The 72,089-nt window shown below is 43.9% G+C and overlaps 2 protein-coding genes across 2 annotated transcripts; both read right to left on the reverse strand.

Moving 5' to 3' along the window:
- Positions 1-34,370: 34,370 nt before the first annotated feature.
- Positions 34,371-35,632, reverse strand: LOC123402043 (calponin homology domain-containing protein DDB_G0272472). The gene has a single exon (XM_045095903.1). The coding sequence runs from the start codon at positions 35,523-35,525 to the stop codon at positions 34,881-34,883; it is 645 nt and encodes a 214-aa protein (XP_044951838.1). The 5' UTR covers positions 35,526-35,632; the 3' UTR covers positions 34,371-34,880.
- Positions 35,633-36,761: 1,129 nt separating this feature from the next.
- Positions 36,762-38,644, reverse strand: LOC123405049 (mitochondrial substrate carrier family protein B-like). Its single transcript, XM_045098909.1, has 5 exons — positions 38,570-38,644; positions 37,415-37,516; positions 37,277-37,353; positions 37,114-37,181; positions 36,762-37,009 (listed from the first exon to the last, which is right to left on the reverse strand). The coding sequence occupies exons 1-5, from the start codon at positions 38,642-38,644 to the stop codon at positions 36,762-36,764; spliced, it is 570 nt and encodes a 189-aa protein (XP_044954844.1).
- Positions 38,645-72,089: the final 33,445 nt, after the last annotated feature.

Raw genomic sequence — 72,089 nt, forward strand, 5'->3', positions numbered from 1 at the left:
ATATTTCGAAGTCTGAAATCTGTTATATTTTGTTGATGTCTTTGCATGAGTTTATCTGGTGATCTGTAGCTCTTTTGAGGTTGGTGCAATGGAGTTAGTTGTAGACTTTAGGATTCTCTAGCATGCTGTGAATTTTCATGCCATTTCGAGTCATGTAGCTTATGGTTTTTCTGCTGTCAATATGCCTTCAGATCGAAAACTGCAGTTTCATAAACTGTTATTTTCACTAAGTCTAAAACTGTGTGTGAGATGTCATTTTGTGACTTCTTTCCCTAGTGATCCATGCTTCCATGCTAGATGTTGTTGGTTGTATGTTGTAGTGCTTCTTGCCCTCTATCGTCTCATGCCTTGGTTGAGCATATTGGAGTTGTGTAGCTCGTAGTTGTGGGGTGTAGAAAATGCTATGTGGCTGATTTTGGCAGATTGTAGTGATTTCTTGTTTAGCTCGTAGTTGTTGAACCGTTGCTCCGTTTTGATCATGTCCTATATGAAACTTGCTTAGAATCTCATGTATTTTCATATTATCTTGCTGATTGCATGTTTTGAAATGCTTGTGACTGTCGTTGCACACATATTGCATTCATGCCATCATATCTTGCGATGCTTGTATCTTTTGAACCGTCGCTCCGTTGGAGATGTTCTCTATGTGTAAATTGCTTGTAACGACGCGTAGAATCACGTGAACCTATTTTCTTTGCTGTTTAAGAAACTTTTAAACGTGTTAGTTCAGATCTGGACAGAATTGTAATTTAACATGTGAGGTCGTCTCGGAGGTGCTATATGTCATTTCCGACCTCATTTAAAATGCCTAGATAGGTAGTTTAATTACTCTTCACCTCTTGCCATGTGTAACCACATTTAATATTGTCGTCTACCTAATCAGGATAGAACTGAATAACTCGTATGTGGAGTTTCGTCAATATGCAACTCGTTGCATATTGAACTTCACTTAATGTGTAGTGTTTGATTGTGTGATTTGTCATGTCGTGACTTGCTTGTATTCAGCTGATCATGCATCATATGTGGGTTGCATCTTGTCGTGCATATGCCGTGGTGAATATCGTGTGTTGATGCTTATTTCCGGTTTCCCCCGTCTCGATAGAGTTCCGCAAGCGTGTTGGATGTGAGGACCCTTCGACTACATCGGTTCGTCTGCTTCACGGAGTCATTCTTCTTCCAAGCAGGATCTCACGCAAGATGACCATTTCTCCAGATACCATTACTATCATTTCCATGCTAGTTTTACCGTTTCTATCAATTATGTCTTGTTGCCTACCACATGTTAAATATCAGCCTCCCAACATTGCCATGAAAACCTTCAACATGTTCACCACCTAGCAAACCACTGATTGGCTATGTTACCGCTTGCTTAACCATATGTTAGCGTTGCTAGTTGCAGGTGCAGTTGCTTCCATGTGATAACATGGGTTCCTTGTTATATCACCTGATTAAATGCTATTTAAATTAATGCACCTATATACTTGGTAAAAGGTGGAACGCTCGGCCTTTCTAGCCTGGTGTTTTGTTCCACCTTTGCCCCCTTAGTTTCGGTGATGCTTTGGGTAATCTCGGTGTTGAGGTTTTCCACTAAGGAGTTCGACGACATTGCGATTTCGTGATTGAGGATTTCTATGCGGCTTGCAGTAATTTGTGATGGATTAGTTGGAGCACCCCTGCAGGGTTAAATCTTTCAGAAAGCCGTGCCCGCGGTTATGTGGCAACGTGGAAACTTTGTTTAACACTGGTTCTAGACAACTTGAAGTTAACTTAATTAAAATATGCCAACTGAGTGCGTAACCGTGACTGTCTCTTTCGTGAGTTCCTTCTCCGATCGAGGACACGATGGGGTTATGTTTGACATAAGTAGGTGTTCAGGATCATTCTTTTGATCATCAGTAGTTCACGTCCGTTTTGCGTAGATCATCCCCCTCTTTATTCTTGTACTCATAAGTTAGCCACCTCATATAATGCTTAGTCGCTTGCTCCAGCCTCACCACTTAACCATACCTCACCCATTAAGCTTTGCTAGTCTTGATACCTTTGGAAATGAGATTGTTGAGCCCCCTATGGCTCACAGATTACTACAACACCAGTTGCAGGTATAGGTAAAGGTTACTTGACGCGAGCACGTTGATTGTTCATTTGGAGTTGCTTCTTCTTCTCCTTCTTCATCGATCTAGGATGGGTTCCAGGACGACAGCCTGGGATAGCAAGGATGGACGTCGTTCTTCTTTTCTCGTTTGTTTTCGTCCGTAGCCGGACCCTGCTCTTCTTCATGATATTTATGTATTGTGCTGATGTGACTCTGATGTAGCTTGTGTCAAGTGTAAACCTGTTCTATATATATCTTATCTTTTTAGTACATGTACTTGTAACGATATCCATTCTTGCGAAACGACGAGATGCACTTCTATCCCTGACGAGGCCCTCGTGCCAAATTGAGGATAGGATCGCATCTTGGGCGTTACAAAGGGCAAGAAGGGATACTTCATGAAACGACAAACCAGTTGCTGCTCTAGTGAAGAAACCCAAGGTTGAACCCAAACCCGAGACTAAGTGCTTCTGTAATGAGCGGAACAGTCACTGAAGATGAACTACCCTAGATACTTGGTAGATGAGAAGGTTGGCAAAGTCGACAAATGTATATTGGATATACATGATATTGATGTGTACTTTACTAGAAATCCTAGTAGCACCACAGTATTAGATATCGATCCGGTTGCTAAGTGTTAGTAACTCGAAATAAAAGCTATGGAATAGACGGAGACTAGCTAAAGGCAAGGTGACGGTATGTGTTGGAAGTGTTTCCAAGGTTGATGTGATCAAACATCGCACGCTCCCTCTACTATCGGGATTAGTGTTAAACCTAAATAATTGTTATTTGGTGTTTGCGTTGAGCATAGACATGATTAGATTGTGTTTATCGCAATACGGCTATTCATTTAAGGAGAATAATGGTTACTCTGTTTATTTGAATAATACCTTCAATGGTCTTGCACCTAATATGATTGGTTTAATGAATCTCGATCGTAGTGATACACATGTTCATAATATTGAAGCCAAAAGATACAAAGTAGTAATGATAGTACCACTTTCTTGTGGCACTGCCACTTGAGTCATATTGGTATAAAACGCATGAAGAAGTTCCATGTTGATGGATCTTTGGACTCACTCATTTTTGAAAGATTTGAGACATGTGAACCATGTCTATTGGTACAAACGCATGAAGAAACTCCATGGAGATGGATCGTTTGGACTCTCTTGATTTTGAATCACTTGAGACATGCAAATCATACCACATAGGCAAGATGACTGAAGGCGTCGTTTTCCAGTCAGATGGAACAAGAAAATAACTTATTGGAAGTAATACATTTTTTGATGTATGCAGTCCAATGAGTGCTGAGGCACGCAGTGGATATCATTATGTTCTTACTTCACAAATGATTTGAGTAGATACTAGTATATTTGCTTGATGAAACACATGTCTGAATTATTGAAAGGTTCAAGTAATTTTAGAGTGAAGTTGAAGATCGCCGTGACAAGAGGATAAAATGTCTATGATATAATCGTAGAGATGAATATCCGAGTTGCGAGTTTGGTACACAATTAAAATAGTGTGGAAAACATTTCACAACTAATGCCACCTGGAACACCATAGTGTGATGGTGTGTTCGAACGTCATAGTCGCGCCCTATTGGATATGGTGCATACTATGATGTCTCTTATCAATTTACCACTATCGTTTTTTGGGTTAGGCATTAGAGACAACCACATTCACTTTAAATATGGCACCATGTAATTCCGTTGAGATGACACCGTATGAACTATGGTTTGGAAAACCTAAGCTGTCATTTCTTAAAAGTTTGGGGCAGCGATACTTATGTGAAAAAGTTTCACACTTATAAGCTCGAACCCAAAGCGGATAAATGCATCTTCATAGGATACCCACAACAGTTGGGCGTATCTCCTATCTCAGATCCGGAAGCAAAGTGTTTGTTTCTAGAAACATGTCCTTTCTCGAGAAAAGGTTTCTCTCGAAAGAATTGGGTGGGAGGATGGTGGAAACTTGATGAGGTTATTGAACCGTCGCTTCAACCAGTGTGTAGCAGGGCGCATGAAGTTGTTCATGTGGTGCCTACATCAATTGAAGTGGAAGCTGATGATAGTGATCATGAAGCTTCGGATCAAGTTACTACAAACCTAGTAGGTCGACAAGGTCATGTACTGCTCTAGAGCGGTATGGTAACCCTGTCTTGGAGGTCACGTTGTTCGACAACAATGAACCTACGAACTATGGAGAAGCGATGGTGGGTCCGGATTTCAACAAATGGCTGGAGGACATGAAATCCGAGAGATGATCCATGTATGAAAATAAAGTGTAGACTTTGGAGGAACTACTTGATGGTCGTAAGACTGTTAAGTATAGATGGATCTTTAAAAGGAAGACAAACGATGATGGGGAAAAGTCACCATTAAGAAAGCTCGACTTGTCGCAAAGATGTTTCTGACAAGTTCAAAGACTTGACTATAATGAGACTTTCTCACTCGTAGTGATGCTAAAATTCTATTGGAATTATGTTAGCAGTTGCTGCATTATTTATGAAATCTTGTAGATAGGATGTCAAAACATTGTTTCCTCGACGGTTTCCTTGAGGAAAGGTTGTATGTGATACAACCAGAATGTTTTGTCGATCCTAAGGATACTAACAAGTATGCAAGCTCCAGCGGTCCTTCTATGGACTAGAGCAACCATCTCGGAGTTGGAATATACGCTTTGATGAGATGATCAAAGTTTTTGGTTTTATACAAAGTTTATGAGAAACTTGTATTTCCAAATAAGTGAGTGGGAGCACTATAGAATTTCTGATTAGAATGTGTGATTGACATATTGTTGATCGAAAATAATATAGAATTTCTGGAAAGCATAGAGGGTTGTTTGAAAGGAGTTTTTCAAAGGAAAACTTGGATAGAGCTACTTGAACATTGAGCATCAATATCTATAGAGATAGATCAAAACACTTAATATAACTTTCAATGAAATGCATGCCTTGACAAGTTTTTGAAGGACTTCAAAATAGATCAGCAAAGAAGGAGTTCTTAGCTATGTTGTAAGTTGTGAATTTGAGTAAAACTCAAAGTCCGGCCACGACAAAAGAAAGAGAAAGGACGAAGGTCATCCCCTATGCATTAGCCATTGGCTCTATAGTATGCTATGTTGTGTACCGCACCTGATGTGTGCCTTGCCATGAATCTATCAAGGGGTACGAAAGTGATCCAGCAGTGGATTGCTGGACAACGGTCAAAGGTTATCCTTAGTAACTAGTGGACTAAGGAACTTTTCTCGATTATGGAGGTGATAAAAGAGTTCGTGTAAAGGATTACGTCGATGCAAGCTTTGACACTAATTCAGATGACTTTGAGAAGTAAACCAGATTCGTATAGTGGAGCAATCATTTGGAATGGTTCCAAATGGCGCGTGGTAGCAGCATCTATAGGATGGAAATAGAGATTTATAAAACACACACGGATCTGAAAGGTTCCGACCTGTTGACCAAAAACCTGTCTCACAAGCAAGACATGATCGAACCCCACAACTGTATGGGTGTTAGATTCATTACAATCACATACTGATGTGAACTAGATTATTGACTCTAGTGCAAGTGGGAGACTGTTGGAAATATGCCCTAGAGGCAATAATAAATTTGTTATTATTATATTTCCTTGTTCATGATAATCGTTTATTATCCATGCTAGAATTGTATTGATTGGAAATTCAAATACATGTGTGGATACATAGAAAACACATTGTCCCTAGTGATCCTCTAGTTGACTAGCTCGTTGATCAAAGATGGTCAAGGTTTCCTAGCCATAGACAAGTGTTGTCACTTCATAACGGGATCACATCATTACAAGAATGATGTGATGGTCAAGATCCAAACTATGAACATAGCATATGATTGTGTCAGTTTATTCCTACTGTTTTCTTCATGCTAATGTATATATTCCTATGACCATGAGATCGTGCAAATCCCGGACACCGGAGGAATACCTTGTGTGTATCAAATGTCGCAACGTAACTGGGTGACTATAAAGGTGCTCTACAGGTATCTCCGAAGGTGTCTGTTGGGTTGGCATGGATCAAGACTGGGATTTGTCACTCCGTGTGACGCAAAGGTATCTCGAGGCCCACTCGGTAATATAACATCACAATAAGCCTTGCAAGCAATGTGACTAAGGAGTTAGTCATGGGATCTTGTATTACGGAACGAGTAAAGAGACTTGTCAGTAACGAGATTGAACTAGGTATGGAGATACCGACGATCGAATCTCGGGCAAGTAACATACCGATGGGTAAAGGGAATTGCATGCGGAATTGATTGAATCCTTGACATCGTGGTTCGATCGATAAAGATCTTCATAGAATATGTAGGAACCAATATGGGCATCCCGGTCCCGCTATTGGTTATTGACCATAGAGGTGTAACGACCATGTCTGCATAGTTCTCGAACCCGCAAGGTCTGCACACTTAACGTTCGGTGACGCTAGAGCAGTATTGGGATATGTATGTTGGTGACAGAATGTTGTTCGGAGTCCCGGATGAGATCATGGACGTCCCGAGGAGCTCCGGAATGGTCTGTAGATAAAGATTTATATATGGGAAGTCCTATTTTGGTTACCGGAAAAGTTTCGGGTTTTATCAGTATTGTATTGAGAAGCTTCTAGAAGGTTCCATAGGGTTTCGAAGGAGTTCGGAAGGGTCCCTGCAGCCCCTAGGATGTGCATGGGCTGTAAGTGGCGTCCAAGCCTTGTTGGGCCAGCCCCAAGGGCCCATACGGTTGGGAGGGAAGAATCCCTAAAGGGGAAGGCACCTCGTAGGTGCCTTGGGGAGGGAGGAAATTAAACCTCCCTAGGCCCACGCCCCCTCCTTGGAGGAGGGGCTAGGGCTGCGACCCAACCCTCCTCCTAGCCTCCTATATATAGTGGGGAAAGAGGGAGGGGCTGAACACATCAATTCCCACGCCCCAGTGGCAGCCCTACCTCTCTCATAACTCTGTTTTCTCCTCAGATCGGTTCCGGTAGCGCTTGGCGAAGCCCTACTAGCAGTGCCTGATACATCCATTTTGCATCATGTTTTCATGTTGATATTTATCGCTTCTTGGTCTGTTATTTCACTTCACGGTACAATTCTTATGCCTTTTCTCTCTTATTTTGCAAGGTTTACATGAAGAGGGAGAATGCCGGCAGCTGGAATTCTGGCCTGCTTGGCGCGGCCACCCCCTGGCCGCGCCATGAGGGCTTGTGGGCAGCCTTCTGGCCCACTGGCCCCCTCTTCTGCTATATGAAGGGTTTCGTCCAGAAAAAAATCAAGGAGGAGCTTTTTCGTGGATTCGCCACCGCCACGAGGCGGAACTTGAGCAGAACCAATCTAGAGCTCCGGCAGGACAATCCTGTCACGGAAACTTCCCTCCCGAGGGGGAAATCATCGCCATCGTCATCACCAACACTCCTCTCATCGGAGGGGACTCGTCACCATAAACATCTTCATCAGAACCATCTCATCTTCAAACCCTAGTTCATCACCTGTAACCAATCTCCATCTCGCGACTCCGATTGGTACTTGTAAGGTTGCTAGTAGTGTTGATTACTCTTTGTAGTTGATGCTAGTTGGATTACTTGGTGGAAGAGTTTATGTTCAGATCCTTGATGCTACTCATTACCTCTCTGGTCATGAATATGATTATGCTTTGTGAGTAGTTACTTTTGTTCCTGAGGACATGGGATAAGTCATGCTAATAATAGTCATGTGAATTTGGTATTCGTTCGGTATTTTGATGTGTTGCATGTTGTTTTTCCTCTAGTGGTGTTATGTGAATGTCGACTAAATAACACTTCACCATTATTTGGGCCTAGAGGAAGGCATTGGGAAGTAGTAAGTAGATGATGGGTTGCTAGAGTGACAGAAGCTGAAACCCTAGTTTATGCGTTGCTTCGTAAGGGGCTGATTTGGATCCGCTAGTTTAATGCTATGGTTAGACTTTGTCTTAATTCTTCTTTCGTAGTTGCGGATGCGTGCGAGAGGGGTTAATCATAAGTGGGATGCTTGTCCAAGTAAGGGCAGTACCCAAGCGCCGATCCACCCACATATCAAACTATCAAAGTAATGATCGCGAATCATATGAACATGATGAAAACTAGCATGACAGAAATTCCCTTGTGTCTTCGGGAGCGTTTTTCCTCCTATAAGACTTTGTCCAGGCTTGTCCCTTGCTACAAAAGGGATTGGTCCACTTTTCTGCACCGTTGCTACTTTTGTTACTTGTTGCTTGCTACGAATCATCTCACCACACAATCACTTGTTACCGACAATTTCAGTGCCTGCAGATTTTACCTTGCTGAAAACCACTTGTCAGATCCTTCTGCTCCTCGTTGGGTTCGACACTCTTACTTATCGAAAGGACTACGATTGATCCCCTATACTTGTGGGTCATCAATACTCTTTTCTGGCGCCGTTGCCGGGGAGTGAAGCGCCTTTGGTAAGTGGAACTTGGTAAGGAAACATTCATATAGTGTGCTGAAATTTATTGTCACTTGTCACTATGGATACTAATCCATTGAGGGGCTTGTTCGGGGTATCTTTACCTCAAACGGAAGCACAAAGAGTTGCTCCTCAACCTTCTGCACATACTGAAAATATTTGCATTGAATTTCCTTCGGGTATGCTTGAGAAACTGCTCGCTAATCCTTTTACAGGAGATGGAACATCACATCCACACTTGCATCTAATCTATGTAGATGAAGTATGTGGTTTATTTAAGCTTGCAGGTTTGCCCGAGGATGAGGTCAATAAGAAGTTCTTTCCTTTATATTTGAAGGATAAGGCGTTGACATGATATAGGCTATGTGATGATACTGGATCATGGGACTACAATCGGTTGAAATTGGAATTTCATTAAAAAAATTATCCTATGCATTTAGTACATCGTTATCAGAACTATATTTATAATTTTTGGCCTCGTGATAGAGAAAGCATCTCTCAAGTTTGGGGGAGGCTTAAATCAATGTTATATTCATGCCCCAATCATGAGCTCTCGAGAGAAATTATCATTCGGAACATCTATGCTCGGCTTTCTCATGATGATCGCACCATGCTCGACACTTCTTGTACCGGTTCTTTTATGAAGAGAGATATTAACTTCAAATGGAATTTATTGGAGAGAATTAAACGCAACTCTGAAGATTGGGAGCTTGAAGAAGGTAAGGAGTCAGGTATGAACTTTACTTTTGATTGCGTTAAATCCTTTGTTGAAACAAATACTTTTTGTGACTTTAGCGCTAAGTATGGACTTGACTCTGAGATAGTAGCTTCATTGTGTGAATCCTTTGCTGCCCATATTAATCTCCCCAAAGAGAAGTGGTTTACAGATCATCCTCCGTTAGAAGTCAATGTAGTTAAACCCACTCCAGTTGAAGAGAGAGTCATTGCCTATAATGATCATGTTGTTCCCAGTGCTTACATTGAGAAACCACCTTTCCCTGTTAGGATAAAGGATCATTATGAAGCTTCAACTGTGATATGTAGAGGCTACATTAGAACACCTACACCCCCTGAGCTAATTAGACTTGAACCTAGCATTGCTATTATCAAAGATCTTCTGTCTAACGATGTTGAGGGACATAATATTCACTTTTGTGAAAATGCTGCTAGGATAGCTAAACCTCACGCTAGAGACAAACATAGGCATGTTGTTGGCACGCCTGTTGTTTCTGTGAAGATAGGAGGTCATTGTTATCATGGTTTATGTGACGTGGGTGCTAGTGTTAGTGCAATAACTCAATCCTTATATGATGAAATTAAAGACGAGATTGCACCTATTGAGATAGAACCTATTGATGTCACTATTCAGCTTGCCAATAGAGATACTATCTGCCATGTGGGAATTGTTAGGGATGTTGAAGTCTTGTGTGGTAAAATGAAGTATCAAGATAGGTTTTCTCCCATTATATTTGGCAGACCATTCCTAAATACTGTCAATGCTCATATTGATTGTGAGAAGCAAACTGTCACTATTGGCTTTGAAGGTGTGTCACACGAGTTCAATTTCTCCAAGTTTGGTAGACAACCTCATGAAAAGGAGTTGCCTAGTAAGAATGAAACTATTGCCTTAGCTTCTATTGTCGTGCCTCCTACTGATCCCTTAGAGCAATACTTGCTTGAGCATGAAAATGATATGCATATGGATGAAAGGGATGAGATAGATATAGTTGTCTTAGAACAATATCCTATCCTTAAGAATAATGTGCATGTTGAACTGCTTGGGGATCCACCCCCACCAAAGGGTGATCTTGTGTTCGAGCTTAAACAGTTGCCAGATACTCTTAAGTATGCTTATCTGGATGAAAAAGAGATATATCATGTTATAATTAGTGCTAGCCTCTCGGAGCATGAAGAAAACAAGTTACTAAAAACTCTAAGGAAGCACCGTGCTGCTATTGGATATACTCTTGACGATCATAAGGGCATTAGTCCAACTCTATGCCAGCACAAGATTAAGACTGATCCTCATTTCAAACCAGTTGCTAATCATCAAAGGTGATTAAATCCTAAGATGAAAGAGGTAGTAAGAAAAGAAATACTAAATCTCCTAGAAGAAGGTATTATCTATCATGTTGCTCATACTGATTGGGTGAGTCCGGTGCATTACGTCCCTAAGAAGGGAGGCATTACCATTGTCCCTAATGATAAGGATGAATTGACCCCACAGAGGATTATTACAGGCTATAGGATGGTGATCGATTTTAGGAAATTGAATAAAGCCACTAGGAAAGATCATTACCCTTTGCCTTTTATCGACCAAATGCTAGAAAGACTGTCTAAACACACACACTTCTGCTTTCTAGACGGTTATTCTGGTTTCTCCCAAATACCAGTTGCACAATCTGATGAGGAGAAAACCACTTTCACCTGCCCTTTCGGTACCTTTGCTTATAGGCGTATGCCTTTTGGCTTATGTAATGCACCTGCCACCTTTCAAAGATGCATGATGGCTATATTCTCTGACTTTTGTGAAAATATTGTTGAGGTTTTCATGGATGACTTCTCCGTTTACGGGTCTTCTTTTGATGACTGCCTCAGCAACCTTGATCGAGTCTTACAGAGATGTAAAGACACCAATCTTGTCTTGAATTGGGAGAAGTGCCACTTTATGGTTAACGAAGGCATCGTCTTAGGACATAAAATTTCTAAAAGAGGTATTGAAGTTGATAAGGCTAAGGTTGATGCAATCGAAAAAATGCCATACCCCACAGATATCAAAGGTATAAGAAGTTCCCTTGGTCATGCTGGTTTCTATAGAAGGTTCATTAAAACTTCTCTAAGATTTCTAGGCCTCTTACCAATATCTTGCAAAAGGATATTCCTTTTGTTTTTGACGATGATTGTGAGGAAGCCTTCAAAATACTTAAGAGGGCATTGATAAATGCACCTATTTTTCAACCACCTCATTGGAACTTGCCTTTTGAAATCTTGTGTGATGCTAGTGATTATGCTGTTGGTGCTGTCCTAGGGCAAAGAGTTGATAAGAAGTTGAATGTTATTCACTACGCTAGTAAAACTCTAGACAGTGCCCAAAGAAACTAAGCTACTACGGAAAAGGAATTTTTAGCAGTCGTGTTTGCATATGAAAAGTTCAGGTCTTACATAGTTGATTCCAAGGTCACTATTCACACTGATCATGCTCCTATTAAGTACCTCATGGAGAAGAAAGACGCTAAACCTAGACTTATCAGATGGGTTCTCTTTCTACAAGAATTTGATTTGCACGTTGTCGACAGGAAGGGTGCTAATAACCCAGTAGCAGATAATTTGTCTAGGTTGGAGAACGTTCTTGATGACCCACAACCTATTGATGATAGCTTTCCGGTGAGCAACTGAATGTCATCAATGCTTCACGTAGTGCACCGTGGTATGCTGATTATGCAAACTATATCGTTGCCAAACATATACCACCTAGTTTCACATACCAGCAGAAGAAGAAATTCTTCTTTGACTTGAGACATTACTTTTGGGATGATCCTCACCTTTATAAGGAAGGAGTAGATGGTGTTATTAGACGTTGTGTACCGGAACATGAACATGGACAGATCCTACAGAAGTGTCACTCCGAGGCCTACGGAGGATACCATGCGGGAGATAGAACTACACACAAGGTATTGCAATCAGGTTTCTATTGGCCCACTCTCTTCAAGGATGCCCGTAAGTTTGTCTTGTCTTGTGACGAATGTCAAAGAATAGGTAATATCGGTAAACGTCAGGAAATGCCTATGAACTATTCACTTGTCATTGAACCATTTGATGTCTGGGGCTTTGATTATATGGGACCTTTTCCAAAATCCAATGGGTATACTCATATCCTAGTTGATGTTAATTATGTCACTAAGTGGGTAGAAGCTATCCCCACTAGTAGTGCTGATCACAACACCTCTATCTGGATGCTTAAATAAGTTATTTTCCCTAGATTTGGAGTCCCTAGATATCTAATGACCGACGATGGTTCACATTTCATTCATGGTGCCTTTCGTAAAAAGCTTGCTAAGTACGATGTCAACCATAGAATTGCGTCTCCCTATCACCCTCAGTCCAGTGGTCAAGTAGAGCTAAGCAATAGAGAGATTAAACTAATTCTGCAGAAGACTGTCAATAGGTCTAGAAAGAATTGGTCTCAGAAGCTCGACGATGCACTGTGGGCTTATAGAACTGCCTATAAGAATCCCATGGGCATGTCTCCGTACAAAATGGTGTACGGTAAAGCATGTCATTTACCTCTTGAGCTAGAGCATAAAGCTTATTGGGCAATCAAAGAGCTCAACTTTGACTTCAAACTTGCCGGTGAGAAGAGGTTATTTGATATTAGCTCGCTTGATGAATGGAGAACTCAGGCATATGAGAATGCCAAGTTGTTCAAAGAAAAGGTTAAGTGGTGGCATGATAAGAGGATACAAAAGCGTGAGTTCAATGTAGGTGATTATGTCTTGCTATATAACTCTCGTTTAAGATTCTTTGCACGCAAGCTTCTCTCTAAATGGGAAGGTCCCTATGTTGTTGAGGAAGTATATCGTTCCGGTGCTATCAAGATCAACAACACGGAAGGTAATTGTCCGAGAGTGGTAAATGGGCAGAGAATCAAGCATTATATCTCAGATACTCCCATAAATGTTGAAAGCAATATTATCAATACCATAACTCCGAAAGAATACCTAAGGGATATTTATCAGCCTGTTTCAGACTCCGAAAACGAAGAGGTATGTGATTCGGTAAGAAAACAGAGTCCAAAACTTTTCCAGTAGGAAATTTTCTCCGTTTTGGAATATTTGAAAAAATATAAAAATTGGAAGTAGTCCGGAAAATGCGCGAGGAGGCGACAAGCCTGCCCGGCGCGGGCCCACCCCCTGGCCACGCCGGGAGGGCTTTTGGCCACCTCGTGCGCCTCACGGACTCCGTTTTCATGCGGGGTACTCCTTCTGGTGTGGAAAAAAATCATTATATATACTCCCGTTTGGTCTGACCCCTGCATCACGCAGATTTCCTCTGTTTTTTGTTTCGAGCCTGTTTGTGTTGCAGATCTAGATCGCTATGACTACCCCAAAAGCTCCGAAGGACAAGATCTTCGAGAAGGTCATCAATCCTTACCTCACGGGGGTGCTACAACACCCTCAATCTATCGAGAAGCGTGAGGGGATGTTGCACATCTGTGATGTTGAGGGGCCCAAGAAGACCGGAAGCATGGAGACGAGGCTCGAAGCAATGGAGCAACAAGTCTTCAAGTGCCAAGGGATGGTGGAGCGTGGACTCAACGCCAACCACATGATGATCACGGAGTTCACCAGCAAGCACATGATTGATGCCAATGACATTGGGAAGCACCTCTCCAGGCTCTATGACATGATTGATCAACTCCAGGCCCAGATCTATGACCTGCAGAACCAAAACTGTGAGTATGAGTATAGATTTAAATCAATATGGTTGGCTGCAGATTTGAGGATTCCGGAGACTCGTTCATATTTCCATGATGGAGCACCTATGCCTTGGAAGACGGAGGATCGAGCCCATGTTGTAACAACTCCTCCACCATCACCACCAAAGGAAGACAACTAAACATGGGTATGGGCAATCCCCTTGGCTTGTGCCAAGCTTGGGGGAGTTTCCCCGGTATCGTATTACCATCACATCTTTTGCCTTTACCTTTGTTTTAGTTTTCCTTTTCAGTTTTCTTTTTATCTTGTAGATTAAAAGTCTTAGTGTTTTTAGTCTTGAGTTTTGCTTTGTGTCACCCCCGATGTATTCGAGCTCGTGAGCCATATAATAAAGAGTGTCTTAGTTGAAGGGCTTTGCCTCTTGCCATGATCAATAGAGTGAGAAAAGAACAAAAGCATGAAAGATCGTGTAATGATCTTACGGGAAGTGATGGCTTCACATATAAAAAGAATGATGATTGAAACTTGTTGAGGATAGACAAACGTAGACCTTGGTCATGGCTGCAATTAATAGGAAGTGATAAAGAAGGAGAGGTTCACATATAAATATATCATCTCTGACACCATCTATGATTGTGAACACTCAATAAACTATTACATGCCTAGAAGTAGATGTTGGACAACATAATGAATTGTGTTTGCTTGGTTCCGATCAATGTTATATGATTAGAGATCCCTTAGCATGTGACGATTGCTTCCACCTCATATTAGCCAAACCTCCCGCACCAAGTAGAGATACTACTTGTGCATCCATGAACCATCAACCCAGTTTTGCCATGTGAGTCCACCATACCTACCTATGGATTGAATAAGATCCCTCAAGTAATTTGTCATTGGTGCAAGCAATAAAAAATTCTCTCTAATATGTATGATCTATTAGTGTGTGGAAAATAAGCTTTGTACGAACCTGTGATGAGGAAGACATAAAAGCGACAGACTGCATAATAAAGTTCTTTATCACAGGAGGCAATATAAAGTGACATTCCTCCGCACTAAGAGGACACACATCCAAACCTCAAAAGCGCATGACAAGCTCTGCTTCCCTCTGTGAAGGGCCGATCTTGTACCTTTACTTTTTGCCCTTGAAAGAGTCATGGTGATCTTCACCAATTCCCTATTTCGTCTTTATCTTGGCTAACGTCATATGCTTGGGAAAGATCTATATTCATATGTCAACTTGGAGGTAATTATTCATGAATTATTATTGTTGACATTACCCTTGAGGTATATAAGCAGTTGGGAGGCAAAACTATAAGCCCCTATCTTTCTTTGTGTCCCACTGAAACTTTGATCTCATGAGTACCACGTGAGTTGTAGCAATTGTAGAGAACGAAAGAATGATTGAGTATGTGGATTTGCTTTACAAGCTCTTATTTGACTCTTGCTGATGTTGTGATAAATTGCAATTGCTTCAATGACTAAAGGCTACCGGTTGTTACTTCTCGGTAAGGTTCTTGATCCATGCTTTACTTTGTGAAGGAATTATCACTTTAGCATGAGAGATTATATGTTGGTATTGTTGTTCTGATCATGATCATGATGCATGCATGTTCGTATCTTGTTTTGTCGACACCTCTTTCCCTAAACATGTGGACATATTTATTGAGCTAGGCTTTCGCTTGAGGACAAGCGAGATCTAATCTTGGGGGAGTTGATACGTCCATTTTGCATCATATTTTCATGTTGATATTTATCGCTTCTTGGGCTGTTATTTCACTTCAAGGTACAATTCTTATGCCTTTTCTCTCTTATTTTGCAAGATTTACATAAAGAGGGAGAATGCAGGCAGCTGGAATTCTAGCCTAAAAAAGGAGCAAAGTTGAGATACACCGTAAAAATCAACGAGGATTTTTTTTCCGGATTTATAAAAAATACTGGGCCGAAGAAGCGCCAGAGGGGCGCCAGCAGGTGGCCACAAGCCTGCTTGGTGCGGCCACCCCCTCGCCGTGCCATGAGCGCTTGTGGGCAGCCTACTGACCGACTAGCCCCCCTCTTCTGCTATATGAAGGGTTTCGTCCAGAAAAAAAATCAAGGAGGAGCTTTTTCGTGGATTCGCCTCCGCCACGAGGCGGAACTTGAGCAGAACCAATCTAGAGCTCCGGCAGGACGATCCTGCCGGGGAAACTTCCCTCCCGGAGGGGGAAATCGTTGCCATCGTCATCACCAACACTCCTCTCATCGGAGGGGACTCGTCACCATCAACATCTTCAACAGCGCCATCTCATCTCCAAACCCTAGTTCATCACTTGTAACCAATATCCGTGTCGCGACTCCGATTGGTACCTGTAAGGTTGCTAGTAGTGTTGATTACTCTTTGTAGTTGATGCTAGTTGGATTACTTGGTGGAAGAGTTTATGTTCAGATCCTTGATGCTACTCATTACCTCTCTGGTCATGAATATGATTATGCTTTGTGAGTAGTTACTTTTGTTCCTGAGGACATGGGATAAGTCATGCTAATCATAGTCATGTGAATTTGGTATTCGTTCGGTATTTTGATGTGTTGCATGTTTTTTCCTCTAGTGGTGTTATGTGAACGTCGACTACATAACACTTCACCATTATTTGGGCCTAGAGGAAGGCATTGGGAAGTAGTAAGTAGATGATGGGTTGCTAGAGTGACATAAGCTTAAACTCTAGTTTATGCGTTGCTTCGTAAGGGGCTGATTTGGATCCACTAGTTTAATGCTATGGTTAGACTTTGTCTTAATTCTTCTTTCGTAGTTGCGGATGCTTGCGAGAGGGGTTAACTATAAGTGGGATGCTTGTCCAAGTAAGGGCAGTACCCAAGCGCCGATCCACCCACATATCAAAATATCAAAGTAACGAATGCGAATCATATGAACATGATGAAAACTAGCATGACAGAAATTGTCGTGTGTCCTCGGAGCGTTTTTCCTCCTATAAGACTTTGTCCAGGCTTTTCCCTTGCTACAAAAGGGATTGGGCCACTTTGCTGCACCGTTGCTACTGTTGTTACTTGTTGCTTGCTACGAATCATCTCACAACACAATCAGTTGTTACCGACAATTTCAGTGCCTGCAGATTTTACCTTGCTGAAAACCACTTGTCAGATCCTTCTGCTCCTCGTTGGGTTCGACACTCTTACTTATCGAAAGGACTACGATTGATCCCCTATACTTGTGGGTCATCACTGCCCCCACCATCATCTCCACCATGTCGTCGTGCTGGTTGAGATCCCATCTACTTCTCCTTCCTCTCTTGCTGGATCAAGAAGGAGGAGACATGATCGAGCCGTACATGTGCTGAACCCGGAGGTGTCGTCTGTTCTGCGCTTGATCGGGAAGGATCGTGTTGAGATCGCCGGACGGATCGAGATGAGATCCGGGACGGGCTGCGGTTAGGATCGTGAAGATGTTCCACTACATCAACCGCGTTATATACTGATACGTCCATTTTGCATCATGCTTTCATGTTGATATTTATCGCTTTTTTTTTGGCTGTTATTTCACTTCACGGTACAATACTTATGCCTTTTATCTCTTATTTTGCAAGGTTTACATGAAGAGGGAGAATGTCGACTGCTGGAATTCTGGCCTGAAAAAGGAGCAAGTCTGAGATGCCTATTCTGCGCAATACAAAATCCGTGAAAATCAACGTGGAATTTTTTGGGAATATATAAAAAATACTAGGTGGAAGAAGTACCAGAGGGGCGCCACCTGGAGGCCACAAGCCTGCCAGGCCCGGCCTACCCCCCTGGCCGGGGCTGGGGGCTTGTGGGCACCATGTTGCCCCTCTGGCGCTCACCTTTTGCTATATGAAGGGTTTTGTCTGAAAAAAAATCAGAAGGGAGCTTTTTCGTGGATTCGCCGCCGCCACGAGGCGGAACTTGAGCAGAACCAATCTAGAGCTCCGGTAGGACGATCCTGCCGGGGAAACTTCCCTCCCAGAGGGGAAATCGTCACCATCGTCATCACCAACACTCCTCTCATCGGAGGGGACTCGTCACCATCGACATCTTCATCAGCACCATCTCATCTCCAAACCGTAGTTCATCACTTGTAACCAATCTCCATCTCACGACTCCGATTCGTACTTGTAAGGTTGCTAGTAGTGTTAATTACTCCTTGTAGTTAATGCTAGTTGTATTATTTGGTGGAAGAATTTATGTTCAGATCCTTGATGATACTCATTACCTCTTTGTCCATGAATATGATTATGCTTTGTGAGTAGTTACTTTTGTTCCTGAGGACATGGAATAAGTCATGCTAATAGTAGTCATGTGAATTTGGTATTCGTTCGATATTTTGATGTGTTGTATGTTGTTTTTCCTCTAGTGGTGTTATGTGAACGTTGACTACATAACACTTCACCATTATTTGGTCCTAGAGGAAGGCATTGGGAAGTAATAAGTAGATGATGGTTTGCTAGAGTGACAGAAGCTTAAACCCTAGTTTATGCGTTGCTTCGTAAGGGGCTGATTTGGATCCACTAGTTTAATGCTATGGTTAGACTTTGTCTTAATTCTTCATTCGTAGTTGCGGATGCTTGCGAGAGGGGTTAATCATAAGTGGGATGCTTGTCCAAGTAAGGGCAGTACCCAAGCGTCGGTCCACCCACATATCAAACTATCAAAGTAACGAACGTGAATTATATGAACATGATGAAAACTAGCATGACAGATATTCACGTGTGTCCTCGGGAGCGTTTTTCCTCCTATAAGACTTTGTCCAGGCTTGTCCCTTGCTATAAAAGGGATTGGGACACTTTGCTGCACCGTTGCTACTTTTGTTACTTGTTGCTCGCTACGAATCATCTCACCATACAATCACTTGTTACCGATAATTTCAGTGCTTGCAGATATTACCTTGCTGAAAACCACTTGTCAGATTCTTCTGCTCCTCGTTGGGTTCGACACTCTTACTTATAAAAAGAAATACGATTGATCCCCTATACTTGTGGGTCATCAAGACTCTTTTCTGGCGCCGTTGCCGGGGAGTGAAGCGCCTTTGGTAAGTGGAACTTGGTAAGGAAACATTCATATAGTGTGCTGAAATTTATTGTCACTTGTCACTATGGATACTAATCCTTTGAGGGGCTTGTTCGGGGTATCTTCACCTCGAACAGAAGAACAAAGAGTTGCTCCTCAACCTGCTGCACCTACTAAAAATATTTGCTTTGAATTTCCTTCGGGTATGCTTGAGAAACTGATGGCTAATCCTTTTACAGGAGATGGAACATCACATCCAGACTTGCATCTAATCTATGTAGATGAGGTTTGTGGTTTATTTAAGCTTGCAGGTTTTCCCGAGGATGAGGTCAAGAAGAAGGTCTTTCCTTTATCTTTGAAGGATAAGGCGTTGACATGGTATAGGCTATGTGATGATACTGGATCATGTGACTACAATCGGTTGAAATTGGAATTTCATCAAAAGTTTTATCCTATGCATTTAGTACATCGTGATCGGAATTATATTTATAATTTTTGGCCTCGTGACAGAGAAAGCATCGCTCAAGCTTGGGGGAGGCTTAAATCAATGTTGTATTCATGCCCCAATCATGAGCTCTCGGGTGAAATTATCATTCAGAACTTTTATGCTCGGCTTTCTCATGATGATCGCACCATGCTTGATACTTCATGTACGTTCTTTTATGAAGAGAGATATTGACTTCAAATGGAATTTATTGGAGAGAATTAAACGCAACTCTGAAGATTGGGAGCTTGAAGAAGGTAAGGAGTCAGGTACGAATTTCCAGTTTGATTGCGTTAAATCCTTTGTTGAAACAAATACTTTTTGTGACTTTAGCGCTAAGTATGGACTTGACTCTGAGATGGTATCTTCATTGTGTGAATCATTTGCTGCTCATGTTGATCTCCCCAAAGAGAAGTGGTTTAAATACCATCCTCCTTTAGAATTCAATGTAGTTAAACCTAATCCAGTTGAAGAGAGAGTCATTGCCTATAATGATCCTGTTGTTCCCAATGCTTACATTGAGAAACCACATTTCCATGTTAGGATAAAGGATCATTCTAAAGCTTCAACTGTGATATGTAGAGGCTACATTAGAACACCTACACCCCCTGAGAAAATTAGAGTTGAACCCAGCATTGCTATTATCAAAGATCTTTTGTCCGACGATGTTGAGGGACATAGTATTCACTTCTGTGAAGATGCGGCTAGAATTGCTAAACCTCACGCTAGATACAAACATAGGCATGTTGTTGGCACGCATGTTGTTTCTGTTAAGATAGGAGATCATTGCCATCATGGTTTATGTGACGTGGGTGCTAGTGTTAGTGCAATACCTCAATCCTTATATGATGAAAACAAAGATGAGATTGCACCTATTGAGATAGAGCCTATTGATGTCACTATTCATCTTGCCAATAGAGATACTATCTGCCCTATAGGAATTGTTAGGGATGTTGAAGTCTTGTGTGGTAAAACGAAGTATCATACTGATTTCCTCGTTCTTGCTGCCACCCAGGATAGCTTTTGTCCCATCATATTTGGCAGACCCTTCCTCAATACCTTCAATGCTCATATTGATTGTGAGAAGCAAACTGTCACTGTTGGCTTTGAAGGTGTGTCACATGAGTTCAATTTCTCCAAGTTTGGTAGAAAACCTCATGAAAAGGAGTTGCCTAGTAAGGATGAAACTATTGCCTTACCATCTATTGTTGTGCCTCCTACTGATCCCTTAGAGCAATACTTTCTTGAGCATGAAAATGATATGCATATGGATGAAAGGGGTGAGATAGATAGAGTTTTCTTAGAACAATATCCTATCCTTAAGAATAATCTGCATGTTGAACTGCTTGGGGATCCACCCCCACCAAAGGGTGATCCTGTGTTCGAGCTTAAACAGTTGCGTGATACTCTTAAGTATGCTTATCTTGATGAAAAAAGAGATATATCCTATTATTATTAGTGCTAGCCTCTCAGAGCATGAAGAAAAGAAGCTACTAAAAACTCTCAGGAAGCACCATGCTGCTATTGGATATACTCTTGATGATCTTAAGGGCATTAGTCCCACTCTATGCCAGCACAAGATTAAAACAGATCCTGATTCCAAACCAGTTGCTAATCATCAAAGGAGATTGAATCCTAAGATGAAAGAAGTGGTAAGAAAAGAAATACTAAAGCTCCTCGAGGCAGGTATTATTTATCATGTTGGTCATAGCGATTGGGTGAGTCCGGTGCATTGCGTCCATAAGATGGGAGGCATTACCGTTGTCCCAAATGATAAGGATGAATTGATCCCGCAGAGGACTATTACTGGCTATAGGATGGTGATCGATTTTAGGAAATTGAATAAAGCCACTAGGAAAGATCATTACCCTTTACCGTTTATCGACCAAATGCTAGAAAGGCTGTCTAAACACACACACTTCTGCTTTCTAGATGGTTATTCTGGTTTCTCCCAAATACCAGTTGCACAATCTGATCAGGAGAAAACCACTTTCACCTGCCCTTTCGGTACCTTTACTTATAGACGTATGCCTTTTGGCTTATGTAATGCACCTGCCACCTTTCAAAGATGTATGATGACTATATTCTCTCACTTTTGTGAAAAGATTGTTGAGGTTTTCATGCATGACTTTTCTGTTTACGGGTCTTCTTTTGATGATTGCCCCAGCAACCTTGATCGAGTCTTGCAAAGATGTAAAGACACCAATCCTGTCTTGAATTGGGAGAAGTGCCACTTTATGGTCAATAAAGGCATCGTCTTAGGACATAAAATGTCTGAAAGAGGTATTGAAGTTGATAAGGCTAAGGTTGATGCAATTGAGAAAATGCCATACCCCGCAGATATCAAAGGTATAAGAGTTTCCTTTGTCATGCTGGTTTCTATAGAAGGTTCATTAAAGACTTCTCTAAGATTTCTAGGCCTCTTACCAATCTCTTGCAAAAGGATATTCCTTTCGTTTTTGACGATGATTGTGAGGAAGCCTTCGAAATACTTAAGAGGGCTTTGATAACTTCACCTATTGTTCAACCACCTGATTGGAACTTGCCTTTTGAAATCATGTGTGATGCTAGCGATTATACTGTTGGTGTTGTCCTAGGGCAAAGAGTTGATAAGAAGTTGAATTTTATTCACTATGCTAGTAAAACTTTAGACAGTGCCCAAAGAAACTATGCTACTACGCAAAAGGAATTTTTAGCAGTCATGTTTGCATGTGAAAAGTTCAGGTCTTACATAGTTGATTCCAAAGTCACTATTCACACTGATTATGCTTCCATTAAGTGCCTCATGGAGAAGAAAGACGCTAAACCTAGACTTATCAGATGGGTTCTCTTGCTACAAGAATTTGATTTGCACGTTGTCGACAGGAAGGGTGCTGATAACCTAGTAGCAGATAATTTGTCTAGTTTGGAGAACGTTCTTGATGACCCACAACCTATTGATGATAGCTTTCCCGATGAGCAATTGAATGTCATCAATGCTTCACGTAGTGCACCCTGGTATGCTGATTATGCAAACTATATCATTGCCAAATATATACCACCTAGTTTCACATATCAGCAAAAGAAGAACTTCTTCTTTGACTTGAGACATTACTTTTGGGATGATCCTCACCTTTACAAGGAAGAAGTAGATGGTGTTATTAGACGTTGTGTACCTGAAGATGAACAGGGACAGATCCTACAGAAGTGTCACTCCGAAGCCTATGGAGGACACCATGCGGGAGATAGAACTGCACACAACGTATTGCAATCAGGTTTCTATTGGCCCGCTCTCTTCAAGTATGCCTGTAAGTTTGTCTTGTCTTGTGACGAATGTCAAAGAATAGGTAATATTAGTAAACGTCATGAAATGCCTATGAACTATTCACTTGTCATTGAACCATTTGATGTTTGCGGCTTTGATTATATGGGACCTTTTCCAAAATCCAACGGGTATACTCATATCCTAGTTGCTGTTGATTATGTCACTAAGTGGGTAGAAGCTATCCCCACTAGTAGTGCTGATCACAACACCTCTATCAGGATGCTTAAGGAAGTTATCTTCCCTAGATTTGGAGTCCCTAGATATCTAATGACCGACGGTGGTTCACATTTCATTCATGGTGCTTTCCGTAAAACGCTTGCTAAGTATGATGTCAACCATAGAATTGCGTGTCCCTATCACCCTCAGTCCAGTGGTCAAGTAGAGCTAAGCAATAGAGAGATTAAAGTGATTCTGCAAAAGACTGTCAACAAGTCTAGAAAGAATTGGTCTAAGAAGCTCGATGATGCACTCTGGGCTTATAGAACTGCCTATAAGAATCCCATGGGCATGTCTCCGTACAAAATGGTGTACGGTAAAGCATGTCATCTACCTCTTGAGCTAGAGCATAAAGCTTATTGGGCAATCAAAGAGCTTAACTTTGATTTCAAACTTGCTGGTGAGAAGAGGTTATTTGACATTAGCTCGCTTGATGAATGGAGAACTCAAGCATACGAAAATGCCAAGTTATTCAAAGAAAAGGTTAAGAGGATACAAAAGCGTGAGTTCAATGTAGGTGATTATGTCTTGCTATACAATTCTAGTTTAAGATTTTTTGCAGGCAAGCTTCTCTCTAAAGGGAAGGTCCCTATATTGTTGAGGAAGTATATCGTTCCGGTGCTATCAAAATCAACAACATGGAAGGTAATTTCCCAAGAGTGGTAAACGGGCATAGAATCAAGCATTACATCTCAGGTACTCCCAAAAATGTTGAGAGCAACATTATCAATACCATAACTCCGGAGGAGTACATAAGGGATATTTATCAGCCTATTTTAGACTCCGAAAACGAGGAGGTATGTGATTTGGTAAGTAAGCCGACTCCAAAACTTTTCCCGTAGCAATTTTCCTCCGTTTTGGAATATTTGAAAAAATAGAAAAATTTAAAGTAGTCCGGAAAGTGCCCGAGGAGGCGACAAGCCTTCTAGGCCCGGCCTACCCCCCTAGCCGGGGCTGGAGGGCTTGTGGCCACCTCGTGCGCCTCCCGGACTCTGTTTTTGTGTGGAGTACTCCTTCTGGTCTGGAAAAAATCATTATATATTCTCCCGAAAGGTCTGGCCTCTGTATCATGCAAATTCCCTCTGTTTTTGTTTCGAGCTTGTTTCTGCTGCACATCTAGATCGCTATGAAGTCCCCAAAAGCTCCGAAGGACAAGATCTTCGAGAAGGTCATCAATCCTTACCTAGCGGGAGTGATGCAACACCCTCAATCTATCGAGATGTGTGAGGGGATGTTGCACATCCATGATGTTGAGGGGCCCAAGAAGACCGGAAGCGTGGAGACGAGGCTCGAAGCAATGGAGCAACAAGTCTTCAAGTGCCAAGGGATGGTGGAGCGTGGACTCAACGCCAACCACATGATGAGCACGGAGTTCACCAACAAGCACAAGATTGATGCCAATGACATTGGGAAGCACCTCTCCAGGCTCTATGACAGGATTGATCACCTCCAAGCCCAGTTCTATGACCCGCAGAACCAAAACTGTGAGTATGAGTATAGATTTAAATCAATACAGTTGGCTGCAGATTTGAGGATTCCGGAGACTCCTTCATCTTTCCATGATGGAGCACTTATGCCTTGGAAGACGGAGGATCAAGCCCATGTTGCAACAACTCCACCACCATCACCTCCAAAGGAAGACAACTGAGCATGGGTACGGGCAATCCCCTTGGCTTGTGCCAAGCTTGGGGGAGTTGCCCCGGTATCGTATCACCATCATATCTTTTTCCTTTACCTTTGTTTTAGTTTGTTCCTTTTCAGTTTTCTCTTGCTCTAGTAGAATAAAGGTCTTAGTGTTTTAGTCTTGAGTTTTGCTTTGTGTCACCCCCGATGTATTCGAGCTCGTGAGCCATATAATAAAGAGTATCTTAGTTGAAGGGCTTTGCCTCTTGCCATGATCAAAAGATCGAGAAAGAACAAAAGCATGAAAGATCATGTAGTGATCTTATGGGAAGTGATGGCTTCAAATATAAAAAGGATGATGATTGAAACTTGTTGAGGGTAGACAAACGTAGACCTTGGTCATTGTTGCAATTAATAGGAAGTGATAAAGAAGGAGAGGTTCACATATAAATATATCATCCTTGACACCATCTATGATTGTGAACACTCACTAAACTATTACATGCCTAGAAGTAGATGTTGGACAAGGAAGACAACATAATGAATTGTGTTTGCTTGGTTCCGAACAATGTTATATGATTAGAGATCCCTTAGCATGTGATGATTGCTTCCACCTCATATTAGCCAAAACTCCCGCACCAAGTAGAGATACTACTTGTGCATCCATAAACCTTCAACCCAATTTTGCCATGAGAGTCCACCATACCTACCTATGGATTGAATAAGATCCCTCAAGTAAGTTGTCATCGGTGCAAGCAATAAAAATTGCTCCCTAATATGTATGATCTATTAGTGTGTGGAATATAAGATTTGTACGAACCTGTGATGAGGAAGGCATAAAAGCGTCAGACTACATAATAAAGTTCTTTATCAGAGGAGGCAATATAAAATGGCGTTCCTCCGCACTAAGAGGACACGCATCCAAACCTCAAAAGCGCATGACAACCCCTGCTTCCCTCTGTGAAGGTTCTATCTTGTACATTTACTTTTTGCCCTTGAAAGAGTCATGGTGATCTTCACCAATTCCTTGTTTCGCCTTTATCTTGGCTAACGTCACATGCTAGGGAAAGATCTATATTCATATATCAACTTGGAGGTAAGTATTCATGAATTATTCATATATTTATACGTTTTTCTTCTTTGTTTTTTTTTAAAACGTATAAATGAAAAAGAGAGAACATTTTATATAGACATATTATATACCAAAAATTTCAGAATAAAATTTTCTAAAACATGAACATATTTTCAAAACCAAAAAAATACTTTTTAAAAAAAATTATTTTTTTGCAATAATTTTAAATGAAAAGGAATTTGAATTTCAAATAAATTGCAAATACTTAAAATTTGAATCAAAACATTGTCTCTGATTTTGGAGGGTCATTTTCCTCCTCTCGTTTGATTTTTTTTAATTAAAGGGTTTTGAAAATATTCAAACTCAAAATTGGAAAGGGATTCAAAATAGAAAATTTTGGGAAAGTCATTTTATTCCCTCTCATTTTTTGAGAAGTTTCAAATTCCACTCAAGTTTCAATCACTCAAACAAACAAGCAAACAATCAATCTAATAATTATATTAACATTCCAAAATTTATAATTTTGGGATGTTACAAACTACCACACTTAAAATGAATCTCGTCCTCGAGATTCGAAGAGGCTAGAAAGAAAAGGTTATGGTTTGGGGGGTCTTCTAACAAATCTAGTCTCCTGCAAAGTGGGGTGCTACCACACATAAAATGAGAGTTACTAGTTGCTCGATTTTTTAACAATCCTCTGGGGTCTTGGCATCTCGCTCGTCACATTCTTCATGGTAACTTCTTTGGTGAAGTTCTTCCATTATATTCATAATGTTTCCATCAAAATCGAGGGTTCTTCTGTTGATATAAGATTCTTCCGTCACTGGGTCTTCTTAACTGACAAGTCTCGTGACAATTCTAAATAACCTATCAATGATTCTCATGGTGGTCTACCATTTGTGGTTATCCTGCAGAGAGAAGGGTCTTGACTTCATCCTCACCGTAAAATTTCCTACGCGTGACAACAAGTGCCATGTACATGGGCTTTCATTATACCATTCTAAGGCTTAAAAAAGGCTTCAAAGAACGTCGTCTCTCACTATGGGTAAGTCTGTTAGATTTACCATTCCGAATAGCAAGAGAATGGCAATAGTAAGTCGTCATGGTGGCCAAGCCATGTCGCACTGAAATCATTACCTTGTATAAGGCTTAGTGAATCTCGTATTCTAACACTTGGACATCCTCACAAGCGTTGCAGAGTTTCTCTTATCCATGAACGAAGTTCGGATAAACCATTGGTTCTGCAAGCTGATCAAAACATCTATCGTTTCTTCACCACTCTCAAGTTGTCGTATGCTCCTAAGAAAACGTTTGCTGATACAAGTTTCCTTCTCCAAAAAGATAGTACTTGATCCTTGTTAGTCCCGGGGTCTGTGGGTTTCAGGCATACTTGGGGTAAATGTGACACACCGCTGGGTAGTGGGTGGTTCCTTCACACAAGAAACAAGTCACCTGACTAGTTGGGCATTCCTCAGCTGGGTGATTTTCTTCACAATGAGTGCATCCATCCTTGTGTTCCTCCTGGGTGTGTCCTATTTCTCCACAGATCTTGCATGCACAAGTCTTCTTCTTCGGATTATCATAGCACTTCTGAATAAGACGGGATCTTAATAGAGTCTTCTTGAATTCGTCCCAGGTTTCTGCTCCACTAAATCCTTGTATGGCATGATGCATTTTCCACCAGATTGCAGCACTTTGTGTAAAGTACTGAAGAGCGTGTTCCACTTCATACTTCCTTGAGATCAAGTTGTTCCCGAAGTGGTTCTCCATGTTCTGAATCCATATTTCAGCTTCCAGCTGGGTCATTGGTCCAGAGACTACAAGTCCAGCTTCATACTCCATCTGGTAGGGTTGAGGTTTTGGGGATGAGACGGGTAAGCGAGAGAGGGAGATACACACAATACAAACAATATTTTTGAGAATAGGTTTTTGTTGTGGCCATCGGAAAACACACACCAATGACGGCTCACAAATCATCGTATCTAACGTGAGTATGTAAAAGGGGTTTGGACTTCTAATGGTCATATAATTATTCGAACACTTCAAGGTCTTCGAGTTCTTCGGGTCTTGAGAGTCTTCTGTTGGTGTAGCTTCAATTCTTCAAACGCGTGGTGAAATCCTCTTTACTTTGAAGTAGAACTCCGTTGATTCTTCATGAGGTCAAAGGGGTAAGGGTATTGTCTAACTATTTGAGGTGAGAGAGATTGATGAAATCAGAAGAGATGAGAAGTGAAAGGTGTTCTCGAAAATAAGATTTTAAGAGAGGTCCTATCATAAGAAGTTTCCAGTTTCTAGGGTCACGTCCTACAGTCAACATGTGCTCTGATACCATTTCTGTAGCGACCCGACTCAAAACGAGTCAAGCCTCTGTGTTTCTGTGCCATCCCTGGATCAGTATGCTGGCACACACAGTACATCAATATATATATCAAAGTGCAATCACATGTAAATAGCGTAAAACTGATATATACCTTAAATATCTCAGCGGAAGCAGTCAAGGGAGTGGAGTCCCAATAAACACCAACGGCAAGTTGAGTGTAGACCGTAACCCTGAATCGTACTCTTACTCGTCGAAGAAAATATCTGCAACATAAGACGTTGCAGCCGTGTAGGTCAGCATATTGAATATGCTGGCAAGTCACATAAGAGAGGGGTAAAATGTCATCTATACTATATGCATATATGGCAGGTGGGGTTGTAAGTTTTAGCGTAAAGCAAATTTTTCTCCTACAACAAGAGAGGGCTAAAAGCAAAATTTTACTACTTTGTTGGTTGTTAACGAGATGGTTCCGCCAACCAGTTCTCGTACCCGAGTTGTCAATAATTACCCTCGTCAAATATATTTAATGGTGTTGAAAAATCCAGATAACTTCAGTTCCTTTGGCTCAAGTTGTCCATGACCGTGGACACGGCTAATCAATTAGGTTTGAGTACTCTGTAGAGTTTTGCAACGTTCCCCACAAGATTTGATCGCCTCCGTGTATGTCCTCGCACTTCAGGATGTTTGAAGACCGGATGATCAAAACATGGTCTTTCAACGGGTCCCTCTGAATCCCTATCGATGCCCATTCAATCCTACGTTCTTCTACATCTGCTAGCACCGCCCGTCCAGAGTCGCCGCGTTGTCCAACCAAGCCAGAGCCCATAATGACTTGTGGCTGTGCAGGTAAGCCTTGGGTCTTGAAAATATCCCTCCGTCTCTTTGAGCCTGGGTGAAGCTTTCCGCAGGATGTCATGGCCGTCCCCAGCATCCCGGGTCATCCACTGGGTTCTCCAGGGAGCCGATCAACCGTCCTTCACCCAGAGTTGCATTGCGTCCGAGGTCTTGAAAATCTTGTCTTAACCGGTCTTGATTATTTAATCAACCTCACATCACTCGTGTTATGCACTCAACCGAATTCCCGTCTACTCAAGCATAGAAATATGAAATTTGTCGTTCCGGGGCCAAGTATCGGGGTTGTTGGGTGCCTACCACATGATACTACAATCTACACTAAAATTTCCAAGTACCTAAGCAGCATGCAATTGGGCATAGGATGGTAGAACTACGATGCATAAAAACATAGGCGATAGTATGATCAAAGTGACTTGCCTGGTATTACTTGATGAAGATAGTCGCTCTCAAAACCCTGATAATTCTACTCGCCACACTCCGAGCAATCTATCGTAAACAAATAGCATTCAATAAACATTCATGCCAAAAAGGAAGAACCAAGAGAACATAGGAACAAAGCATGTCTTGGTGCAAAATAACAACGTACTAAGGTTTAATAAAAAGGTCCTAAGTGTGTTGTAAAGTGAAGGTGCATGAATGAGATCAAAAGAGTTAATGGACGATGAACTATTGCTATATAAGCTCGACTTGCATACACTATGGGAGATGATAAAAAATATTGGGAGAACAACATGAATGTTATTTGACAAATAGTATAAGACATACGAATTTATTTGTAGAAAGAATTTCTTGAAATGGAGCACTACAACGCAAGTTATAGCGAATTAAAGTATGAATTGAATTTGCATTCAAAAGGTCAAGAGAAGTTGAACTGAAGTACGATGATTACGTACAAAAATATATGACATGAGTGTTTAGGGGTAAAAGGAATCAATTGAAAAGGTGGTACGATTTGCAAGATAAGATCAAATGAATGTTCGAATACAAATTTGAATCGCTCAAATTTGTAAGGTTCAAAGGTCGAAACTAATGATGCTACTGGATATAGGAGATCAATATGAGCGTGTAGAAAAAAGAATTACTAGATTTGAACTAGCGGATCAAAAGATACAAATACGTCAATATAACATTGAATCGGCTTAAAACGATGTGAACACTTTTGGGCACTAATAGATAAATCTGATTTGATCAAAATTATAAGTTGAAAAGTTAAAACTAATGATACAGACGGGAAGATTACTTTGATACGAATCCGACGCAATTGGATTCATCTAAAACGGAGCTACGGATAAAAAGATATGATCAAAAGAAGTTTGAATATGAATATGAACAAATTTCGAAATTTGAAAATTTCAAAAAGTTGATATGATAGGTTCATAGGATAGGTGGGATCAAGACGAAACTCTAGGCGTTGGTTTCATCTAATTCGGATAAACGAGTAAAAAGTTATGGCTATTTGAAAAAATCAGGGCCAAGCTGTTTTACGGAAGAAAAGTGCTATGTCTAAAAGAATTCTAGTACTAATGTGGAAATACGAAGGCTAATTAATATATCTAATTACTCTACCGTATACTAGTGTAGGAATACTAGTCTAGAAATAATAAACTACGGGAGTAAAAAAATACGAAGAAAAATACCTTTAGAATGGAGAGTAAGAATTAATTCCAATGAGGAGACGACTTCCAGAAATCCCGCCGAAGAGAACGAAAAAATATTTTTATTTAATAAATCTAGTTAAACCAAAAGATTGATTTAACCCGAAATAGATGATTTTTGGATGCTCCTATGGGTCTATACTTATAGGTGGAAGGGAGGTCTAATGGTCCATAGATAGGCAATGTGGGACTAAACATATACGTAAAGAGGAGAAAATAGAAAAAAAAAGAAGGGCCGCATGGGCCAATAGTTCAGCCAGCCACATGAGTAGTTACGGCCAGCCGTGGTCTTTGTTTTTTTTTGTTGGGTGCCTACCACATGATACTACAATCTACACTAAAATTTCCAAGTACCTAAGCAGCATGCAATTGGGCATAGTATGGTAGAACTACGATGCATAAAACATAGGCGATAGTATGATCAAAGTGACTTGCCGGCATATTCAATATGCTGACCTACACGGTTGCAACGTCTTATGTTGCAGATATTTTTCTTCGACGAGTAAGAGTACGATTCAGGGTTACGGTCTACACTCAACTTGCCGTTGGTGTTTATTGGGACTCCACTCCCTTGACTGCTTCCGCTGAAATATTTAAGGTATATATCAGTTTTACGCTATTTACATGTGATTGCACTTTGATATATACATTGATGTACTGTGTGTGCCAGCATATTGATCCAGGGATGGCACAGAAACACAGAGGCTTGACTCATTTTGAGTCGGGTCACTACAAAGACCCCTTAAATAGGTTCCCCAAAATCCAACCGTCATGTGCACATGTCATGCACAAGCGGTAATACCGCTTGGATGAGCCGTACTACCACTGGCACGGAAGTATCGGGCTTCACACACAGTTTGACAAAGTTAGGGAGGCGGTACTTCTGCCGGAGCGGTACTACCGCTCCCACCAGTGGTACTTGCGCTTAGCATTGTAGGAAGCCCAGACTTAGCATAAATGAGGAGGGTTGGACGACAATACCGCTTAGAGAGGTACTTTCGCTCATTACAGCTGCTCAAAATCTGCTTGAATGCCGAAGATACCAAAGAGCTAAAAATAAGCGGTAGTAGGCTAGTCGCAGCAGTACTCGAGAGCGATAGTACCACCCGAGCGGTAGTACCGCTTCCACCACAACGGTACTTCCGCTTAATAGAGACAAACTAGCCACGTACTAAAACTACCATAACTTTCGCATACGAGCCCCGAATTGAGCAAACTCAAGATTTTTGGATAGCAAACGATGAGTACTATCCAAACAGCAACACTTACGAAAATGATGTTATAAAGATGTGAAACCTCTATGAATGAAGAACCGGCAAAAACTCCAACATCGAAAACATCATAGAAGATGCACATGAACTCCGTTTTCGATGATGGTATATACGCACTAACCACTATGTGGGCCGGGATAATGGTTTATGGGGCCCTCAGTGTCGTACGTTCTTCCAAAAGTGATCTAGATGTCACGGTTCAGAGATGCGGGATGATTGTTGGGGTGGGCTGGTTACGCGTGCTTGTGTATACAGAGGCACACCCGGGCCGCGGCCAGTGGCGTAACCTGCATAAGTGCTTAGGGTGTTGGGCCCATGACCCCTTCGCACTTAGGATTTAGACCGGCGTTTTGACCTCTCTCGAGAGTCTAGGTAGGACTACAGCGTGTCGACCATCCTAGGCCGGGCATTACCCGGAAAAGTATGTCCGACCAGAGTTAATCGAGCATATCAAAAACTGTGATGCACCCCTGCATGGAAGTTTAACTATTCGGATAGTCGCGTCCACGGTAACAGACAGCTTGGAGATTTATCCCGATCTACTTGAACCGGATACTTGATAAAATACACCAAGATAACATACATATAGCCCCGAAGATCGCTCTCTCACAGGGAGTCAAGAAGAGGATCTCTGAGTAGGGTTATTGCTATTCGTATGTTCAAGATGTTACCGTTTAAACTCCTCTTTTCTACTACTACAAGATCATGGCTGCAAGATGTTGGTAGTCTTCGATAGGATGAGATTCTTCCCCCCTTACTCTGGCATTTCTGCAGTCTAGTCCACAGATACTACCTCATTCCTTGATACCAATGCATATCTAGTATAGTTCTGATGTAAGTCTTACGAGTACTTTGGATGAATACTCACCATTGCTTTGCTACTTTTTTTCGCTTCGACTCGGATGCTGCAACAGATGGTGGCGCTGGCACCGAGGATGCAGGTCCTATGCCAGAAGGTTACTACGTGAAGCATGTTTGACCAGGAGTAATACGAAGGCCCCAGGCAAGAGGCCTTGCCTTTCAATCAAGTTGTCGTTGTTATGCTCAGCCTTCTTGTCTAACTATGTATGTACATCTTGCCTTGCATCAGCCTTCTTGTCTAACTATGTATGTACTCATGTATTTTGGGCCCTCGTTACCCGGGCTTGTAATATAAAGATTTATGTTTAAAAATTGTGTTGTAGAGTTGTATTATGATATTGACGTGGGTCGCCTTTCATGATCGTGCATGATGTGTGTATGGTTAGTGCACGATTATAAACGGGGGAAGGGAGGGGGGGTCACAATTATCAATATTTGCTTATATTATTAATTGCATGCTGAGCGCTATATGTCGTTGCATTGACACTGTTTGATGGCTGTGATTTGTTGGATCTGCTCCTTTGGCATTTTTTATATTGGTATAGATTCATGCTCCCAGGAATCCAACTATACCATAGATCTTCTGCAAGAACCAACCAAAACCATCAAACAAATCATCCATACAGCTGCAGCAACCGCTGTGAAAACAAACCAATTTTCTTATGCTATGTGGCAATCATTCCATCAGTGGCATTGATAGGCCCTATTCGAGGGACCTAATTGCTTCTCCAATTTCATAAAGACAACAGTGAGCAAATGACATGCTCTCGGTTTCACATAATGTCAAACCGAAATGCAACAATATGATCTAATAACTCAATCCAGCAGGTCACCATGCCCCGCGTTCGTCATCGATTGACCACTCCTTCGCATAGTTGTTTCACTAGGAGATACCACATAGTATTATTGTAGATGCACTGTTCAATTACCTTCTTTCCACCAAGAAATAAATATATCCATACTAGCAACAGCCTAAACCAAAGTTATGGGCTCTTAGCTAAAATGTACCATCAACTTGTGATGGATCCTATGGTTGTATTGGAAAAGTTGAAGTAAAAAAACCAGTCACTCTCTTATGAAGTGTTAGGATTGTAGTTAACATATACCATGGCCATTATCATCACGCCAAGCTGTTCAAGATGTGCTTCTGAAGAGCACGATAAAGTGAAATATTAGCTTATGCAGTAAAATATTATTTGCCGTATGCATTGCCGACATTGCTTCTAAAGAGCACAATAAAGCTCAAACACGAAACCAACAGAAACAAGTTTATTACTGGAATGCATATATTGGCCATAAGATTTCAAGACATATTAGCAAATTTGAGGCAAGGAAAGCAACCAATGGACTGATTTAGGTATTGAAATCTAGCAATTGTCATTGTTCTACTGGCAATCAGTGCAACTAAATCAGCAAGCAAGAAAATAAGTGAGAAAGCATTCCCTGCACAGAGAATACATCATAATAAGTCAGAGTAAATAACCCTGGTGTAAGTCAAGATACAAGCCCATTAAAAAGAGAAAACCCCATGTATGTAATCACAAATAAAATATTCACAATTACATAGGGGAGAACCGCTAATGGAGTTCATTCATAAGAAATGGCAGCACAAGCTAGATATTCAGGCACATCCAACTTACTTGCAATAGATGAAAAGAAGGTGTGTTCAGATGACTTCCGGTTTGCAATGAGGTAAAAATCTTGTCCTGCATATGCCAGAACCAGGGAAAGAAGAACAAGAAGAACCAATGCAATTCAGTCAAGATAGTTAATGCTATTAGACCATCCAATCTAGAGAGAGAAGCCGAGGAAGCTCTGAGCTACAGTGGCCTCAAGGATGGTTTAGCAGTTGATCTTCTAGCGTTTGAATTACAACATGTGTCTACAATATTTGGTCTCAGACCCACACGCCACTGGCACAGCAAGTGACAAAGATTGGAATCCACAGAATTTCAGTGTTCTAAACAAGACTGAAATAAAAACCATGTATCTGCCTGTAGACATATAAAGTTCGTTTCGTCGATCTGTGGTAGGGGTGCAAGCGGCAGCCCGCTTCGTCCCACGAAACTCATCCATCCCTTAGTTCAAAATTTGCTCAACATTTGCCTAAAATTAACACTACATTTGTACACTGCGCTATTGTCCGCTAGCCCGCAACGCTTGCATTGCATCCTTAATCCGTAGCGATTGAGCTAGCTAGTGAAGGTCGTTTTGGTTGTACCACCACATACTAGCAGTCAGTTTTGTGATGCCTTTTGATCCCTAACCTGTGATGCGAAGGCTTTCTGGAGCTGTTGCCGAAGCAGCGCTCTGAACTGTCGGGCAGCAGCCAGGTTCTCGTCCAGCTTGGCCTTCTTGGCCATGAGTTTGGCCTTCCTGGCTTCCGCAGCCCCGATCCCGGCGTGGTCGGAGTGCAACCCGCTGCTCTGCAGCTCTTGCAGGGAGGCCTGCAGTTGAGATACAGAGGCCTTGAGCCTCTGCACTTCCTGACGAGTTTTTACCTCGAATTGCTGCGACATTGCCCGGAACTCCTCCATCTCCTTCCTCTTGGACTCGTAGAAGCGGTCCCACTCCTCCGCCTTCCGCTGCGCCTCCTCGATCTCGCCGTTGGTCGAGCTGATGTCGCGGGCGACGACGAGGCGGCGCGCGTGGGCGGCGTCGATGTCGGCGCGGGCGGCTAGGGCGCGGGAGGCGAGGTCCGCGGCGCGGCGCTCGAGGAGGAGGCGGCGGCGTTCGAGGCGGCGGGCGGCGGCGACTTTGGCGGCTAGGAGGCGGGACTTGGCGGCCTGAATCTCCTTCTCGGCCTGGAGGATGGACATGCAGTGGTTGCGGGCGTCCTCCATCTGCCGGACGCGCTCCTCGAAAGCAGCCGAGAGCTCCATCACGCAGCCGGTGCGGCGGCCGGCGGCGGCGAGCCCGGGTTGGTTCGGGAGGCGAGATTCACATTCACTACTGGGAAAGGGGCATATGCGGTTTGGGGCGTGGGGGGCAGACGCAGAGGTCAATTCACGCAGCTCTACCCTCCAACGTCTGTCACTCATTCTACTTCCAACGCTCAGGATTCACGCAAGCATTTGATATTCTTTTTATTAAAAACTACTCCCTCCGTTCCTAAATATAAGTCTTTTAAGATATTTCACTAGAAGTCTACATACGAAACAAAATGAGTGAATCTATACTCTAAAATATGTCTATATACATCCGTATATAATTCACTAATGAAACCTCTTTAAAAACTTATATTTAGGAACGGAGGAAGTAGTATAAATGTCCATGCGTTGCACCAGGCGAAAGCCATGCGTTTCAGATTACCGATTGGAACATTGATATTTGCTTATTTTGTTGGCTGGGTGTACCAACTGCGATAATTGGGAACATGTTTGATGTTTTTTTGAACGTTCTAGAGTCTTGTTTACAAAAATTATGACAAACAAAGTCATACTCTAGCTGCATGTAGAAGGTTCTGAAACAACAGTTGAATGATGCTTGATTTTGACTGTGATAAGTGTGTGAACCTGATGCTGGAGTTACTCATTTTGTATGAATCATGTTTGCTCTAAAACATGAAGGTAGGCAGATGATGACATTTTTAGTTCAAATCAGTTAAGTTTTGATTGATAAAATTAATATGTATACCGCGTCAATATGCGGAAACTCAAAATGGCTCCCCAAATCAGTTGAGTTTGGATTGATGAAATTAATATGTATATAACTTCGATATGCGGGAACTCAAAATGGCTCCCTAATATGTTCTTTCTATATTTGTAGCTCTTAATGTTATCTTCCTTATCCAACTACAACCACATTTGCTGCTTCCATGAAAACGTAGTGCTGCAGTTGAAATTACACATAATCCATTAAACCTTTGAAGTTTACTCCTTGCAAATGGCATTACATTCCACGTCGAATCAGAGCATAACGCTCACAGGAAAACAGATTCAATCGTTTGCTCTTTATAATTAGCCTATGGTACAACATAACCTCAGGTAAAGCTTGCTTTATCCTACCAACACCTACAAAACTGCCTGGCAAAGGCATGTTGTAATCACTCTCATACACTGTGGTCTTACAGTAGTAACCTAGGGTGGCAAAAAAGGCAATGCAACCGGTTCGCAACCTTAATTCTCATCATCCCCATCAATGCTGGAGAGCATGCTCTTCAGTACCTCGTAGGTCATGAACGCGATCCCAACGCTAGGAACAACCTTCGGGTACTCAGGGACTATGCCTCGATAGAAGCCACGAGGACCTTCCTTTTGAAGGATTTGGCGGATGGTTCCAGTTATGCTTGATTTTTCGATTTGCGATGTCCCAGCCGCCCCGTGTAGTTGCATACGTCGCTTTACAAGATCAAGGGGAAATGTAGCTGCAATATTGAATGTACCATTTACCATGGGGATTGGAAATACCCGATTTGAGTCATGTAAGATATACAACGATTAAGGTGATCAGGTATCAAAGGCCACATACCTGTCGACGCCGCAATACCAGATAGACTCCCAGAAAACAAGCTCACAACAACAATGGAATCATTCGGCCTGATACATATAAGCCCACAGCCATCAGATCGAATCTGACAAAATGGAAATGGAAGCCAAGTAAATATGCAACAAAGCTAAATAAGGATGTTCACCTTTCCATTTGCCAATGAGACCTCAAGGATTCATATACATAAAAGTTGATTGCTATACCCGGTCCAACTCCGTGTAACTCGTAAAAGTTACTGGCAAGACAACTCAAAAACCATTCTCAGTAGAAGCATGCGGCTTACAAATAATGTGGCCCCAAGGCATTTATACAATCCTCTGCCACTCTCTTCCTTACAAATTGTGGACAACGTATGAAAGATGCCCTTGTAATACCTGGTGGTTTTCTGCAGAAAATTAGACAGAGCAAAGTTAGCTTATCAGATGATGTTCCTTTGCTCTGTAAAGCTGCATTGCATGAAAGTTGAACCTAAGGATGTTGTAAGTTCCAACTGGAAGTTAAATTGGTTGATTTGGTTTTAAGTGTTATTCACAAAAGAAGACAAAACATCAGTGGTTAAGTTGAATATAGGCCCAAGGCCTTTATACAATCCTCTACCACTCTCTTCTCTACAAATCGCAGACGTCATATGAAAGATGCCTTTGTAAGTTAACACAATCGGGGCCTCGGGGGAGCATATCCTAGTGGAGCGGGCGCGACCCTACTTGACCAGCAAGCTTCGTGTCTTCCCTATCATGGACATGTAGATGGGTAAGGAGTGCTCGGTCGCCGACACACATAGGTGACCGCACTCACGGGATGGTGCAACAGGTGAGCGTGTCAAAGTGAATAACGTCATACATAGTAGGTAATGAATCAGTTAATAGGATCCATAATAATTTGGAGGTATGAGTAGTTATGGCCTCAAAGATGCAGAAGAAAAATTGGTGGTACTTGGTTAGCTAGTGTGGCCAATTTGAGGGACGACCTCAAATAGTGTTAGACACACGTTGGTTAGTCAAATAAATTCTATTAGCAACTGCAGTAGAAAGTCAAAATACTTGCACAAATATTATATCATGAGCTGAAACCTGAATAAACTGAGTTAGGGGAACAATCATACTGTTTCCTATACCAAAAACTTTAGACGCTACTGACACAACATAAACAAAATTCAGTTCATCAACCTAATAGTTGCAATCATTCTAATAGATGCAATCAAAACTTGGAGACCCCCAGTTACAGAAACAACAAGCGGTGAACAAAATGAGATGGAACATGCATGACATTATTCTACTTGGTCCACCTTTTCTCGTCCACCGAAACTTAAAAGGTACACAGATAACTCAAGTGAAAAATCAATGGACCCATTTTTTTTCTTCAAAAAAAGCAATATTATTTATTAACAACAGAGGGCCAGATGCAAGGGAATATCAACTGCACCCTCTCATCTGCGTACCATGTCTAGAGGAGGTGAGCGCATGAGCATGCTTGGCTTGTCGTAGATCGAGTCGTCTTTGCCACTGAAGCTCATGGAGTTGAACCTACAGGTGCAGTCCTATTGTAACGACTAAGATGCGGTCCTTTCCGATTTTGTGAACGAGGCCCCAAATGGAAAGAAGCGCATCTAAGCGTTTCGCAAGCACGGTAACATAGCACATACATAATAATAGAATGACAAATAGGGAATCATCTCTCATCTCATAGATAATATTAAAGTTTACATCACACATTTATTCAGACAAGGTAGTTCCGCTACGGACTACATAACATGAGAAAAGGCTATGCTACCCTGCATGCTTGCCCACGATCACGACCACGCCTCAGCCTTCTGGATAGTTCACGTACAAGCACTCGTTATCCTCATCGTACTGCCACGCCAGCTGTGTGCCGTCGGGATCACATGTGTCGGGCGTACCTGTACCTGTTGGTGTGTTGAAGTAATCTGTGAGCCACGGGGACTCAACAATCTATGACCTCGGTGCCAGAACTAGTCAAGTTATTAGGTAAGGAATGTTCAGTGTTTAGGTTGCAGCATCCTAAGCTTTTATGGTGGCTAACTTATGTAGAACAAGTTATTGATGGTGGTCTACACTAGCGGGCGAATACTAGCTGATCAATAAGTGATCCTGAACACCTACTTATGTCAACTGTAACCCCACCGTGTTCTCGATCGAAGAGAGGTCTTCGAAGGGGACAGTCACGGTTACGCACACAGTTGGCAATTTTATTAGATTTTGTTCAAGTTATCTAAAACCGGATGTTAACAAATATTCCAAGTTGCCACATAACCGCGGGCACGACTTTCTGAAAGATTAAACCCTGCAGGGGTGCTCCAAATAGTCCATCACACACGGTCATGGGCCGCAAAGTAATCCTCTATCACGATTCTCGTGATCTCGTCGGATTCCTTAGAGGAAAACCTCAACTCTGGGGAGAACCAAAGCTTCACCGGGATTCCTATACGCAAGATATATCGCTAAGGTAAAACAAGACTAGCAGGACCTCCCGTCGTGTCGACGACCCCGATAAGAGCCGCCTATCTCAGTCTCAGGACACGACGGATGAGCGACGCGTACAGTGTCCTGATAGACATCTCTCAAGTTGCCCTGAGTTGGCCCCGCACAGTGCGCTGGTTTGACCAACACTCATGAGGAGCACTGGCCCGGGTTGTTGATTAATTCCTCGGGGTAGCTATTCCCTATGCAAATTATTATTAAGTGATTAGCAAATTAACACAAATGTTGGGTCCTGCCGGACAAGTCTTAAGACTACACGATTTATCAAGGGGTCCCCATAACAACACCGAACGTGTTAGGAGCGATCAGTTATGGAATCAAACACCGGTAGCCAGAAACTATGGCGGCAATAGCGGAACAAAACACCCGGCAAAAGGCTAGGCCTTCCGTTATTTACCAAGTATATAGGTGCATTAATTAAATAAAAGATTTAACATAATGATATCAAACTCATGTTATCACATGAGACAATTGCACCTGCAACTAGCAATGCTAACCTTAGTAGCTGAGCAAGCCTACTTAGCCATTCAATATTTGCTAGGAGAGGGAAAAGTGTTTGGGTTTCATGGAAATATCAGGAGGCAATTATTTCAGTGGTGGGCAGCGAGCATATGAAGAAAGAAACATGAATCTAGCATAACAAGTCTAGAGATGGGATCAAGGTCATATCATCTTGCCTATGATATCCTCAGCTTGGAACTACTCTTGTTCGTCCTGCACGTACTCTCCCAGATCCACGTACTCGTTCTCCGATCCCGTTGCTACCCAACATAATAATAGGATCCAATGAACAACATCACAACAAGATGCAACAAGCACATGATTCATGAGATGAAAATGAACATGCATCTCTATTCTAGTCACTATCACAAGCATGAGAAGAAATACAAACTTCTGGACAGAACTGCACTCTAAGGTATCTTGACATGCATGAAGATGGCATGAACAGATGCGTCACACGAAAATGATGCAAAAACATATAAAGAACGTTACGAACAGAGCTACGGATCAACCAGAAACAACGAAACAAGAAATAGAGTCCTACGTATCGAATCCATCACAACACACTCCAATGGCATCCTTCTGGTATTCCCAGGTTGCCAAAACACAAAACAACCAAGTATGGATGGGGTGGTACAAAGAATATCACAACCCATCAACTATGCACTCACAAGCATAAAAAACATCAAAACTATACATTCTGTCCTAAACAGCATCATAGCAATTTGAGAGCTACATGCAAAGCACCTACAGCCACCCAAATGTGCCAAATAGGATATGTGGCAGAATCTATTCAAAAGATATACAAGCATGAGCAAAAAGGTAATACAAAGGAGTTTCACACAGAAAGTTCTACAACTGCTAACTTGGACAAAAATATCAGTTTCCAGGGACTTAGTGAAAATCTCAGTTTCTCACTAGCTGTTTATGCTTTGAAGCATTTTGACAGCACCCAAAACAATATCTACACGAAGCCAAATGGAATAAAAAGTGACTGAGAGCTAGACAAACACACAAGCTACAACTTCTCAGTTGATTGCAGGGGCTGATTCCCAACACATAAACTTCTACAAGGACAACTACAAGGGAAGAAAATAACAGCAGTCTCTCAAACTTAGTGAAAATCACAAATTTTCACTAAACTGGAATTTTCAGCCACATGCCTACTTTGACTAGATACAACTTGCACATATGAATTACTAAGCATGAAACAAAACTAACATGCTATAAAGGGGTTCACCCTCTACTGCCACAACAAGGAATCAACCTCTTGGGCTCACCACATCACATGGAACCAAGCTCTAAACATTGAACAAAACAGAAATATGACATTCCCAGAAAGTGTTCCAAAGTGGAATCAAAACCCACCATTGGATTGACGGGATGATTCTACCCCAAAAACATATATAATACATAGGCACTTGCATAGAACAATTGGGCACAAAGCTAAGAAGAAAAAATACATGGAATCACATGAGGTGAATAGTGCATCATCACATGCTACTCACTAGATCATCACCTACACATGCATATGCACACTCTCACAAGTCCAATGGTGACATGAGGGTTTAGACCTCATGTGTGTGTGCCATAGCACATCACCATTCACACACTTACTCTAGCATACACCACTCACATACATACACTTCATAACATGCATTCCTACACCCACACATACTAGCTTGCTCATGTGCTCATCAAGGCACATCATGCCTTGGGCATGTGTGTGAGACACACACACAAGCACACATCACAAGGAAATCTCAGAAACACATGCACATGGAGATATGCATATACACCACCCTTTGGGTGCTTGCACCACACAAGTAAACATGCATAGGAGTTGCACCACATGTAGACATAAGAATGAGCACATCATAAACACAGAGTATGTGGGGGGAACCCTCACACACACACACACTCTTGCTATCCACTTGCCCGATAGAACAGGGATGACAAGCAGGGTAAGGTGCTACTGAAGCTACTGTTGCTACTGTGCCGAAATAACTTAGCAAAAAGGGGGTGGCGCCGCGGGGTTTCGATCCCACGACCGCCTGATGCAACAACATGCCACCTACCACTACATTGTGCTATGAAACTTGACAGAGAGGAGGAGTAAACTCTATTGAGAAATCCCCTCTTGTATTTCCTCTGCCCGACGGTGGCCGGAACAGGGGAATTACCTCGTCGGCGTTACAAACTAAATTAGTCTACAACTCATCGATGGAAGGGAATAGGGGTTCCCAGGGTTCCATTTCTACCACTAACTCTACTCGAGGAGGCCTACAACTCCTGATCCACGACGCGCGGCGGCGCCGATGACAGAGAAGAACACGACGACGAAGCTACACCCTATGCGCTGGATCTATCGACGGGAAGGGGAAAGGAAGGCTTGGGCTCACCCACTGGACGAGGGCGTGGTTCTTGTCGGAGAGGACGAAGAGGAAGGAGTGGAAGTAGACACGTCGGGGAAGAACGTCGAGGAGGAAGCCGCCATCGTCGAAGAAGGGGAAGTAGAGCAGATTCGCTTAGCCTAGCTGCGGGAACAGGATCCTTGAAGGTCCCGCGTGCTCGCTGAGGGGTCGGAGAGGACGCACAGCCACGGAAGCGACAGCGAGGACCTCCTCAGCTTGCGTCCATGGCGGAGGAGCTCCTTCCCTTACCTGATGTCGACGACAGAGAGGGAGGAGGAGATGTGAAAGAGGTGGCAGCGCAAGGGAGGAACCCTAGGCTTGCACGGACGCCAAGGGGGTTATATGGAGGAGGAGGAGGCGAGGGACTCGCGCCTCGACGTCCGTGAGACGGCGTTGCTGCTGGTGCGCTGTCTTTGTCTCTGTGGCGAACTAACGGAGGAGGAGGAAGGAACGCCGTCTACAGGAAGGGCTGCGCACGAGGAGGTTGGGCCAGCTTGTGGGAGGAAGCCCACTAGATGGCGCGAGATAGGAAAAAGAAAACCTTCTCGGGTTTTCTAATTTAAAACCAACAGAGAAAAGAAATAAAGCAAAGGCAAATCTGTTGGAGTTTAAAATAAAATAAAATACCCCTGGTCATAAGGGAATTATGACCCATTTAAATAAAATGGAAAAGGAATATTTGGAGCAAATAAATATTTACAAAACAGAATTTATTTGATCTGCTTTGTGAATATTTGCACTTTTAAACACATAGATTCAAAACAACAAATTCATAGCATCACATCCACCACAAATAATACTAAAGCATTGGCATTTTTGAAACAGGGATGGAGCAAAAGAATCTTGGGCTTGAGATAAATAGAGAGGTGAAGTTTTGTAAAACCTATTGCAACTAACATAGATGCTTCCTACTTACAAACAACACCCACATCATTCACATATCCATCATCACATGTCATCACACCACAAACACATGATCACAAGGCAACAACACAAATAGGCATGGAATGAATTGGATGCATACATGTAAAGGAAAACAAAACAAGGTGACACATGAAATAACACATGCATTGATCTCTCATGGCACTGACATGATGGACCCACATACAGAAGGTTCCAATTAAGGCAAGTTACACTCTTGGGGCATTACAAACTCTCCCACACTACAAAAAGATCTCGACCCGAGATCTAGGACTGAAAGAACTCAGGGAATTCAGAACGTAGGTGATCCTCGCGTTCCCAAGTGGCCTCTTTATCGGAATGGTGTGACCATTGCACCTTGAGAAATTTGACAGACTTGTTGCGGGTCTTGCGCTCAGTCGCCTCGAGAACCGCAACTGGATGCTCACGATAGGATAGGTCGGGTTGAAGGTCGATGTCTTGAAGATGAATAATGCGCTCGGGAGTCTTGAAGCATCTCCGGAGCTAAGAGGCATGGAACACGTCGTGCACATTTGCAAAGTTTGACGGGAGCTCAAGCTGATACACAAGGTCGCCTATCTTGCCAACAATTCTGAAAGGACCCAGGAAACGAGGCGCAAGCTTGCCTTTGATGCCAAAGCGATGTGTACCCTTCATAGGGGACACCTTGAGATAGACGAAGTCATCAAGCTCATAAGACATGTCACGATGCTTGCTATCATAATAGCTCTTCTAACGGGACTGCGCTGCTCTGAGATTATCCCGAATGACCCGACACATCTCTTCAGCTTCTTCTATCAAGTCATTCCCAAGAATCTGACGCTCGCCGGTCTCGGACTAGTTGAGCGGGGTACGACACTTCCTGCCATAGAGAATCTCAAACAGAGCTTTGCCTGAACTAGCTTGATAACTGTTGTATACGAGAACTCAGCGAAAGGCAGGCAGTCTTCCCACTTCATGCCAAAAGAGATAACACACGCTCTCAGCATATCCTCAAGGACCTGATTGACTCTCTTCACTTGAACACTAGTCTGAGGATGAAAAGCTATGCTGAAGCGTATCTTCGTGCCCATCGTAGACTGAAAAGAGTCCCAGAACTTGGAAGTGAAGATACTTCCGCGATCCAAAGAAATCATCATAGGCACGCCGTGCAAAGACACTATCCTGGAAGTGTACAACTCTGCAAGCTGAGCTGCCGAAATGGATTCCTTGACTCGGAGAAAATGAGCCACTTTACTCAACTTGTCGATGACGACGAAGATGGCATCGTTACCCTTCTTGGACTTCGGAAACCCGATGACGAAATCCATCTCAATATGGTCGAACTTCCACTCGGGAATGGGCAAAGGATGCAAAATACCTGCTGGACATTGATGCTCTGCTTTCACCATTCGACATACATCACATTCATTTACGAATTGAGCAATCTCACGCTTCATGCGAGTCCACCAGAAGGTCTGTTTCAAGTCCTGATACATCTTGGAGCTTCCTGGATGTATTGAGAGCAAGGAGTTATCAGCTTCTTCCATGATTACCTTTCTGAGACCACCTTTTGGAACGACAAGACAATCCTCAAATATCAACGTGTCTCTGGCATCAACACTAAAGCACTTATATTTGGGAAGTCCCTTTGCCACGCCAATCTTGACTTTCTTCACCATTGCATCAAGAAGCTGTGCTGCTCGGACCTGATCTTCCAATGTAGGAGAGATCTGAAGATTTGCAAGAAATCCCTGAGGTACTAACTGAAGGTTGAGCTTTCTGAAAGATTCACAAAGGTCGGGCTGGAGAGGCTTCAGAATGAGACTATTGCAGTAAGCCTTCCTACTTAAAGCATCTGCCACGACATTAGCTTTGCCTGGCGTGTACTCAACGCTCGGATTAAAATCTTGGAGCATTTCCACCCAACGAGTTTGCCGGAGATTCAGGTTAGGCTGGGTGAAGATGTACTTGAGACTCTTGTGATTGGTGAACACTTCAACCTTTCGTTCCAACAAGAGGTGTCTCCAAGTCATCACATCATGTACCACTGCTGCCAGCTCAAGATCATGCACATAATACTTCTTCTCCACTGGCTTCAACTTCCTGGAGGTATAAGCAACCACTTTCTTCTCTTGCATCAGAACTGCACCAAGACCTTGAAGAGAGGCATCGCAGAACACTTGGTAAGGTTTGGAATCATCAGGAGGAACCAAGACTAGAGTAGAGGTGAGCTTCTCGTTGAGTGTGTCGAAGGCCAACTGACACTCTCGAGACCAAGCATACTTCACACCCTTCCAAAGAAGACTTGAGAGAGGCTTAGCAATCTTGGAGAAGTTCTCAACGAACCCTCTACAATAGCTTGCAAGCCCAAGAAAGCTTCACTCAACAATGGCCTGCACCTTCGATGGATCAACCTTAATGCCCTCGGCAGAGATGATGTGCCCCAGATAGACGACTTCTTTCAACCAGAACTCACACTTGGAAAACATGGCATAGAATTTGTGCTCTCTCAGCTTATCAAGCACCAGCCTGAGATGTTCTTCATGTTCTTCCTCAGTTTCTGAAAAGACCAGAATATCGTCAAGATACACCAAGACAAACTCATTCTTGAACGGAGAGAATATGTAGATCATCATTTGACAAAATGTCAGAGGAGCATTTGCCAGACCAAAAGACATGACCGTATACTCATACGAGCCAAAACTAGTCCTGAAAGCAGTCTTCGGAATATCCTCTTCATGAATGCGAATTTGATGATAGCCCATTCCGAGATCGAGCTTGGAGAAGATCTTAGCCCCTTTCAACTGTTCAAACAACTCATTTATGTTCGGAAGTGGAAACTTGTTCCTGATTGTCTTCTTGTTCAAAGGACGGTAATCGACACACAACCGGTCCGTGCCATCCTTCTTCTTGACAAACACAACTCCACAGCCCCATGGAGACGAGCTCGGTCTGATCAGACCCAAACCCTCCTGCTCATCGAGTTGCCTCTTAAGTTCCTTCAGCTCTTCTGGACCCAATTTGTACGGTCGTTTGCACACAGGCTCAGTACTTGGTTCAAGCTCAATAACAAATTCAACTTCTCGGTGCGGAGGCATTCCTGGCAGCTCTTCTGGAAACACATCTTCATATTCGCAGACCACTAGGACTTGCGAAATAGGATTAATCTCACCCTTTTCATTCAAAGAGGACAGATGGATTGTATTGTCACATCCCTGACACCTTAAGCAAGTTAGTCTTGTGCTCATGTCTTCTTTGCATTTCATCTAAGAAATTTTCAACAAGATCCAAGAAAGAGGTGAAGGAAAACTCAAACCCTGGCCACTCTTTAAATAAAGGAAATCTCAAACTAGTTAAAATCAATGAATCCAAAATGGCCTCAAGAAAAGTTCAAACTTTCTGATAAATCATGAAAGTAAATGAGCAATGAAGAAAACTACTTTCTTGACACTTTAAGCATTTTAAATAAATGCAAAAAGCTACTGGTTTCAAGTTTTAAATTTGAACTCAGAAACTTTAAACTTTCAAAAATGTTGAAAACTTTAGGAATGGTTGGAAATATTCCAACAAATATTCTAGGGTGCTTAAAATAATTTTTTACAAACTATTTGGGAGCTGAAATAAATAGCAAGTTATTGAAGTAGCTAAAACAGAAACAAAAACAGAAAAAATGGGAAACCCTTACCTGTCGCCTAACCTGGCCCAGCCCATCTCCTCCATTCGTCTCCCACCTCGCTAGTAGGAGCAGGAGGTGGCCGCCGCGTACTCTGGCACGGCCACGCACCTGTGCGCCTGCCTGGTCGCCGCCTCGCGTTGGCAAGCCCGGGGATAAGCTCCCCGAGCCCGTGGCTATCCATTCCCAGGGCCAGTTCTCCCCCTCCTCTCGGATCTCTCCTCCCTCCTTCTGCCGCCATTGGAGCCCGAGCAGAGCTCGAGCTCGTCGTCGTTCTAGCCGACCTCCCTTCCTTCTGAGCCGTGCATTAGCTCCGCCGCAACCCCCTGAAGCTTCCTAGCCACGAGCCCGACGCCCAGATGCAGTGAATCGACGAGCAGCTGTCGTCTTCTTCCTCGGGTCACCGAAGATCGCCGCGGACGTTCTCCCTCTCCAGGCCGTCCCCGAGCAAACTAGCGCCACCACTGCACTCCCCGTGAGCATGCGATCATTTCCCCTAAGATCTCCCCATCGATCCCCTTCTCTAGGCCTAGTTCCACCGGAGCCCGACAAGATCCGCCGCTGCATCTCGTCGCCGGTAGCCTCCAGTGATCAGCTCGTCCTTCCGAGGGCACCAACAGCTTCAGGCCGTCGCGTAGATGCTGTAGGAGCTAAGAACGCTGCATAGTTCCCTCTGTATCAAAGACCCCGATGACGCCCGAACCTTGGCCGCCACCAAGCTCGTCGCCTGTGTCATCTCCGACCAGATCAGCCCCGGCTAAGTGCAGAAATGGAGCTGCGGGAGATGTGCCGTTCCTCTGGTGCTCTCCGCGCAGCGTTAGGCCCCTTGTGCGCCGTTTCTGAGCCCCTCCGCTGTTCTCGTGGTCGCCGGAGGCTCCCCGCCGGTGAGGACGACCTCGCCGCCGGTGGATCTCAGCTGGCCTGAGCCACTGACGTGTGGGGCCAGCCTCTGGACAGATTAGAAATAATAAAAATAAATCAGATAAGTTAATAAGTCACTCACATGTGGGTCCAGTAAGATTAATCAACTAATTAAATTTAATCTTAATCTAAAACTGACCAGAGACACTGACCAGTGGGTCCCACTCATCAGGTTTGACTTTCAACGGCCAGTTGGACCTGCTGATGTCATGCTGATGCAGTAAAAGTATTTTCCAGTATAAAAATAATTCCAGAAATGTTTAAAACTTCAAAAATTCATAGAAATTAATCTGTAACTCCAATGAAAATAATTTATATATGAAAAAGTATCAGAAAAATTCAAGGAATCTGAATATGCTACTTTCAATCATGTTTGAAAAAGTTACAGAACCCAAACATGTAGATTAATGAATAAGTCAATTCTTATAATTACTTTATAAATGGAATTTGGCAAAATATTCAAATTTCATTATGAATGACATGATCACACACTGTCCTAATTACAAATCAGTACCTTAACATGACATCTCATGCATGTTAACATCAAGTTGATCTGAGCATCAGGTCGAATCAATTAAATCGGTATCCGAGAATACCTCATTTGAATTGATATTTGAATGTGATTCAAATCAATTTCAAACCTAATACATGTTGATTATAAAAGTTTATCACCTTGCATTCTCATGCCATGCTCATGCATCATCTTATTTGCATATGATTGTTATTGATTGTTGCCATTCAACTCGGTAGGCTCCGCACCCCCGGATTCCACCGAATATCCGTCTGACGGATATTGTCCCTCCTCTGAGCAACAAGGCAAGCAACCCTTTTGATCATCCCGATAAATCCCATGTTCTTGCTCCTGCACTTATTTATTGCATTAGGGTCAAATGCTTCAAATGCTTTTGCCACGTTAGTTGAACCCACTTCCTTTGCATGACCTAACCTTGTCACAGTAAATAGCCAAACCTTGCAACCTAGCATACCTGGTAGTTGCTTGAGCTATGTTGTGCCTTATCCTGCTATGCATGCTATGCTTAGAGTTGTGTATGGTCTGTCATCTGGGAGATGAACAGAATTGTTAGAATGTGTTCGGTAAGCAAAGGTTGTGTGTTGAACCTGATTTGGTAAGGTACCGGTGAAAGGCTGTGTAGGAGTACATGGCGGGTTGTTTCATTGGAACCGTCCATAGGAACTGAGTTCCGTGTATGTAATCCAAGACTAGATACTACCACATGCTGGGCCCTGAAATATGACCCCGCTCGGCCTATTAATCGCTTAGTACTCGGTCCAGGAGTTGCAAATAGTTTCTGGTGTTTATAGTCATGCTGGAGGCCGTGCATAGTGCTGACCTGAGAGGTGGGCTATGATGCGGTAGGCAGTGGCATGGTGTACCAAGTGGCACCCGGATGGCGGGCTTGGGAACCCTGCGCACATCGTTTGAGGCCGTGGCGGAAACCTCGGCCGGACTTCCGTACGGGTTACTCTCAGATAGGCGATAAACCTGGACTAGGTACTAGTGTGATTAACGATCGTGGCCGACTCCCTCGCTAGGCTTCCGCTTGAAGGTTGCCGAGGTGCATAACGTGCACATGGCGATAAGTGGCGAGAGCGTGTGTGACGAAGTACACCCCTGCAGGGTTATGATCTATTCGAATAGCCGCGTCCGCGGATATGGACTACTTGGAGACATATGTTGTTCATAGATAACTTTAATGGCTACTCATAAAATTGTCAAGATAAGCGTGAGTGTCGTGAACGGCATTTCCGTATGGAGACGGAATGATTCCACGATGGTGTATTGTTGTGGTGTTAGTGGACTCGTGTGCGAGAAATCAAGTTGTCCAAAATTATTTAAAAATGCAAGTTGTTTAACCACGAGTCAAATGCTGGCTTTCCGCATGAAACCCCACAATACCTTCTTGATACTTTGCATGAGTAGATAGTTATCCTAAAGTCTTGCTCAGTACCTTCGTACTCATGTTTGCTTAATAAATGTTGCAGAGGTTGCTAATGACCCTAATGGAGGGTTCTTCGTAGACATCGACGACGACGAGTAGCTGGTGTCCCAGCTACGATCTGGCCCTACGTTGGATCTGTAGTATAGTCAGGCCATGTGCCTTCTAGTTGTCCTGTCTGTACTCAGAAAGTTTTAAAACTCTTCCGCTGGCTTGTAACTGAATGACTGCTATTATGGGTCGTGAGACCCTTAATGTGTAATATTATGTGTGTGGCTCCTCCGAGCCTCTTAAATAAAGCTTGTATGTTTATGGTTATGTTGTGATGCCATCGATGTATCTATACATATCGGTATGCCATGCGTACGTGTGTCGTACTTGATATGTATGGGGTTCGATTACCTAGTTGTGAACTTTAGTAGCACTCCTTACAAGGAAATGCCCCTTTGTGATCCAACGAGCCTTGGTAGTTCGCTACTGCTCCGGACACATTGGTTGACCGGCATGTGTCCTTCTTAGCTGCTGTGTCTGTCCCCTTTGGGGAAATGTCACGCGATGTAATGGAGTCCTTGTAGCTTGCTACGACTCGTCTACACTCGCCGGTGACCGACACCTCCTTTGTTGGGTCATGTATGCCTGTCCTTGTGCAGTACTGCCACTTTGGTTTATGACTAGACATGTCGATCCAGGTTCTTTGACATTGGAATGCTAGCGACACTATTGCATACGTGAGTCAAAAGACGCAAACGGTCCCGGCTAAGGTAAGGCTGCAGCCGTGGAGTTAACCGTGCGTGAGACCGCAAAGGGATGCGATGTGTTACAGGCTGGATTCCTATGGCTTAGGATCGGGGTCCCGACAGCGTTGGTATCAGAGCCTGACTGACTGTAGGATTACTAAGCCAAACTGGTCGAAGTTGAGTCTAGAATTGCTTTAGTTATATATAAGGGAATTGTTTGTGGAAGGGAACGTAAGACTCTTGTTCTCTTCTCAATTTATTCTATTCTGGTCATCCTCGTCTTTTCTGCGGGAATTAAGGACTAGGTTACTCATCTTCTTCTAGGCTCGTGTTTCTGATCGGTAGATTATAGGACTACGGGTTAAGAGATATTGGGTTTCCTTCATTCCTGGGAAAAAGGAAGTAAGTTTGATGATCAGAGAGTTGAACTTGATAGTTGAGTGGTTACGCTATTCCATTTTGGGTTGTCTCAAAATTTGTTTTTGAGCATTTACAGCCGTTATGCTGCCCAATTTTGCATTCAGAGCTCTAATGCTTTTGCATTACTTTCTATTTACAGATGCCTGGCCGTCCTTCTCGTTAGGTGGTACGTCTGACCAGGTGCATTGATGTACCGGGTCATACGGCCATGCTGCTCAAGGTGCTGTCTGTGTGCGGTTACCGCTGGTACCCCGAGTACACAGTGGAGGAACAGTACCGAGACTTCAACCAGAGCCAGTACATCTGCACTGTTAAGGTATTTCCAGACTACCCTGGAGCTGAGGAGCCAATCCATTGGTCCTATGGGTTGGGAGTCACTGTTGACATGGCAGTACAAGATGCTGCCTATTCAATGCTGACCATTATGAGAGCGAGACATGCACTGCTGCAGAATTCAGAGTTCTGCTATGTTCCGGCCTCTCAGCCTGGTGAAGAGGGATACCTCAGTGGAGTTTATTTTGATTCTTCTATGGAGGATCCACTATTGCAATCCACTGTTGAGATGCTAGAGAACAGAGACAGGGATGCTCGTGCTCTCCGCATGGAGCTTTATGCTACCCGTGCCCGTCTGTGGACGGCTTTGACGCAGCTGGCACCGGTAGTCCAGACAGGGTACGGAGATATGGAGATGCTGAACCCTGTTAGGACCCATCTTCCGGCCCACGTTGACTGTCCAGCTATAGGAGGAGTCACCCCTCTTCGGGGACCTCTCTTACCACCAGTCAGGGGACCAAGGCCACATCCGTGTCCTTATGGATCCCAGGGATCTCAGGCTAGAGTGTTTCCTGATCCGTAGGTTGAGCTTCCAGGGCATGGAGGAAATCTCTATGAGATGTTCTATGCGGATGCCTGAGCTGTGAGCGGAAGGATAGTATGGTAGTAGCCGTACGTTCACAGTCCTGCGTGACTTGTGAAGTATGCCTGTAATGTGAAATGAATTCCGGAGGCCTAGATAAATAATGTATAGGAAGCTTGTAAGCCTTTGATGAGTAGTTTCATAATTTCAGTAGTTTGCTCCTCGAGTATGTTTGTACTGAACTATGTAAGGGTGTGTATGAACCATGGTGTATATATAGCAGTTTCTTGTTACCATGTTGTTCGGATATTCATTTCCGCATTCCGTGTGTTCAGTACATTCTTAATCCATAGCTAGTATTGATATGATATTGGTCTAAGCTGTGAGTTTGTTTGTCAGGATGGTGTTCACCAGGTTGAACCGTGCCCCTGGTCATGAGCAAGGCGAGGGTAGTCAAGCGTCGCAGGAAGACCTTCCTCACCCGCCCTCTCTGGCGGAAGTGATGCTTGAGGCAGAGAGAAACAAAAGGGAGACCAACCGACTGTTAGAGTGTATTGAGCAGAATACGGCTCGTCAGCCTAGGAACGCTGCAGTGTCCCTCAACGACTTTGTGAAGCTGAATCCTCCAAAGTTTCATCATTCCGTCGATCCCCTCGACGCTGATTACTGGCTGTGCAGCATCTCACACAAGATTCGCTCTGCGAATGTGTCTGAGGCCGACAAGGTGACCTTTGCGGCGTATTTCCTGGAAGGACCCGCCAATCTGTGGTGGGAGAATTTTGAAGCAATGCGTCCCCCTGAACCAGCAGCCACATGGGCAGACTTCAGTGTAGCCTTTCGTTTGCACCATATTCCAGAGGGCCTGATGGACAGAAAGAGAGAAGAGTTCTATGCCTTCACTCAGGGCAAGTTGACTGTGGATGCCTATAGCCGCGAGTTCGGTAATCTCGCTCGCTATGCAACAAAGGAGGTGTCTACGAACGCCAAGAAGCAAGCAAGGTTTCGTAAGGGTCTGAGCCCTGAGTTGCGTCGAGACCTGCGCCTCCATGAGTGTGCAAGTTTTCAAGCCCTGGTCAACAAAGCGATCAGTGCGGAGACTGGTCATTCTGACTTCGAAGCCACAAGGAAGCACTCCCGTGACTTTGGCTCATCTTCTGGTTCCGCGTTTCCAAAACGCAGGCTGTGGGTTCCAAACAGTTCTCTGCCGCCAAGATACACTCCGAGGCCATCCTACGTGGCGCCTCAGACGAATCAGGCCAACCCTCCAGCAAAAGCTTATGGTGGTCCAGCTAGCAATGCTGCACCACGTGCCAACCAGGTGATATGCTACAAGTGTGGAGAACCAGGGCACTATTCCCGTGAGTGTCCTCAAAATGTGGGTGCCAAGCAACCCGGAAAGTCCGTCGGGCAAGCCAAGTCGGGCAAAGCTTACTATGTGAAGCCAACTCCTGCACGTGGCCGTGTGAACTATGTGTCAGCAGAAGAAGCTGCAGAGGATCCCGACGTCATGTTGGGTACGCTTCTTGTTAATCATCACCCGACGTCCGTTCTCTTTGACACTGGGTCTTCTCATTCCTTCATTTCAGAAAGTTATGCCCAGTTTCATAACATGTCTTTTTGTGATATGCCAATCCCATTGGTTGTCCAAACCCCTGGTAGTAAATGGCAAACCTCTAGGATAACCTATGACAATGAAATTCTAGTAGACAGGCTAGTTTTTCTAGCCTCATTGATAGCCTTGAAATCTTCGGATATTAATATCATCTTGGGCATGGACTGGATGTCAGCTCACTATGCCAAGATTGATACCCATTCTAGAAATGTCCAGCTTACCCATCCCCCGGGTGAGATAGTAAATGTCTCTACTCGAGTTTCCAAATGCCAACTCTATTCCCTAAATGCCAACCCTCTTCCGGAACTTGAAGACATTCCGGTAGTCCGTGACTTCCCGGATGTCTTTCTAGAGGAACTGCCAGGAATTCCACCTGACAGAGATGTAGAGTTTATGATAGATCTTGTTCCGGGAACTATCCCAATAGCCAGAAGACCATATAAGATGGCACCCCTGGAGCTAGCCGAACTTAAGAAGCAACTAGATAAGGCCTTGAATAAAGGTTTCATTCGTCCTAGCTCTTCTCCTTGGGCTTGCCCCGTCCTCTTCGTCAAGAAGAAAGACGGAACAGATCGGATGGTTGTAGATTACCGACCAGTTAATCTAGTCACCATAAAGAACAAGTATCCGCTCCCCAGGATCAACGACTTGTACGATCAGCTCGCTGGATCCTCAGTCTTCTCCAAAATGGATTTGAGGTTGGGATACCATCAAATCAAGATCAAGAACGGGGACATTCCAAAAACGGCTTTTGTTACTCGTTATGGCCAATACGAGTACACCGTCATGTCCTTCGGGTTAACCAATGCCCCAGCCACCTTCTCTTGCCTGATGAATTCAATCTTCATGGAGTATTTGGATAAATTCGTCGTGGTATACCTCGATGATATTCTCATCTACTCGAAGAATGAACAAGAACATGCCGAGCATCTAAGGCTGGTATTGATGAAACTTCGAGAGCATCGCCTTTATGCCAAGTTTATAAAATGTGAATTCTGGTTACCAGAAGTGACCTATCTGGGTCAGGTAATCTCTGGTAAGGGTATTGCTGTCAATCCCGAGAGAGTTCAAGCTGTCCTTGATTGGACTCAACCTGAATCGGTTAAGCAAGTTAGGAGTTTTCTTGGTCTAGCGAGCTATTGTTGCCGCTTTGTCGAGAATTTCTCCAAGGTTGCAAAGCCTCTAACTGAACTCCTCAAGAAAGATAAAAAGTTCGAGTGGACACCACAGTGTGAGCATAGTTTTCAGGAACTGAAAAGACGCCTGACTTCCGCACCTGTGTTGCTACCACCAGATTTTTCTAAGGACTTTGTTATCTATTGCGACGCCTCGCGACAAGGATTAGGTTGCATTCTCATGCAAGATCGTCATGTGATCGCATACGCATCTCGACAGTTGCGTCCACATGAGGATAATTATCCCACACATGACCTTGAGCTTGCAGCTGTGGTCCATGCACTAAAAACCTGGCAACATTACCTTCTGGGTAATCGTTGCGAAATATTCATTGATCACCAAAGTCTGAAATATATCTTCACCCAGCCGGATTTGAATCTCAGGAAAATACGGTGGGTTGAGTTGATCTCGGATTACGACTTAGGGATAACTTACACCCCGGGGAGGCCAATGTTATGGCCGATGCACTAAGTCCTAAATCTTATTGTAACAATTTGATGCTACAACATGGTCAACCACATCTCCATGAGGACTTTTGGAAGTTGAATCTTCATATTGTTCCTCAAGGATTCCTTTCTACCTTGGTGGCGAAGCCTACTCTTAAGGATCAAATTATAGCTGGACAAAAGCGTGACAAGGGTATATCACGGATCAAGGAGAATATTTTTAGCGGAAACGCTAAAGAATTTTCCATGAATGATCAAGGTGTTGTGTTCTTCCAGAATCGTCTAGTGGTTCCTAAGAACCCACATCTAAGGCAGTTAATCCTTAAGGAGGCTCATGATTCTCCTCTCACCATTCATCCCGGTAGTACTAAGATGTATCAGGACCTACGCCAGAGGTTCTGGTGGACTAGGATGAAGAGAGAAATCGCTGAGTTCGTTGCTAACTGCGACGTTTGTCGTCGAGTTAAGGCAGAACATCAAAGGCCTGCTGGCGCCCTTCAACCTCTAGCTATTCCTGAATGGAAATGGGATAAAGTTAGCATGGATTTCATTACCGGATTTCCCAAGACCAAGAAAGGGAATAATGCTATCTTTGTGGTCATTGACCGTCTTTCCAAAGTGGCTCATTTTCTTCCTGTTCGTGAGAGTATAACAGCTAGCCAGCTAGCAGAGTTATATATCTCCCGAATAGTGTCTCTTCATGGTGTTCCCCTGGAGATTAACTCGGACTGTGGAAGTATCTTTACTTCTCGCTTCTGGGAAAGTTTTCAGAATGCCATGGGGACTCACTTATCTTTTAGCACTGCTTTCCATCCTCAATCAAGTGGTCAAGTAGAAAGAGTGAATCAAATCCTAGAAGATATGCTCCGAGCTTGTGTTATATCATTCGGTATGAATTGGGAGAAGTGCCTTCCATTCGCCGAATTCGCTTATAACAATAGTTATCAATCAAGCTTGGGCAAAGCCCCTTTTGAAGTTCTCTATGGACGAAGATGTCGAACACCTCTTAATTGGTCAGAAACCGGAGAGAGGCAACTCTTTGGCCCGGATATGATCCAGGATGCAGAAGAGCAGGTTCGCATTATTCGTGAAAAGTTGAAAACAGCCCATTCTCGTCAAAAGAGCCAATATGATCGTCATCATAAGGTTGTGACCTTTGAAGTTGATGAGAAGGCTTACCTTCGGGTTACACCTTTGAAGGGTACCCATCGATTCGGTATCAAGGGCAAATTGGCTCCTCGTTACATTGGTCCTTTTCGCATTCTTGCCAAATGAGAAGTTGCCTACCAGTTGGAACTTCCTCCGCATCTTTCCAAGGTTCATGATGTCTTCCACGTCTCGCAACTCAGGCGTTGCTTTTCGGATCCTATCCGTGAAGTGGATCACGAAACGCTTGATCTCCAATATAATCTTTCATACCGAGAATACCCCGTGCGTATTCTTGATCAAGCTGAGCGTACCACTCGACGTCGAAAGCTCAAGTTTCTTAAAGTTCAATGGTCAAATCATTCTGAAAAGGAGGCAACTTGGGAAAGAGAGGATCGTCACCGACTTGAGTATCCTGCGTTATTCCCGACGACTTCTAAATCTCGGGACGAGATTCCTTTGAGTGGGGGTGAGTTGTCACATCCCTGACACCTTAAGCAAGTTAGTCTTGTGCTCATGTCTTCTTTGCATTGCATCTAAGAAATTTTCAACAAGATCAAAGAAAGAGGTGAAGGAAAACTCAAACCCTGGCCACTCTTTACATAAAGGAAATCTCAAACTAGTTAAAATCATTGAATCCAAAATGGCCTCAAGAAAAGTTCAAACTTTCTGATAAATCATGAAAGTAAATGAGCAATGAAGAAAACTACTTTCTTGACACTTTAAGCATTTTAAATAAATGCAAAAAGCTACTGGTTTCAAGTTTTAAATTTGAACTCAGAAACTTTAAACTTTCAAAAATGTTGAAAACTTTAGGAATGGTTGGAAATATTCCAACAAATATTCTAGGGTGCTTAAAATAATTTTTTACAAACTATTTGGGAGCTGAAATAAATAGCAAGTTATTGAAATAGCTAAAACAGAAACAAAAACAGAAAAAATGGGAAACCCTTACCTGTCGCCTAACCTGGCCCAGCCCATCTCCTCTAGTCGTCTCCCACCTCGCTAGTAGGAGCAGGAGGTGGCCGCCGCGTACTCCGGCGCGGCCACGCACCTGTGCGCCTGCCTGGTCGCCGCCTCGCGTTGGCAAGCCCGGGGATAAGCTCCCCGAGCCCGTGGCTATCCATTCCCAGCGCCAGTTCTCCTCCTCCTCTCGGATCTCTCCTCCCTCCTTCTGCCGCCATTGGAGCCCGAGCAGAGCTCGAGCTCGTCGTCGTTCTAGCCGACCTCCCTTCCTTCTGAGCCGTGCATTAGCTCCGCCGCAACCCCCTGAAGCTTCCTAGCCACGAGCCCGACGCCCAGATGCAGTGAATCGACGAGCAGCTGTCGTCTTCTTCCTCGGGTCACCGAAGATCGCCACGGACGTTCTCCCTCTCCAGGCCGTCCCCGAGCAAACTAGTGCCACCACTGCACTCCCCGTGAGCATGCGGTCATTTCCCCTAAGATCTCCCCGTCGATCCCGTTCTCTAGGCCTAGTTCCACCGGAGCCCGACAGGATCCGCCGCTGCAGCTCGTCGCCGGTAGCCTCTGGTGATCAGCTCGTCCTTCCGAGGGCACCAGCAACTTCAGGCCGTCGCATAGATGCTGTAGGAGCTAAGAACGGTGCGTAGTTCCCTCTGTATCAAAGACCCCGATGACGCCCGAACCTTGGCCGCCGCCAAGCTCGTCGCCGGCGTCATCTCCGACCAGATCAGCCTCGGCTAAGTGCAGAAATGGAGCTGCGGGAGATGTGTCATTCCTCTGGTGCTCTCCGCACAACGTTTGGCCCCCTGTGCGCCGTTTCCGAGCCCCTCTGCCATTCTGGTGGTCGCCGAAGGCTCCCCGCCGGCGAGGACGACCTCGCCGCCGGTGGATCTCAGCTGGCCTGAGCCATTGACGTGTGGGGCCAGCCTCTGGACAGATTAGAAACAATAAAAATAAATCAGATAAGTTAATAAGTCACTGACATGTGGGTCCAGTAAGATTAATCAGCTAATTAAGTTTAATCTTAATCTAAAACTGACCAGAGACACTGAACAGTGGGTCCCGCTGGTCAGCTTTGACTTTCAACGGCCAATTGGACCTGCTGATCTCATGCTGATGCAGTAGAAGTATTTTCCAGTATAAAAATAATTCCAGAAATGTTTAAAACTTCAAAAATTCATAGAAATTAATCTGTAACTCCAATGAAAATAATTTATATATGAAAAAGTATCAGAAAAATTCAAGGAATCTGAATATGCTATTTTCAATCATGTTTGAAAAAGTTACAGAACACAAACATGTAGATTAATGAATAAGTCAATTCTTATAATTACTTTATAAATGGAATTTGGAAAATATTCAAATTTCCTTATGAATAACATGATCACACACTGTCCTAATTACAAATCAGTACCTTAACATGACATCTCATGCATGTTAACATCAAGTTGATCTGAGCATCAGGTCGGACCAATTAAATCGGTATCCGAGAATACCTCGTTTGAATTGATATTTGAATGTGATTCAAATCAATTTCAAACCTAATACATGTTGATTATAATAGTTTATCACCTTGCATTTGTTGGAATTATGCCCTAGAGGCAATAATAAATATGGTTATTATTATAATTCCTGTATGAAGATAATCGTTTATTATCCACGCTATAATTGTATTGAATGAAGACTCATTTACATGTGTGGATACATAGATAAAACACCGTCCCTAGCAAGCCTCTAGTTGGCTAGCCAGTTGATCAAAGATAGTCAGTGTCTTCTGATTATGAACAAGGTGTTGTTGCTTGATAACTGGATCACGTCATTAGGAGAATCACGTGATGGACTAGACCCAAACTAATAGACGTAGCATGTTGATCGTGTCATTTTGTTGCTACTGTTTTCTGCATGTCAAGTATTTATTCCTATGACCATGAGATCATATAACTCACTGACACCGGAGGAATACTTTGTGTGTATCAAACGTCGCAACGTAACTGGGTGACTATAAATATGCTCTACAGGTATCTCCGAAGGTGTTAGTTGAGTTAGTATGGATCATGATTGGGATTTGTCACTCCGTGTGATGGAGAGGTATCTCGGGGCCCACTCGGTAATACAACATCACACACAAGCCTTGCAAGCAATGTAACTTAGTGTAAGTTGCGGGATCTTGTATTACGGAACGAGTAAAGAGACTTGCCGGTAAACGAGATTGAAGTAGGTATACGGATAATGACGATCGAATCTCGGGCAAGTAACATACCGAAGGACAAAGGGAATGACATACGGGATTATATGAATCCTTGGCACTGAGGTTCAAACGATGAGATCTTCGTAGAATATGTAGGATCCAATATGGGCATCCAGGTCCCGCTATTGGATATTGACCGAGAAGTCTCTCGGGTCATGTCTACATAGTTCTCGAACCCGCAGGGTCTGCACACTTAAGGCTAGACGTTGTTTTATGCGTATTTGAGTTATATGGTTGGTTACCGAATGTTGTTCGGAGTCCCTGATGAGATCACGGACATCACGAGGGTTTCCGAAATAGTCCGGAAACGAAGATTGATATATAGGATGACCTCATTTGATTACCGGAAGGTTTTTCAGTGGCTGGTGGGACAGCCCAAAAGGGCCCTATGCGCCATAGAGATAAAAATCAAACAGAAAGAAAAAAAAGGGAGGTGGGAAGGAAGGGAAGGACTCCCACCCACCAAACCAAGTCCAACTCGGTTTGGGGGGGGGGGGGTGTCCTCCCCCCTTGGACTCGGCCGACCCCCTTGGGGATCCTTGAGCCCCAAGGCAAGGTCCCCTCCCTCCCACCTATATATACGGAGGTTTTGGGGCTGATTTGAGACGACTTTTCCACGGCAGCCCGACCACATACCTCCACGGTTTTTTCCTCTAAATCGCGTTTCTGCAGAGCTCAGGCGGAGCCCTGCTGAGACAAGGTCATCACCAACCTCTGGAGCGCCGTCACGCTGCCGGAGAACTCTTCTACCTCTCCGTCTCTCTTGCTGGATCAAGAAGGCCGAGATCATCGTCGAGCTGTACGTGTGCTTAACGCGGAGGTGCCGTCCGTTCGGTACTAGATCGTGGGACTGATCGCGGGATTGTTCACGGGGCGAATCGAGGGACGTGAGGACGTTCCCCTACATCAACCGCGTTCACTAACGCTTCTGCTGTACGATCTACAAGGGTACGTAGATCACTCATCCCCTCTCGTAGATGGACATCACCATGATAGGTCTTCGTGCGCGTAGGAAACTTTTTGTTTCCCATGCGACGTTCCCCAACAGCATTCTCATGCCATGCTCATGCATCATCTTGTTTGCATATGATTGTTATTGATTGTTGCCATTCATCTCGGTAGGCTCCGCACCCCCGGATTCCACCGAATATCCGTTTGACGGATATTGTCCCTCCTTTGAGCAACAAGGAAAGCAACCCTTTTGATCATCCCGATAAATCCCATGTTCTTGCTCCTGCACTTATTTATTGCATTAGGGTCAAATGCTTCAAATGCTTTTGCCACGTTAGTTGAACCCACTTCCTTTGCATGACCTAACCTTGTCACAGTAAATAGCCGAACCTTGCAACCTAGCATACCTGGTAGTTGCTTGAGCTATGTTGTGCCTTATCCTGCTATGCATGCTATGCTTAGAGTTGTGTATGGTCTGTCATCTAGGAGATGAACAGAATTGTGAGAATGTGTTCGGTAAGCAAAGGTTGTGTGTTGAACCTGATTTGGTAAAGGTACCGGTGAAAGGCTGTGTAGGAGTACATGGCGGGTTGTTTCATTGGAACCGTCCTTAGGAACTGAGTTCCATGTATGTAATCCAAGACTAGATACTACCACATGCTGGGCCCTGAAATATGACCCCGCTCGGCCTATTAATCCCTTAGTACTCGGTCCAGGAGTTGCAAATAGTTTCTGGTGTTTATAGTCATGCTGGAGGCCGTGCATAGTGCTGACCTGAGAGTGTTGGAATTATGCCCTAGAGGCAATAATAAATATGGTTATTATTATAATTCCTGTATCAAGATAATCGTTTATTATCCATGCTATAATTGTATTGAATGAAGACTCATTTACATGTGTGGATACATAGACAAAACACCGTCCCTAGCAAGCCTCTAGTTGGCTAGCCAGTTGATCAAAGATAGTCAGTGTCTTCTGATTATGAACAAGGTGTTGTCGCTTGATAACTAGATCACGTCATTAGGAGAATCACGTGATGGACTAGACCCAAACTAATAGACGTAGCATGTTGATCGTGTCATTTTGTTGCTACTGTTTTCTGCGAGTCAAGTATTTATTCCTATGACCATGAGATCATATAACTCACTGACACCGGAGGAATACTTTGTGTGTATCAAACGTCGCAACGTAACTGGGTGACTATAAATATGCTCTACAGGTATCTCCGAAGGTGTTAGTTGAGTTAGTATGGATCAAGATTGGGATTTGTCACTCCGTGTGACGGAGAGGTATCTCGGGGCCCACTCGGTAATACAACATCACACACAAGCCTTGCAAGCAATGTAACTTAGTGTAAGTTGCGGGATCTTGTATTACGGAACGAGTAAAGAGACTTGCCGGTAAACGAGATTGAAGTAGGTATACAGATACTGACGATCGAATCTCGGGCCTTGGCACTGAGGTTCAAACGATGAGATCTTCGTAGAATATGTAGGATCCAATATGGGCATCCAGGTCCCGCTATTGGATATTGACCGAGAAGTCTCTCGGGTCATGTCTACATAGTTCTCGAACCCGCAGGGTCTGCACACTTAAAGTTAGACGTGGTTTTATGCGTATTTGAGTTATATGGTTGGTTACCGAATGTTGTTCGGAGTCCCGGATGAGATCACGGACGTCACGAGGGTTTCCGGAATAGTCCGGAAACGAAGATTGATATATAGGATGACCTCATTTGATTACCGGAAGGTTTTCCGGAGTTACCGGGAATGTATCGGGAATGACGAATGGGTTCCGGGAGTTCACCGGGGGGGGGGGGGCAACCCACCCCGGGGAAGCCCATAGGACATAAGGGTGGCGCACCAGCCCTTAGTGGGCTGGTGGGACAGCCCAAAAGGGCCCTATGCGCCATAGAGATAAAAATCAAAGAGAAAGAAAAAAAAAGGAGGTGGGAAGGAAGGGAAGGACTCCCACCCACCAAACCAAGTCCAACTCGGTTTGGGGGGGGGGAGTCCTCCCCCCTTGGACTCGGCCGAACCCCTTGGGGCTCCTTGAGCCCCAAGGCAAGGTTCCCTCCCTCCCACCTATATATACAGAGGTTTTGGGGCTGATTTGAGACGAGTTTTCCACGGCAGCCCGACCACATACCTCCACGGTTTTTCCTCTAGATCGCGTTTCTGCAGAGCTCGGGCAGAGCCCTGCTGAGACAAGGTCATCACCAACCTCCGGAGCTCCGTCACGCTGCCGGAGAACTCTTCTACCTCTCCGTCTCTCTTGCTGGATCAAGAAGGCCGAGATCATCGTCGAGTTGTACGTGTGCTGAACGCGGAGGTGCCGTCCGTTCGGTACTAGATCGTGGGACTGATCGCGAGATTGTTCGCGGGGCGGATCGAGGGACGTGAGGGCGTTCCACTACATCAACCGCGTTCACTAACGCTTCTGCTGGACGATCTACAAGGGTACGTAGATCACTCATCCCCTCTCGTAGATGGACATCACCATGATAGGTCTTCGTGCGTGTAGGAAATTTTTTGTTTCCCATGCGACGTTCCCTACAGTGGCATCATGAGCTAGGTTCATGCGTAGATGTCTTCTCGAGTAGAACACAAAAGTTTTTGTGGGCGGTGATGTGCGTTCTGCTGCCCTCCTTAGTCTTTTCTTGATTCCGCGGTATTGTTGGATTGAAGCGGCTTGGACCGACATTACTCGTACGCTTACGAGAGACTGGTTTCATCGCTACGAGTAACCCCGTTGCTCAAAGATGACTGGCAAGTGTCGGTTTCTCCAACTTTAGTTGAATCGGATTTGACCGAGGAGGTCCTTGGATGAGGTTAAATAGCAACTCATATATCTCCGTTGTGGTGTTTGCATAAGTAAGATGCGATCCTACTAGATACCCATGGTCACCACGTAAAACATGCAACAACAAAATTAGAGGACGTCTAACTTGTTTTTGCAGGGTATGCTTGCGATGTGATATGGCCAAACGATGTGATGTGATATATTGGATGTATGAGATGATCATGTTGTAATAGAAAATATCGACTTGCACGTCGATGGTACGGCAATCGGCAGGAGCCATAGGGTTGTCTTTATACTAACGTTTGTGCTTGCAGATGCGTTTACTATTTTATTAGGATGTAGCTTTAGTAGTAATAGCATGAGTAGCACGACAACCCCAATGGCAACACGTTGATGGAGATCATGGCGTGGCGCCGGTGACAAGAAGATCGTGCCGGTGCTTTGGTGATAGAGATCAAGAAGCACGTGATGATGGCCATATCATGTCACTTATGAATTGCATGTGATGTTAATCCTTTTATGCACCTTATTTTGCTTAGAACGACGGTAGCATTATGAGGTGATCTCTCACTAAAATTTCAAGACGAAATTGTGTTCTCCCCGACTGTGCACCGTTGCTACAGTTCATCGTTTCGAGACACCACGTGATGATCGGGTGTGATAGACTCAACGTTCACATACAACGGGTGCAAAACAGTTGCGCACGCGGAACACTCGGGTTAAGATTGATGAGCCTAGCATGTGCAGACATGGCCTCGGAACACATGAGACCGAAAGGTCGATCATGAATCATATAGATGATATGATTAGCATAGGGATGCTTACCACTGAAACTATACTCAACTCACGTGATGATCGGACTTGAGCTAGTGTAAGTGGATCATGAACCACTCAAATGACTAGAGAGATGTACTTTTTGAGTGGGAGTTTAGCGAATAATTTGATTAAGTTAAACTCTAATTATCTTGAACATAGTCTAAGTCCACTTTGAATATATTTGTGTTGTAGATCATGGCTCACGCGACAGTCATCCTGAATTTTAATACGTTCCTAGAGAAAGCTAAGTTGAAAGATGATGGAAGCAACTTTGTAGACTGGGCTCGTAATCTTAAGCTAATCTTACAAGCTGGGAAGAAGGATTATGTCCTTAATGCTGCGTTAGGAGATGAACCACCCGCTACGACTGATCAGGATGTTAAGAACGCTTGGTTAGCACGTAAGGAGGACTACTCAATAGTTCAATGTGCAGTCTTGTATGGCTTAGAACCGGGACTTCAACGTCGCTTTGAGCATCATGGAGCATTTGAGATGTTCCAGGAGTTGGAGTTTATCTTTCAGAAGAACGCCCGGATCGAGAGGTATGAGACCTCCGATAAATTCTATGCTTGCAAGATGGAGGAAAACTCATCTGTCAGTGAACATGTGCTCAAAATGTCTGGGTACTCAAACCGTCTAGCTGAGCTGGGGATTGAACTCCCGCAAGAAGCTATCACTGACAGAATCCTTCAATCACTGCCGCCAAGCTATAAAGGCTTTGTGTTGAACTACAACATGCAAGGGATGAACAAGTCTCCCGGCAAGTTGTTTGCGATGCTGAAAGTCGCAGAGTCTGAACTCCGTAAAGAGCATAAAGTGTTGATGGTGAATAAGACCACTAGTTTCAAGAGAAACGGCAAAGGCAAGAAGGGAAATTCGAAGAAGAGCGGCAAGCCTCTTGCCAATCCGACGAAGAAACCGAAAGCTGGACCTAAGCCAGAAATAGAGTGTTACTATTGCAAGGGTATGGGTCACTGGAAGCGCAATTGCCCCAAGTATCTGGCAGATAAGAAGGCGGCCAAAGAAAAATCAGGTATATTTGATATACGTGTTATTGATGTGTACTTAACCGGCTCTCGTAGTAGTGCCTGGGTATTCGATACCGGTTCTATTGCTCATATTTGCAACTCGAAACAGGAACTGCGGAATAGGCGAAGGCTGGCGAAAGATGAAGTGACGATGCGCGTAGGAAATGGTTCCAAGGTTGATGCAATCGCCGTCGGCACAGTGTCACTTCAGTTACCGTCAGGATTAGTGATGAACTTAAATCATTGTTATTTAGTGCCTGCGTTGAGCATGAACATTATATCTGGATCTTGTTTATTGCGAGACGGTTACTCTTTTAAGTCAGAGGATAATGGTTGTTCTATTTCTATGAGTAACATCTTTTATGGTCATGCACCGAATGTGAGAGGATTGTTCATATCGAATCTTGATAACGATACACATATACATAACATTGAGACCAAAAGAGTTAGAGTTAACAATGATAGCGCCATATTTTTGTGGCACTGCCGCTTAGGTCATATTGGTGTAAAGCGCATGAAGAAACTCCATGTTGATGGACTTTTGGAGTCACTTGACTTTGATTCACTTGACACGTGCGAACCATGCCTTATGGGCAAGATGACTAAGACTCCGTTCTCCGGAACAATGGAGCGTGCAAGTGACTTGTTGGAGATCATACATACCGATGTGTGTGGTCCGATGAGCGTGGAGGCACGCGGCGGATATCGTTATTTTCTCACCTTCACTGACAATTTAAGTAGATATGGTTATGTCTACTTGATGAAGCACAAGTCTGAAACATTTGAAAAGTTCAAACAATTTCAGAGTGAAGTGGAAAATCATCGTAACAAGAAGATCAAGTTCCTACGGTCTGATCGTGGGGGTGAATATCTGAGTTTCGAGTTTGGTACTCACTTAAGACAATGTGGAATTGTTTCACAGTTAACACCGCCTGGAACACCACAGCGTAATGGTGTGTCCGAACATCGTAATCGTACTCTATTAGAGATGGTGCGATCTATGATGTCTCTTACAGATTTGCCGTTATCATTTTGGGGTTATGCATTAGAAACAGTTGCATTCACTTTAAATAGGGCACCATGAAAATCCGTTGAGACGACACCATACGAACTGTGGTATGGCAAAAGGCCAAAGTTGTTGTTTCTTAAAGTTTGGGGATGTGATGCTTATGTCAAAAAGCTTCAGCCTGAAAAGCTGGAACCCAAAGCGGAAAAGTGCGTCTTCATAGGTTACCCAAAAGAGACAGTTGGGTACACCTTCTATCTCAAATCCGAGGGCAAAGTGTTTGTTGCTAAAAACGGAGCTTTTCTCAGAAGGAGTTTCTCTCAAGAGAATTGAGTGGGAGGAAGATAGAACTTGACGAGGTTGTCGAACCTCTCATCCCTCTGGATGGTGGCGCAGGGCAAGGGGAAACCTCTGTCATTGCGACGCCGGTTGAGGAGGAAGTTAATGATGATGATCATGAAACTCCAGTTCAAGTTTCTGTCGAACCACGCAGGTCGACGAGACCACGTGCTGCTCCAGAGTGGTACGGTAATCCCGTCTTATCAATCATGTTGTTAGACAACAATGAACCTGTAAATTATGAAGAAGCAATGGTGGGCCCAGATTCCAACAAATGGCTGGAGGCCATGAAATCCATGATAGGATCCATGTATGAGAACAAAGTGTGGACTTTGGAGGTACTACCTGAGGGCCGCAAGGCTATTCAGAACAAATGGATCTTTAAGAGGAAGACGGACGCTGACGGCAATGTGACCATTTATAAAGCTCGACTTGTGGCGAAGGGTTTTTCACAAGTTCAAGGAGTTCACTACGATGAGACATTCTCACCTGTAGCGATGCTTAAGTCCGTCAGAATCATGTTAGCAATAGCTGCATTTTTCGATTACGAGATCTGGCAGATGGATGTCAAAACGGCGTTCCTTAACGGTTTCCTTAAGGAAGAGTTGTATATGATACAACCCGAAGGTTCGACACAGATCCGGACGACTCTAAGTCGCAAACCAGATACGTATTTATTCTTAATGGGGGTGCGGTAAGCTGGTGCAGTTCCAAGCAAAGCGTCGTAGCAGATTCTACATGTGAAGCGGAGTACATGGCTGCCTCGGAGGCGGCTAAGGAGGGTGTCTGGATGAAGCAGTTCATGACGGATCTTGGAGTGGTGCCAAGCGCACTAAATCCAATAACCTTGTTCTGTGACAACACTGGTGCCATTGCCTTAGCAAAGGAACCACGGTTTCACAAGAAGACCAGACACATCAAACGATGCTTCAACCTCATCCGCGACTACGTCGAGGGAGAGGACGTAAATATATGCAAAGTGCACACGGATCTGAATGTAGCAGACCCGCTGACTAAACCTCTTCCACGGCCAAAGCATGATCAACACCAGAACTGTATGGGTGTTAGATTTATTACAATGTAATTCACATGATGATGTGAGGGCTAGATTATTGACTCTAGTGCAAGTGGGAGACTGTTGGAATTATGCCCTAGAGGCAATAATAAATATGGTTATTATTATAATTCCTGTATCAAGATAATCGTTTATTATCCATGCTATAATTGTATTGAATGAAGACTCATTTACATGTGTGGATACATAGACAAAACACCGTCCCTAGCAAGCCTCTAGTTGGCTAGCCAGTTGATCAAAGATAGTCAGTGTCTTCTGATTATGAACAAGGTGTTGTTGCTTGATAACTGGATCACGTCATTAGGAGAATCACGTGATGGACTAGACCCAAACTAATAGACGTAGCATGTTGATCGTGTCATTTTGTTGCTACTGTTTTCTGCGTGTCAAGTATTTATTCCTATGACCATGAGATCATATAACTCACTGACACCGGAGGAATACTTTGTGTGTATCAAACATCGCAACGTAACTGGGTGACTATAAAGATGCTCTACAGGTATCTCCGAAGGTGTTAGTTGAGTTAGTATGGATCAAGATTGGGATTTGTCACTCCGTGTGACGGAGAGGTATCTCGGGGACCACTCGGTAATACAACATCACACACAAGCCTTGCAAGCAATGTAACTTAGTGTAAGTTGCGGGATCTTGTATTACGGAACGAGTAAAAAGACTTGCCAGTAAACGAGATTGAAATAGGTATACGGATACTGACGATCGAATCTCGGGCAAGTAACATACCGAAGGACAAAGGGAATGACATACGGGATTATATGAATCCTTGGCACTGACGTTCAAATGATGAGATCTTCGTAGAATATGTAGGATCCAATATGGGCATCCAGGTCCCGCTATTGGATATTGACCGAGAAGTCTCTCGGGTCATGTCTACATAGTTCTCGAACCCGCATGGTCTGCACACTTAAGGTTCGACGTTGTTTTATGCGTATTTGAGTTATATGGTTGGTTACCGAATGTTGTTCGGAGTCCCGGATGAGATCACGGACGTCACGAGGGTTTCCGGAATAGTCCGGAAATGAAGATTGATATATAGGATGACCTCATTTGATTACCGGAAGGTTTTTCGGAGTTACCGGGAATGTACCGGGAATGACGAATGGGTTCCGGGAGTTCACCGGGGGGGCAACCCACCCCGGGGAAGCCCATAGGCCATAAGGGTGGCGCACCAGCCCTTAGTGGGCTGGTGGGACAGCCCAAAAGGGCCCTATGCGCCATAGAGATAAAAATCAAAGAGAAAGAAAAAAAAAGGGAGGTGGGAAGGAAGGGAAGGACTCCCACCCACCAATCCAAGTCCAACTCGGTTTGGGGGGGGGAGTCCTCCCCCCTTGGACTCGGCCGAACCCCTTGGGGATCCTTGAGCCCCAAGGCAAGGTCCCCTCCCTCCCACCTATATATACGGAGGTTTTGGGGATGATTTGAGACGACTTTTCCACGGCAGCCCGACCACATACCTCCACGGTTTTTCCTCTAGATCGCGTTTCTGCAGAGCTCGGGCGGAGCCCTGCTGAGACAAGGTCATCACCAACCTCCGGAGCGCCGTCACGCTGCCGGAGAACTCTTCTACCTCTCCGTCTCTCTTGCTGGATCAAGAAGGCCGAGATCATCGTCGAGCTGTACGTGTGCTGAACGCGGAGGTGTCGTCCGTTCGGTACTAGATCGTGGGACTGATCGCGGGATTGTTCACGGGGCGAATCGAGGGACGTGAGGATGTTCCCCTACATCAACCGCGTTCACTAACGCTTCTGCTGTACGATCTACAAGGGTACGTAGATCACTCATCCCCTCTCGTAGATGGACATCACCATGATAGGTCTTCGTGCGCGTAGGAAACTTTTTGTTTCCCATGCGACGTTCCCCAACAGCATTCTCATGCCATGCTCATGCATCATCTTGTTTGCATATGATTGTTATTGATTGTTGCCATTCATCTCGGTAGGCTCCGCACCCCCGGATTCCACCGAATATCCGTTTGACGGATATTGTCCCTCCTCTGAGCAACAAGGCAAGCAACCCTTTTGATCATCCCGATAAATCCCATGTTCTTGCTCCTGCACTTATTTATTGCATTAGGGTCAAATGCTTCAAATGCTTTTGCCACGTTAGTTTAACCCACTTCCTTTGCATGACCTAACCTTGTCACAGTAAATAGCCGAACCTTGCAACCTAGCATACCTGGTAGTTGCTTGAGCTATGTTGTGCCTTATCCTGCTATGCATGCTATGCTTAGAGTTGTGTATGGTCTGTCATCTGGGAGATGAACAGAATTGTGAGAATGTGTTCGGTAAGCAAAGGTTGTGTGTTGAACCTGATTTGGTAAAGGTACCGGTGAAAGGCTGTGTAGGAGTACATGGCGGGTTGTTTCATTGGAACCGTCCTTAGGAACTGAGTTCCATGTATGTAATCCAAGACTAGATACTACCACATGCTCGGCCCTGAAATATGACCCCGCTCGGCCTATTAATCGCTTAGTACTCGGTCCAGGAGTTGCAAATAGTTTCTGGTGTTTATAGTCATGCTGGAGGCCGTGCATAGTGCTGACCTGAGAGTGTTGGAATTATGCCCTAGAGGCAATAATAAATATGGTTATTATTATAATTCCTGTATCAAGATAATCGTTTATTATCCATGCTATAATTGTATTGAATGAAGACTCATTTACATGTGTGGATACATAGACAAAACACCGTCCCTAGCAAGCCTCTAGTTGGCTAGCCAGTTGATCAAAGATAGTCAGTGTCTTCTGATTATGAACAAGGTGTTGTTGCTTGATAACTAGATCATGTCATTAGGAGAATCACGTGATGGACTAGACCCAAACTAATAGACGTAGCATGTTGATCGTGTCATTTTGTTGCTACTGTTTTCTGCGAGTCAAGTATTTATTCCTATGACCATGAGATCATATAACTCACTGACACGGAGGAATACTTTGTGTGTATCAAACGTCGCAACGTAACTGGGTGACTATAAATATGCTCTACATGTATCTCCGAAGGTGTTAGTTGAGTTAGTATGGATCAAGATTGGGATTTGTCACTCCGTGTGACGGAGAGGTATCTCGGGGCCCACTCGGTAATACAACATCACACACAAGCCTTGCAAGCAATGTAACTTAGTGTAAGTTGCGGGATCTTGTATTACGGAACGAGTAAAGAGACTTGCCGGTAAACGAGATTGAAGTAGGTATACAGATACTGACGATCGAATCTCGGGCAAGTAACATACCGAAGGACAAAGGGAATGACATACAGGATTATATGAATCCTTGGCACTGAGGTTCAAACGATGAGATCTTCGTAGAATATGTAGGATCCAATATGGGCATCCAGGTCCTGCTATTGGATATTGACCGAGAAGTCTCTCGGGTCATGTCTACATAGTTCTCGAACCCGCAGGGTCTGCACACACTTAAGGTTCGACGTTGTTTTATGCGTATTTGAGTTATATGGTTGGTTACCGAATGTTGTTCGGAGTCCCGGATGAGATCACGGACGTCACGAGGGTTTCCGGAATAGTCCGTAAACGAAGTTTGATATATAGGATGACCTCATTTGATTACCGGAAGGTTTTTCGGAGTTACCGGGAATGTACCGGGAATGACGAATGGGTTCCGGGAGTTCACCGGGGGGGCAACCCACCCTGGGGAAGCCCATAGGCCTTAAGGGTGGCGCACCAGCCCTTAGTGGGCTGGTGGGACAGCCCAAAAGGGCCCTATGCGCCATAGAGATAAAAATCAAAGAGAAAGAAAAAAAAGGGAGGTGGGAAGGAAGGGAAGGACTCCCACCCACCAAACCAAGTCCAACTCGGTTTGGGGGGGAGTCCTCCCCCCTTGGACTCGGCCGACCCACTTGGGGCTCCTTGAGCCCCAAGGCAAGGTCCCCTCCCTCCCACCTATATATACGGAGGTTTTGGGGCTGATTTGAGACGACTTTTCCACGGCAGCCCGACCACATACCTCCACGGTTTTTCCTCTAGATCGCGTTTCTGCGGAGCTCGGGCGGAGCCCTGCTGAGACAAGGTCATCACCAACCTCCGGAGCGCCGTCACGCTGCCGGAGAACTCTTCTACCTCTCCGTCTCTCTTGCTGGATCAAGAAGGCCGAGATCATCGTTGAGTTGTACGTGTGCTGAACGCGGAGGTGTCGTCCGTTCGGTACTAGATCGTGGGACTGATCGCGGGATTGTTCGCGGAGCGGATCGAGGGACGTGAGGACGTTCCACTACATCAACCGCGTTCACTAACGCTTCTGCTGTAAGATCTACAAGGGTACGTAGATCACTCATCCCCTCTCGTAGATGGACATCACCATGATAGGTCTTCGTGCGCGTAGGAAATTTTTTGTTTCCCATGCGACGTTCCCCAACAGAGAGGTGGGCTATGATGCGGTAGGCAGTGGCACGGTGTACCAAGTGGCACCCGGATGGTGGGCTTGGGAACCCTGCGCACAT

The sequence above is a fragment of the Hordeum vulgare genome, chromosome 6H (assembly GCF_904849725.1).
Source record: "Hordeum vulgare subsp. vulgare chromosome 6H, MorexV3_pseudomolecules_assembly, whole genome shotgun sequence".
Taxonomy (NCBI): domain Eukaryota; kingdom Viridiplantae; phylum Streptophyta; class Magnoliopsida; order Poales; family Poaceae; genus Hordeum; species Hordeum vulgare.

Coding starts and splice junctions, on each gene's coding strand:
- LOC123402043 (XM_045095903.1), bottom strand. CDS start 35,525: ATGGAGCTCTCGGCTGCTTTCGAGGAGCGCGTCCGGCAGATGGAGGAC.
- LOC123405049 (XM_045098909.1), bottom strand. CDS start 38,644: ATGAGCTTCAGTGGCAAAGACGACTCGATCTACGACAAGCCAAGCATG. Junction 37,517..38,569: donor GCTCACCTCCTCTAGACATG/GTACGCAGATGA, acceptor AATTTTCTGCAG/AAAACCACCAGGTATTACAA. Junction 37,182..37,276: donor TCTCATTGGCAAATGGAAAG/GTGAACATCCTT, acceptor TATATGTATCAG/GCCGAATGATTCCATTGTTG.